The sequence below is a fragment of the Schistocerca cancellata genome, chromosome 10 (assembly GCF_023864275.1).
Source record: "Schistocerca cancellata isolate TAMUIC-IGC-003103 chromosome 10, iqSchCanc2.1, whole genome shotgun sequence".
NCBI lineage: Eukaryota > Metazoa > Arthropoda > Insecta > Orthoptera > Acrididae > Schistocerca > Schistocerca cancellata.
The window spans coordinates 132,369,079-132,441,167 of NC_064635.1; positions in this window are offsets into that span (position 1 = coordinate 132,369,079).

Below are 72,089 nucleotides of genomic sequence, written 5' to 3' on the forward strand. Positions count from 1 at the left end.
CCCATAGGCCCGCACCTTGATTAGAAGTCGCTTGTGAGGAACGGTGTCGAAAGCTTTCCGGAAATCTAGAAATACGGAATCAACTTGAGATCCCCTGTCGATAACGGTCATTACTTCGTGTGAATAAAGAGCTAGCTGCGTTGCACAAGAACGATGTTTTCTGAAACCATGCTAATTACGTATCAATAGATCGTTCCCTTCGAGGTGATTCATAATGTTTGAATACGGTATATGCTCCAAATCCCTACTGCAAACCGACGTCAATGATCTAGGTCTGTAGTTAGATGGATTACTCCTGCTACCCTTCTTAAACGACCAATCTGTAGGTACAGATCTATCGGTGAGCGAGCGGTTGTATATGAGTGCTAAGTAGGGAGCTATTGTATCAGCGTAATCTGAAAGGGACCTAATCGGTATACAATCTGGACCTGAAGACTTGCCCGTATCAAGCGATTTGAGTTGCTTCGCAACCCCTAAGGTATCTACTTCTAAGAAACTCATGCTAGCAGCTGTTCGTGTTTCAAATTCTGGAATATTCCGTTCGTCTTCCCTGGTGAAGGAATTTCGGAAAACTGCGTTCAATAACTCCGCTTTAGCGGCACAGTCGTCGGTAACAGTACCATCGGCACTGCGCAGCGAAGGTATTGACTGCGTCTTGCCGCTTGTGTACTTTACATACGACCAGAATTTCTTCGGATTTTCTACCAAATGTTTCTGACATTCATAAACAAATTTCTCACTTTTTGATCATGATTGAAAACGTTCTATTGAGTACAGATCATAATAATTGTGCAGATGTATGTAAACTATGCTTGGATCAGAAGTAATTGGTTTGGTTACATAAAAGTGCAGATGTTAGGCGATCAACTAATTTTTATTGGTTATAAAATTTAATTTATGTTTCGTAAGGGTACAAAATACACAATAGACTACCACTGGACGATGTTCTGTTCTAATCATGACAAAACAAACAAACAACATAAAACAAATAGAAGAGGTCGGCTCCTAGTTTCTCCCTTTCACATTCATTTATGTATTATTTCTTACCACTGCTATCAGTACTGCCGGTAATCTTATCATTTACTACGTCATTTACGTATTGTACAAAAACTACCGAACGTTAATACTGGTAGAGCGCAATTGTAATACAGACAGAACATTCCCACTTGCCGGTTGTGTTCTCATGGCTGAAACCCACACACTGTCAAAGACGTTTTATCTCCACCTTCAGGTGGGTCTAACACCCTTGGAACGCATTTCCGGCCATGTGTCTGTCCTACGACCTTTCTTGCTCCTTATACCCCAGCGATCGATTCCTGCAGTGTGTCTCCATTCAGCAAAGCTACCCTATATTCTAATAATGGTTCCTAATTTCCAGACTTTTGCCCTTCTTCCTGCACCTAAATTTTTCATCCCTCCAATATTTATACATGGCGGTGGGGGACAAGTTTGCAGTGACCCTTCTAAAATAAAACTAGATGGATAAACAGAAATTTTAGCAGTATGAGATGGAAGAGGGGTTAATCTGTGCGGCTGTGTTAATAACATGGTAGCCATTTTGGCCGCCATCATCTTGGATGCAGCCAGTAGTTATCAAATGCAAAGGCTTCGTGTCACGTCCCAACAAGCCCGAGAAAAACAATGGTGTCTTCCATCTGAACATAATTTTACTCACAGTCGAGTTATATTTTGTGCAGGACCCAAATGTGTATGATAACATACAGAGTACGCTGTAGAAAGAATCAGTATGGAAGAAAGTGGGGTACTGAAGCAGTGAGGAATAACGAGATGTGTTTGAAGTCTGGCAAGTATGTGGATACATCCATAAGAAACACCAGAATGGGCAGTGCAGTTGAAGGAGAGTCGACATCTCTAAAAATGTCAATCACATATGTTGGAGAGGAAAACATTGGTTCAAGGAACGTAGCTAGAAAGAAACCTCGGTTACAGATTACATACTTCGACTGATCGACGAAAGACAGAAGTGCAGAAATGCTCAGGGACATTTACGAATACAGTAATACAAGTGGCTCAGGAACGAAATAAATAGAAAGTGCAGGTAAACTAAGGCGAAATGGCTGCATGAAAAATGAGAAGAAATAGAAAAGGGCATGACCGGAGGACGGACTGGCTCGGCATACGGAAATGTCGAAACAACCTTCGGTGAAATTACAGGCAAGGGTGGCAACATTATGAATGCAACGGGAATTCCATTTTCAAATACAGAGGAGAGAACGAATAGTTGGAAAGATAACAATGAAGGGCTGTATATGGGCAGTACTGGTCTGGTGACATGACAGAAGGAACAGGAGACGTTGGGAAAGACATAGGGGATCCAGTATGACAATCAGAATTTGAAAGATCTCTGGAGGACTGAAAATCAAAAAGGCGGAAGGGATAGATAACAGTCCACCGGAATTTCTAAAGTCGTTGGGGAAAGTGATGACCAAACCACCATTCAACGTGTTGTGTAGAATGTATGAGACTGGTAATATGCCGCAGACATTGGCTATAACGTTGCAGTTTACAATGAAAGCAAGACTGAAGAAAAATCAAGACACGTTCACAGGATTTCTCGACCTGGAAAAAGCGTTCGGCACTGTCAAACGATGTAAGATGTTCGAAATTCTGAGAAAAACAGGCTTAAGCTATAGAGAGAGATGGGTAATACACAATAAGTACAAGAATCAAGACTAACAATGAAAGCCCAAGGTCGAGGTGCTCCAATTAAAAATAGTGTAAGATAGGGCCTAGCCTTTCGCCTCTAAAGTTCAGTCCGTACATCGAAAGCACAATGACGTAAATAAAAGATAGTGTGATTAAAACTTAGGGTGAAAAAATGCCAGTGATAAGATTCGCTAATGACATTGCCATCGTCAGTGAAAGTGAAGAAGAATTGCATGATGTGTTGCTGGAATTAAAAGTCAAATTAGTACCGTATGTGGATCGAAAGAATGCTGGAAAAAGATAATGATGTGCAGAATAGTGATAAATATAACTTCTGGATTGAGGATCCCAAACCAGACGAAGTTAAGGAATTCTGTTACCTAGGCAACAAAATAACCCACCGTGGGAGGAGAAAGGAGGGCAAAAAGCAGACTGCAGAGGCTAAGGGGGCGCTCCTGCCCGAGAAAAGTTTCGTGGTATCAAACATAGCCCTTAGTTCCAGGAAGAAATTTCTGAGAATGTACGTTTGGAGTGTAGCGTTTTATGATACTGTATTATGGACGGTGAGAAAATCACAATAGAAGAGAATCAAAGCGTGTGAGATGTGGTGTCACAGAAGAATGTTGAGCATAATAAGCTGTACTGATAAAATAAAGAATGTGGAGGTTATTCGCAGAATAGGCGAAGAAAGGAAAATATGGAAAATACTGACGAGAAGAAGCGACAGATTGCTATGCCACGTTTGCATCAGGGAATAACCTCTGTGATAGTAATGGGACCGGTACAGGAGAAAAGCTGTAGGGGAAGACAGAAATCTGAACGTTGTTGTGGTCTGGTTTAACGCAATTTCTCATGGTATTCTGGCGTGTGCAGACCTCTTCATTTCTGAATGACTACTGCAACCTACATATTTCTGAATATGCTGACTGTATTCATCTCTTGATCTCCCTCTACGATTTTTGACCCGCAGCCTTCCCTCCAGTACTAAATTAGTGACCCCTTAATGTTCGAGCAAGTGTACTATCAACAAATCCTTTCTTCTAGTCAGGCTATGCCACAAATTTCGCTTCTCTCCAATTCCATCCCGTACCTCCTCATTAGTTGTGTGATCTACCCATCTATCTCCATCATTCTTCTATAGCACCACATTTCGAAAGCTTCTATCCTCTTCTTGTCTAAACAGTTTATCAGCCACATTTTACTTCCATACATGACTACAATCCATACAAATACTTTCAGGAAAGGCTTCCTGACGCTTTAATCTATACTCGATGTTAAGAAATTGCTCTTCTTCAGAAACGCTTTTCTTGCCATTGCCAGTCTACATTTTATATTCTCTCTACTTCGATCATCATCATCAGTTATTTTGCTTCCCAAAAAGCAAATTCATCTACTACTTTCTCGTTTCCTAATAGAATTCCCTCAGCATCACCTAATTTAATTCGTCTACATTGCATTATCCTTGTTTTGCATTTGTTGATGTTCATCTTATATCCTTCTGTCAAGACTGTCCATTCCGTTTAACTACTCTTCTATTCTGCAGAATTACAGTGTCATCGGAAAACCTCAGAACTTTTGTTTCTTCTCCAAGTCTTTAATTCCTACTCCAAATTTTGCTTTCGTTTCCTTTATTGTTTGTTCAATGTACAGATTGAATAACATCGGCGGCTGGCTGGGACCCTGTCTTACTTCCTTCTCAACTACTGTTTCCCTTTCATGCCCCTCGACTTTTATAACTGCCGTCTGGTTTCTGTACAAGTTATAAATAGCCTTTCGCTCCCTGTATTTTACCCCTACTACCTTCAGAATTTGAAAGAGAATATTCCAGTCAACATTCTGAAAAGCTTTTTTTAAGTCTACAATTGCTGGAAGCGTAGATTTGCCTTTCCTTAATCTGTATTCTAAGATACGTCGTCGGGTCAGGATTGCGCCGTGTTTTCCCACATTTGTCTGGAATCCAAACTGATCTTCCTCGAGGTCGGCTCATACCAGATTTTCCATTCTTATATAAAGAATTCGTGTTATTATTTTGCAACCATGGCTTATTAAACTGATAGTTCGATATTATTCACTTCTGTCAGCACCTGCTTTCTTTGGAACTTCAAATGGTGTACATGGCTCTGAGCACTATGGGACGTAACTTCTAAGGCCATCAGTCCCCTAGAACCCAGAGCTACTTCAGGACATCACACACATCCATGCCCGAGGCAGGATTTGAACCTGCGACCATAGCGGTCGCGCGGGTCCAGACTGAAGCGCCTAGAACCGCTCGGCCACCCCGGCTGGCTTTCTTTGGAACTGTAGTTATTGTATTCTTCTTGAACTCTGCGAGTATTTCGCCTGTCTTATACATCTTGCATTCCAAATGGAAGAGTCTCATCGGGGCAGGTTCTCCCCAAGCTATCAGTAGTTCTGACGGAATATCAGTATCGTCTGCTCCCAGGACCTTCTTTCGACTTGGGTCTTTCTCCTAATATCGTATCTCCCATATCATCTTCATTTACGTTCTCTTCCATTGCTATAATATTGCCCTCAGGTACCTCTCCCTTGTATACCTCTCCCTTGTACAGACCCTCTACATACTCCATCCACCTTCCGCCTTTCAGCTTTCCTTTCTTTGCTTACGACTCGTTCTCCATCTGTGTTCTTGATGTTCATATACCTGCTACTCTTTTCTCCAAAGGCCTCTTTAATTTTCCTGTAGGTGGTGTGTGCTTCTAAATCCTTTCATTTGTCCTGAAGCCATTACTGCTTACCGTTTTGCACTCCCTGTTAGACGTTTTATTCCTGCATTTTTATATTTCCTCCATTCATCAGTTAAATCCAATATATCCCGTGTAATCCAAGGATTTTTACTTCTTCTTCTTACGGCGTGTTTGATCCTCTGCTTCCTTGACTATTTCACCTCTCAAAGCTACCCACTCGCATTCTACTGTATTTCTTTGCTCTGTTGTTGCCGATTGTTGCCCAATGCTCCCTCTGTAACGCTCAACAACCTTCGGTTCTTTTAACTTATCCAGGTCCCATTTTCTTAATTTCCAACCTTTTTGCATTTTCTTCAGTTTTAATGTACAGTTCATATCAAATACATTGTGGTCAGAGCCCACACTTGCTCCTGGAAATGTCTTACAATTTAAAATCTGGTCCCTACATTTCTGTTTTATAGCTATATGATCAATCTGAAATATTCAGGCGTCTCCAGGCCTCTTGCACGTGTACAACCTTCTCTCATGGTTCCTAAACCAGGCGTTAGCGATAATTAAAGTGTGCAATGTCCAACTTTTACCAGGAGGCTTCCTCCTTCATTCGTTTTCCCCACTCCAAATTCACTCACAATTTTTCTTTCTCTTCATTTTCCTATCACGGAATTCCAGTCACTTATGACTATTAAATTTTTGTCTCCTTTAATTTTCTGAAGAATTTCTTCTATCTCATAATACATTTCTTCAATCTCTTCATCATCTGCAGAACTAGTTGGCACATAAACTTTTACTACTGTGGTGTGTGTGGGCTTCGTGTCTATCTTGGCTACAATAATGCGTTCACAACGCTGTTCGGAGTAGCTTACCTGCACCCCTGTTCTCTGATTCATTATTATACCTACTCCTCCATTACCTCTATCTGATCTTGTGTTTATAATCCTGAATTCACCTAAAGAGATGTCCTGTTCCTCCTGCCACCGAACTTCATTAATTCCCGCTATTTCTATCTTCAACCTCCCCATTTCCCGTTTTAAATTTTCTAACCTACCTGCCCGATCAAGGGATCTGACATTCCATGCTCCGATCCATGGAACGCCAGTTTTGTTTGTCCTGATAACGGCGTCGTGCTGAGTAGTCCCCGCCTGGAGATCTGAATGGGGGACTATTTACCTCTGGAACATTTTACCCAAGAGGACGCTATCATAATTTAACCATACAGTAGAGCTATATGCCCTCGGGAAAAATTACGGCTGCAGTTTCCGCTTGCTTTCAGCCTTCGGCAGTACCAACACAGCAAGACTGTTTTGGCTGATGTTATATGGCCAGTTCAATCAATTATCCACACTGTCGCCCTTGCAACTACTGAGAAGGCTATTGCCCCTCTTCAGGAACCATACGTTTGTCTGGCCTATCAACAGATACCCCTCCATTGCAGCCGGCCGTGGTGGCCGAGCGGTTCTAGGCGCTTCAGTCCGGAACCGCGCGACTGCTACGGTCGCAGGTTCGAATCCTGCCTCTGGCATGGATATGTGCGATGTCCGTAGGTTAGTTAGGTTTAAGTAGTTCTAAGCTCTACGGGACTCATGACCTCAGATGTTAAGTCCCATAGTGCCCAAAGCCATTTTTGAACCTCCATTGCAGTTGCGTCTACGGAACTTCTGTCTGTATCGCTGAGGCACGCAAGCCTTCTCACCAACGGCAAGGTACACGGTTCATGCGGAAGGGTGGGGACGGGGTGGGGGTGGGGGGAGGATTTGAATACGTTCAACAAATAATTGAGGCTGCAATCGCTACTCTGAGATGAAGAGATTGGCCCACGATAGGAATTCCTGGCAGGCAGTATCAAATAAAACGGAGGACTGATGACTCAAGTGTTGCCCGACACGTTGCAAGGTTCTTGTAGTCCCCTTCACCCGGTTCTCATGCAACTTAACCAACACGGGTACTTGAATGCGAACACAACCATCCGCAGCCAGCTCACTGAGGAATACAAGGCTCACCACATACTGAAGTGCCTTTACATGTACCTACAGACCAAAACTCAATAGACTTAAATCCATCTCCTGGCAAATTAGAGGTCCAGATACGACTGGACAACTAGCCGTGACGTCAAATGACGGGCTGTTGTTAGTTAGCTGAATGAAGTAGAACCTAATAGTACGAGAACCCTATATTCGACACCAAATCATCACCACGCCAACTACCTTGGAAAAGTCCATCCAGAGAGGATTAACACCTGACCAGTATCTACACTACTGGCCGTTAAAATTGCTACACCAAGAAGTAACGCAGATGATAATTGGGTATTCATTGGACAAATATATTATACTAGAACTGACATGTCATTACATTTTCACGCAATTTGGGTGCATAGATCCTGAGAAATCAGCACCCAGAACAACCACCTCAGGCCGTAATAACGGCCTTCATACACTTGGGCATTGAGTCAAACAGAGCTTGGATGGTGTGTACAGGTACAGCTACCCATGCAGCTTCAAAACGATACCACAGTTCATCAACAGTAGTGACTGGCGTATTACGACGAGCCAGTTGCTAGGCCACCATTGACCAGACGTTTTCAGTTGGTGAGAGATCTGCAGAATGTGCTGGCCAGGGTGGCAGTCGACGATTTTCTGTGTCCAGAAATGCCCGTACAGGACCTGCAACATGCGGCCGTGTATTGTCCTGCTGAAATGTTGGGTTTCGCAGGGATCGAATGAAGGGTAGAGCCACGGGTCTTAACACATCTGAAATGAAACGTCCACCGTTCAAAGTGCCGTCAATGCGAACAAGAGGTGACCGAGACGTGTAACCAATGACACCCCATACCATCACGCCGGATGATACGCCAGTATTGTGATGACGGATACACGCTTCCAATGTGCGTTCACCGCGATGTCGCCAGACACGGATGCGACCATCGTGATGCTGTAAACAGAACCTGGATTTATCTGAAAAAATGACGTTTTGCCATTCACCACCCAGGTTCGTCGTTGCGTACAACATCGCAGGCGCTACTGTCTGTGATGCAGCGTCAAGGGTAACCGCAGCCATGGTCTCCGAGCCGATAGTCCATGCTGCTGCAAACGTCGTCGAACTGCTCGTGCAGATGGTTGTTGTCTTGCAAACGTCCCCATCTGTTGACTCAGGGATCGAGACGTGGCTGCACGATCCGTTACAGTCATGCGGATAAGATGCATGTCATCTCGACTGCTAGTGATACGAGGCCGTTGGGATCCAGCACGGCGTCTCGTATTACGCTCCTGAACCCACCAATTCTATATTCTGCTAAAAGTCATTGGATCTCGACCAACGCGAGCAGCAATGTCGCGATACGATAAACCGCAATCGCAATAGGCTACAATCCGACCTTTATTAAAGTCGGAGTCGTGATGGTACGCATTTCTCCTCCTTACACGAGGCATCACAACAACGTTTCACCAGGCAACGGCGGTCGACTGCTGTTTGTGTATGAGAAATCGGTTGGAAACTTTCCTCATGTCAGCAAGTTGTAGGTGTCGCCACCGGTGCCAAGCTTGTGTGAATGCTCTGAAAAGCTAATCATTTGCATTTCACAGCATCTTCTTCCTGTCGGTTAAATTTCGCGTCTGTAGCACCTCATCTTCGTGATGTAGCAATTTTAGAGGCCGGTAGTGTGTGATTCTGTTTAACTCTCCATTCACACGGAAATTTTCTTCACTCGCAGACAGAACATCACGAGAGAAAGGACTGTTTTTGTCAGCTTTAGTGTCCCCCATTCTGCAATAGACCAGACTATCTGGATCAAGGGCGTCTGTACAATAGTTTGTACGGGGGGCCTAGACTTAGAGGTATGGAAAGTTGTTAATATTTCGGAAGACGAAAGGTAACTTGCAAATAACCACAAAACTATCAGTTCCGACCAAGCAAAAACCTCGGTAGTAGCGACTTTGAAATTATTTTGTTGAAAGAAAAACGCCGGACTAGACTACATTTTTTGCTTAATCTGGGAGAGAGATTTGGGGGGGGGGGGGGAATGAGAGGACCGCCCACTTGCCCCATGGTATGTGCTCCCTTGATCTGGACAGTCCTCGGTGAGATGTTGTAACATTTGCATTTTGTAAACGTGTTGTCCTGAATGTAACGTAATTTTTGAATAGTAAGACGGTCATATGGTGTAGACAGAAATTTACACAAGAAAGGTAATGGTGCTTTTCGTTTGAGCATAGTTTTATTTATTAACGTATTATGTCGTAGGTTTTACACAGCTATGCAAAAGTTGGTAATAACATCTGAACCAAGGCTGTCCAACGCGGCACACCCAGGCGCCCTGATGTTCACGATATGTTCCCCTGGCACCATTCATTAGCAAATTTCCATTCCAAAGATTTCTAATATTAAATCACATTTCAGTACAAAACTGTTTCTTGTGCGCTGTAAGCTGTATTCATTATTTTCCTTTACAAATATTAGACCTCGATTGCTGGGAATCATAGACAGAGTCATTTGAATCCCAACAAAGCTTTTCCATAAACAATAACTTTTCTCTTTGTGAAAACAGTTGTTTGTACCGGTAGCCAATTCCTGTGCAATGTTTTTGACACCATCCAGTATAGCTTTAAAGCTTGTGAGCATAGGTTAAGTTACATGACTTATGTGTGGTTGATTATTCTTAATACAATATTCCTTAAGGAGAATGAACTCACACTTTCAACAGTAACTGGGAGGAAGTAGATTTTCTTTTTCGGATTCAGAAGAAAACTGTGAGTTTAATGTGCTACACTGTTTTGTGTAACCCCCAGAAAAGTAATGTAGAAAGTCGTTTTCCCATAAATCACGCAAACTTTAATAGTACCTGTTTAATTCTGAAAAACGAAAACATGAAGATAGGGCTTTAAAATTTAAATCAACACACGGCGAAGTGTGTTTAGAAATCCAGCTCAGCAGAACAGTAACTTGACGATGGCCTCTTACAAATTTTATTTTGTTTCAGCGAAAAGAAAGAAACCTTTCAATGACAGGAAGAAGTTAAAGTGCCGATGGTCAGTGCCGTGGAATCTCTGTTCGATGGGCACAAAGCTAAATCTGCTCTTAGGTGTTCTCCAAAAGGATTTCGCCGGGCGGTGTGGCCGAGCGGTTCGAGGCGCTTCAGTCCGGAACCGCGCTGCTGCTACGGTCACAGGTTCGAATCCTGCCTCGGGCATGGATGTGTATGATGTCCTTAGGTTAGTTAGGTTTAAGTAGTTCTAAGTTCTAGGGGACTGATGACCTCAGATGTTAAGTTCCGTAGTTCTTAGACCCATTTGAACCATTTGAACCAAAAGGGTTTCAGTTGTCTCACCAAACTGCTGCTACATGTGCTGAGCAGTTTTCAAAACATAAGGACCTGCAGTCGTGTCAATATGTTTCGTCTTAGTAGATGATATTTCCAAGATTCGAGATCTGTGTTTATTTCTTAGAATGATCTTTCATAATTTTACGGTTAACGAAGAGTCTGAAAAATACTGCCACTCAATAAACGAACTAGGAGGGACACATATTCACTGCATTCCAGAAATTTGCGAAAGATGGCAACTTTCGACTCTCTAAACTTTTTGTTGTAACAATAAATGGGGCACCTTCAATGACTGGAAGGAATACTGGGTTTCCTGCTCTTCGTGTATAAAATGATTCATTTCCGAAATTTCGATCTACCCGTTGTATTATCCACAAGGAAGCTTTATGTGCGAAGCTTCTAAAGTTTGACTGTCTCATGAACGTTGTAACTCGTGTAATAAATTACATCCGATCGTCTTCTAAACTTACAGATCGCTCAGAAATCTTTTTAATATGTCAGGTTCCGAGCATGGTGACATAATTCTTGAAGCAGACGTAAGGTGGCTTAGTAGGAGGAAAATTATGTAACGATCCTGCAGTCTTCTGCATGAGATAAGAGATTTTCTCAAATCGTCTTCAGGACAATATTGTCAAGACCTTCGGAAGATAACGTGGCTTATAGAATAGAGTTTCTCGGCAAATACAGCCTCATCATTAAAATTAAACGAGATAAACCACCAACTGCAAATGACAATCGCAACATTTTAGCCATAAGTACACTAAATGTTTTACAGAAGAAACTAAAATCATGGACTGAAAATACAAAAATACACTCCTGGAAATTGAAATAAGAAAACCGTGAATTCATTGTCCCAGGAAGGGGAAACCTTATTGACACATTCCTGCGGTCAGATACATCACATGATCACACTGACAGAACCACAGGCACATAGACACAGGCAACAGAGCATGCACAATGTCGGCACTAGTACAGTGTATATCCACCTTTCGCAGCAATGCAGGCTGCTATTCTCCCATGGAGACGATCGTAGAGATGCTGGATGTAGTCCTGTGGAACGGCTTGCCATGCCATTTCCACCTGGCGCCTCAGTTGGACCAGCGTTCGTGCTGGACGTGCAGACCGCGTCAGACGACGCTTCATCCAGTCCCAAACATGCTCAATGGGGGACAGATCCAGAGATCTTGCTGGCCGGGGTAGTTGACTTACACCTTCTAGAGCACGTTGGGTGGCACGGGATACATGCGGACGTGCATTGTCCTCTTGGAACAGCAAGTTCCCTTGCCGGTCTAGGAATGGTAGAACGATGGGTTCGATGACGGTTTGGATGTACCGCGCACTATTCAGTGTCCCCTCGACGATCACCAGTGGTGTACGGCCAGTGTAGGAGATCGCTCCCCACACCTTGATGCCGGGTGTTGGACCTGTGTGCCTCGGTCGTATGCAGTCCTGATTGTGGCGCTCACCTGCACGGCGCCAAACACGCATACGACTATCATTGGCACCAAGGCAGAAGCGACTCTCATCGCTGAAGACGACACGTCTCCATTCGTCCCTCCATTCACGCCTGTCGCGACACCACTGGAGGCGGGCTGCACGATGTTGGGGCGTGAGCGGAAGACGGCCTAACGGTGTGCGGGACCGTAGCCCAGCTTCATGGAGACGGTTGCGAATGGTCCTCGCCGATACTCCAGGAGCAACAGTGTCCCTAATTTGCTGGGAAGTTGCGGTGCGGTCCCCTACGGCACTGCGTAGGATCCTACGGTCTTGGCGTGCATCCGTGCGTCGCTGCGGTCCGGTCCCAGGTCGACGGGCACGTGCACCTTCCGCCAACCACTGGCGACAACATCGATGTACTGCGGAGACCTCACGCCCCACGTGTTGAGCAATTCGGCGGTACGTCCACCCGGCCTCCCGCATGCCCACTATACGCCCTCGCTCACAGTCCGTCAACTGCACATACGGTTCACGTCCACGCTGTCGCGGCATGCGACCAGTGTTAAAGACTGCGATGGAGCTCCGTATGCCACGGCAAACTGGCTGACACTGACGGCGGCGGTGCACAAATGCTGCGCAGCTAGCGCCATTCGACGGCCAACACCGCGGTTCCTGGTGTGTCCGCTGTGCCGTGCGTGTGATCATTGCTTGTACAGCCCTCTCGCAGTGTCCGGAGCAAATATGGTGGGTCTGACACACCGGTGTCAATGTGTTCTTTTTTCCATTTCCAGGAGTGTACTTTCCACATTTGAGTCAATTACGGAAACCGTAAATGTTGGCGAATGTGAGACATGGACTGTTGGAAAGCTGGCACTGAAGAGAATGGAAGTGGTGCTACAGAAGAATGTTCAGAATTAGATGCACCGATAAAATAAGAAATGAGGAAGAAAGAAGGTTCATATGGAAGTCACTGACAAAAAGAAAGGACAGGATGATAGGACACGTGTTCAGGCATCAGTGAAGAACATCCATGGTATTAGAGGAAGCTGTAGAGTGTAACATCTGTGGGGGAAGACACAGACTGGAATACGTGCAGCAAACAATTGAGGACGTAGGTTGCAAGTGCTGCTCTGAGACAAAGAGGTTGGACCAGGAGAGGAATTCGTTGCGAGCTGCATGAAGTGAAACAGAGATTTGATGACTCACAAAAAAAGCAAATGTTGTTTTGCGACTTCGCGTTTTCTGCATCGCTGATCCTTTTAGGATAATTTGTGAACTTGTATTCGTTGTATACGTTCGCCTTTTATAACTCATGAATCACCTTTGTTTTCGTTTCAGTGATATATAGCACTTGTTAGCTGTTTGGTAAATTGTATAGTCCTATTATTGTCTCCGACAGTTCCTGCCCGTGTACTAAGACTGAAGCAATCCTGATCCTTCAGTTCCATGACTGACCAATGATTTGCATCTGCCCACACGTGCACACTGCGGTAATTTTCTAAGCCTCGTGAATTCTGCCTCATCTATAAGTAAATCGCAGTCTGTGAACTGCCAGTGTTCAAAGGTCCGTATCTTACCAGGTCTTGGTTTCTGGATATATATTATCGTAAATTTATTTCTAGTTTTGACTAATTCTACCTCTTGAGGGAACATCGGACACTCTGTTTAAAACAGACCTCGTAAACTGAAGAGCCGAAGAAATTTGTATAGGCTTGCGTATTCAGATACGGTCGGCAACGCCTATTTAACACAACCCGTGTCTAGTGCAAGTATAACATCGGTTACTGCTGCTAGAATGCCAGGTTTTCAAGATTTAAGTAAGCTTGAACATGGTGTTACAGTCGGCGCACGAGCGATGGGACACAGCATCTCCGAGGTAGCGATGAAGTGGGGATTTTCCAGAACGATAATTTCACGAGTGTACCGTGAATATCAGGAACCTCGTAAAACATCAAATTCCCGGCTTCGCTGCGGACGGAAAAAGATCCTGCAAGAACGGGTCCAACGGCGAATGAACAGGATCGTTCAACGTGACAGAAGTGCAACTCTTTCGCAAACTGCTGCAGATTTCAATGCTGGACCATCATCAAGTGTCAGCGTGGGAACCATTCAACGAAACATCGTCGAATAGGCTTTCTGAGCCGAAGGCCCCTTCGTGTACCCCTAATGACTGCACGACACAAAGCTTTACGCCTCACCTGGGCCCGTCAACACCGATACTGGACTGTTGATGACTGGAAAGATTTTGCATGGTCGGACGAGTCTCGTTTCAAATTTTATAGAGCGGATGGACGTGTACGGTTGTAGAGACAACCTCATGAAGCCATGGACCCTGCATGTCAGCAGGAGACAGTTAAAGCTGGTGCAGGCTCTGTAATGGTGTGGGGGTGTGCAGGTGGAGTGATATGGGACCCCTGATACGTCTAGATACGACTCTGACAGGTGACACGTACGTAAGCACCCTGTCTGATCACCGGCCTCCATTCACGTCCATTGTGCATTCCGACGGACTTGGGCAATTCCAGCAGGACAATGCGACACCCGACACATCCGGAACTGCTACAGAGTGACTCCAGGAACACTCTCCTGAGTTTAAACACTTCCGATGGCAACCAGACTACCCAGACATGAAAATTATTGAGCATATCCGGCATGCGTTGCAATGTGCTGTTGAGAAGAGATCTCCGGCCCCTCGTACTCTTACGATTTTATGGTGAGTCCTGCAGGATTCATGGATTCAGTTCCCTCCAGCTCTAATTCAGGCTTTAGTTGAGTCCATTCCACGTGGTACTGCGGTTCTTCCGCGTGTTTGCGACGGCTCTACACGATTTAGTCAGGTGTACCAGTTTCTTTGGCTCTTCAGTGTATTGCTGCATTCACAACTCTCTAACGTCAAAAGAGAGCTAAGTGAATAAGAATTTTACACAGGACCAACGAAATAATGTTGCATCACATAAAACTGCATTGATAGCAGCACTGTGATCAAATCCTGAAAAGGTCCAGCTTCATATTTTTCAGTGCACACGTAAATAAAATGTTGACACAGCTTCGCTTATTTCATCTCCTGATTTATTTGCCCAAAGAGTATTCTTCCATTTTAACACGAACTTAACGCTGTTGACAATTTCAATAGCTTCACAAACAAATAATAAACAGAGTACAAGATGTACATGTCTTTCCCATACTCACTGTGAGTCTATTACATCGTATGTGTATATGGCATCCGGATGGACACTAGAACTCTTGAATATCTCATTGTTTTATTTAGATATAATTTTTTTGCAGACCAAGCATATTTACAAATTGGTTTATATAAGTACAGACTGCGAGGTGCCGGGGTGGAGAAGTATGTGTAACGCTTATATTCAACGGAATTTGCATTTGAGCTGCTCATCCACTCAACCCCCCCTCCCACCTTCTTTAACCACCATCTTAACTTATTCACAACGGAAAAATGAGCGCTAAGAGAATTTATAAAATGACCCTGTAGTTGTTGTTGTGGTCTTCAGTCCAGAGACTGTGCAAGCTCTTCATCTCCCAGTACCTACTGCAACCTACATCCTTCTGAATCTGCTTAGTGTATTCATCTCTTGGTCTCCGATTTTTACCCTACACGCTGCCCTCCAATACTAAATTGGTGATCCCTTGATGCCTCAGGACACGTCCTACCAGCCGATCCCTTCTTCTAGTCAAGTTGTGCCACAAATTTCTCTTCTCCCCAATTCTCTTCAGTACCTCCTCATCAGTTATGTGATCTACCCATCTAATCTTCGGCATTCTTCTCTAGCACCACATTTCAAAATTTTCTATTCTCTTCTTGTCTAAACTATTTATCGTCCATGTTTCACTTCCATACATGGCTACACTCCATACAAATACTTTCAGAAACAACTTCCTGACACTTAAATCAATACTCGATGTTAACAAATTTCTCTTCTTGAGAAACGCTTTCCTTGCAATTGCCAGTCTACATTTTATATCCTCTCTACTTCGACCATCATCAGTTATTTTGCTCCCCAGATAGCAAAACTCCTTTACTACTTTAAGTGTCTCATTTCCTAATCTAATTCCCTCAGCATCGCCCGACTTAATTCGACTACATTCTATTATCCTCGTTTTGCTTTTGTTGTTGTTCATCTTATATCCCACTTTCAAGACACTGTCCATTGCGTTCAACTGCTCTTCCATGTTCTTTGCTGTCTCCGGCGAACCTCAAAGTTTTTAATTCTTCTCCATGGATTTTAATTCCTAGTCCGAATTTTTCTTTTGTTTCCTTTACTGCTTGCTCAATATACAGATTGAATAACATCGGGGATAGGCTACAACCCTGTCTCGCTCCCTTTTCAACCCTTCCTTTTATGCCCCTCGACTCTTATAACTGCCATCTGGTTTCTGTACAACTTGTAAACAGCCTTTCGCTCCCCGTATTTTACCCCTGCCACCTTCATAGTTTGAAAGAGAGTATTCCAGTCAACATTGTCAAAAGCTTTCTCTAAGTCTACAAATGCTAGAAACGTAGGTTTGCTTTCCTTAATCTAAGACGTAGACCCTGTAGATGAGTAGTAAAAAGGAATGCGCACACATAAATATTAATAAAGTTACTAATCAATCTGTGTGATTAATAGTAATAAAAATGGACAAGAAATGAAATTTATCGTTTGACTGGTAAACGGTAAACAAAGTAAGTTTCACAAAGAGATGTACTATATCCAATAAGCATGTAAATATGAGATTGACTGAACATTGATTTAACAGAAGTGCACAAGATAATGGTGTTGAGAATAAGTAGTTGATAGCGTTTTTAAAAGGGCATCTACTCTGAAGTACAGAATTCGGTATTGTGTTACAAGTGGATCAATCAACAGAGATACTGACATACCCCGACTGTGCTACAGAAAGCTGCTGGGAAGTGAGAACACTGTGCAAAATCGTGGGTACCGTAGCGCCAAAACTAGAGCGTACGCTGCTGAGAGCCTCATAAAAGAATGACCGGTCCGTGTTACACCGATGCTCCAAATACGTAACCACCACCATCTCAGTCAGTATATAGACAGCAAACAACAGTCATATGGTGCAGCCGCTGACCGCTGTGTTGCTGGGTCTTTGATGATCGATAACCGCGGGTAAAACCCGATGAGGTGAACTTCCGAAAGAGTATAAACTTCTGTCCGGATTACCGAGACAGTCTTACGCTCAAGTCTGCAAAGAATATCTACAGAAAAAGACACTATTAATACACTTACTGTGGTGTCACCGCCAGACACCACATTTGCTAGGTGGTAGCCTTTAAATCGGCCGCGGTCCGTTAGTATACGTCGGACCCGCGTGTCGCCACTATCAGTGATTGCAGACCGAGCGCCGCCACACGGCAGGTCTAGAGACACTTCCTAGCACTCGCCCCAGTTGTACAGCAGACTTTGCTAGCGATGGCTCACTGACAAATTACGCTCTCATTTGCCGAGACGATAGTTAGCATAGCCTTCAGCTACGTCATTTGCTACGACCTAGCAAGGCGCCATTACCAGTTACTATTGATGCTGTAAAACATGTACCGTCAAGAGCGATGTTCACCAATTACGGATTAAAGTTAAGTATTCCAGAAGATACGTACGTTTTTTGCTAGTCTCAAATCCTTGTCCTGTTCCAGACCTCACGCCAGCCTGCGTGAGTTTAAACGCGTGTCTTTCGGCTTCCTCATAGTGGGTTGGCTGTCTTGCCAATCCACAACACTTACTCTCCCTGGTGAACCAGAGGAGACTCATTGCCGCTCGTGCACAGTGCGCCGACACTGAAAACTAGTGTTTCGCGACCCCACCAAGCTCGAATGTTGCCAGTCATAGGAGGCCACCGGAAAATGCGCCAATCATCTGTGTTCAGTGCATTCCGCAAAATCAAACCAAGCTGGATAACAGCATTACGGTTCCAATCGTGGTCGTTGCTGCCAAACTTCAGTAGCGCTCTCTGACATCACATTACGTCTTCGCAAGTTGCCCAATCAACGCCCAGCATTTTGCAGGACACGCGAAAAGCAAGCGTGAAAATCGCAGCTAGAAATGAATAACATATCGTCCGGACAGTAGATGCCTGTGCGTCGGGCATCCAATTGGTTCAGGCCATTGAAAACAATACTCAAAGCTGGCGTCGGCCGAGTGAAGCCCAGACGGCAAACATCAATAAAACGTCCAACGCTGGATCCAGAAAGCCGCGCTTGCCACCACTTCATGGCTAATACGATGGCCAAGAGCCGCAGGAGGCTGGCCGCCCTGAGCAAACAACACATGTTGTTGTCCACTCACCATTGTATTCGCAGAAACCACTGCCCGGCTTGACCTCATGTTTTTATGACACACTCAGTGCAGATGGCTCTCGTCCAGATCCAGCTCACCCTCAGAAGAAGGAGAGAAGAGCAAGCAACGTCCCAACACCAGTTAAAATATCACAAATAAAAATCAGAGTCGTCATTACCTCTTTCATTTACATCAATGACAGTTCTTCTATCGCCCTCACTGAGACAGATTAATAAGATGATATCAAATCAAGAAAATAAGACAAATGAGACACGACAGACACAAGACGCTTTTGGAACCTCTCAAGATTTGTACACAAAGAGGCAAGACACCGGTGCACCTTTCTAATATGGTATATGGCCCCTTGCGAACACGCAGAAGCCCACAACACGACGTGGCATGGACTCGACTAATGTCTGAAGTAAAGCTGAAGACCGGCAGCTGAGGCCGAGCGGTTCTAGGCGCTTCAGTCCGGAACCGCGCTGCTGCTGCGGTCGCAGGTTCGAATCCTGCGTCGGGCATGGATGTGTGTGATGTCCTTAGGTTAGTTGGGTTTAAGTAGTTCTGAGCTCTAGGGGACTGATGACCTCTGATGTTAATAAATCCGTAAGAGTACGAGGGAGATCTCTTCTGAACAGCACGTTGATAGGCATCCCTGATATGATCCTTAACGTTCGTATGAAACTTCCTGGCAGATTAAAACTGTGTGACCGACCGAGACTCGAAATCGGGACCTTTGCCTTTCGCGGGCAAGTGCTCTACCATCTCAGCTACCGAAGCACGACTCACGCCTGGTACTCACAGCTCTACTTTTGCCAGTACCTCATCTCCTACCTTCCAAACTTTACAGCAGCTCTCCTGCGAACCTTGGTGCCGGCCGCGGTGGTCTAGCGGTTCTAGGCGCTCCGTCCGGAACCACGCGACTGCTACGGTCGCAGGTTCGAATCCTGCCTCGGGCATGGATGTGTGTGATGTCCTTAGGTTAGTTAGGTTTAAGTAGTTCTAAGTTCTAGGGGACTGATGACCACAGATGTTAAGTCCCATAGTGCTCAGAGCCATTTGAACCATTTCTTTGCGAACCTTGCAGAACTAGCACTACTGAAAGAAAGGATATTGCGGAGACATGGCTTAGCCACAGCCTGGGAGATGTTTCCAGAATGAGATTTTCACTCTGCAGTGGAGTGTGCGCTGATATGAAACTTCCTGGCGGATTAAAACTGTGTGCCCGACCGAGACTCGAACTCGGGACCTTTGCCTTTCGCGGGCAAGTGCTCTACCATCTGAGCTACCGAAGCACGACTCACGCCCGGTACTCACAGCTCTACTTCTGCCAGTACCTCGTCTCCTACCTTCCAAACTTTACAGAAGCTCTCCTGCGAACCTTGCAGAACTAGCACTCCTGAAAGAAAGGATATTGCGGAGACATGGCTTAGCCACAGCCTGGGGGAAGTTTCCAGAATGTGATTTTCACTCTGCAGCGGAGTGTGCGCTGATATGAAACTTCCTGGCAGATTAAAACTGTGTGCCCGACCGAGACTCGAACTCGGGACCTTTGCCTTTCGCGGGCAAGTGCTCTACCATCTGAGCTACCGAAGCACGACTCACGCCCGGTACTCATGTTCGTGTCTGGGGCTTTGCTGGCCAGCTGAAGTGTTTAAACGCAGAAGAGCGTTCCGGGGCCACTCTGTAGGAATTGTGGACGTGTGGGGTGTCGCATTCTCCTGCTGGAATCGTCCAATTCCGTCGGAAACCACAATGAATGTGAATGGATGCAGGTAATCAAACAGGATGCTTACGCACATGTCACCAGTCAGAGTCATATCTAGATGATCAGAAGTCCCATATCACTCCAACTGCACGCCCCACACCATTACAGAACCTACACTAGCCTGAACAGTCCCCTGCTGAAATGCAGGGTCCATGGATTCATGAGGTTGTCTCCGTACCAGTACAGGTCCATCGGCTCGATATAATCTGAAACGAGACTCGTCCGACCAGGCAACATGTTTCTCGTCATCAACAACCCAATATCGGTATTGACGGGCCCAGCTGAGGCGTAAAGCTTTGTGTCGTACAGTCATCAAGGGCGCACCAGTGGGCCTTCGGCTCCGGAAGCTCATATCCATTATGTTTCGCTGAATGGTTCGCGCGCTGACACTTGTTGATGGCCCAGCATTGAAATATGCAGCAATTTGCGGATGGGTTGCACTTCTGTCACACTGAACGGTTCTCTCCGGTCGTCGTTGGTCCCGTTCTTGCAGGTCTTTTTTCCGGCTGCAGCGATGTCTGAGATTTGTTGTTTTACCGGATTCCTGATATTCACGGTACACTCGTGAAATGGTCGTACGGGAAAGTCCGCACTTCATCGCTACGTTGGAAGTGCTGTGTCCCATCGCTCGTGCGCCAACTATAGCATTACGTTCAAACTCGCTTAAATTTTGATAACCTGCCGTTGTAGCAGCAGTAGCCGATCTAACGACTGCGCTAGACACTTGTTGTCTTATATAGGCATTGTCGACCGCAGCGCCTTATTCTGCCTGTTTACATATCTCTGTATTTGAATACGGATGCCTGTATCAGTTTCTTTGGCGCTTTAGTGTATTATTGAAGTATTTTTAATACGAAAGTAACTGGTCATAAACCATTATTCAGGTAATTTTAATATGAAGTTTATTTCAAATAAATTTTGTTGGTCCGATTTTTCCAGTTGCATGACAACTTTACTGGATGAAAATAATGAAACTAATTAAATCATTATTATTTTGTTTTAAGAACAACAATTACCCCTACCACTTTTAAAACATACGAATTGAATGCTGGTATCAGTATTTTTCGTCAAATGACCAAATTACGAGATTTAGGAAAAGATGGGAAAATGTCAGTGGCAAAAGGATTTTGGGCTAACACAAATTTTTAATTACATGGTATTATCCAAAAGTAAGGAAAAAGGTAATAATTATTATTACCTTGTTGTTCTAATAGCTTCTAAATTTTGGTATTATCCAAATGTAAGGAAATAGCTAATAATTATTATTACCTTGTTGTTCTAATAGCTTCTAAATTTGTTGGAAATGTTTGGTATTATCCAAATGTAAGTAAAGAGGTAATAATTATTATTACCTTGTTGTTCTAATAGCTTCTAAATTTGTTGGAAACGTTATTTTCGAAGTTTGATTATGTATAAAAAGTGATTAACGATATACTACAAAAGGACTGTGTACAGGACAGTTATTAGACTACTGAAATAGAAAACATAATTTTGCCTCTAGATGATTAATCTGTCTCTTTATAGACAAAAGTAACAGGCTGAGAATTATAAATGTAGAGTGTAACAGCATTCAGCAACCATAAACGAAGTTTTTCCGTCTAAATAAAGATTGCACGACGCTCAATCCTATCACAATGTGAAGTGAAAACTGGTTAGCTGTTTCAATAACTGAAGATATGAACAAGACTGCAAATCCCCTCACAGATCCCATACTGTTTTTGAGGACAGCCCTGCTTGCCAGTGGAAAGCAACGGATATCTCGTTGCTGATGACAGGAGCCTCTTCCAGGAAGAGCCGCTAGCTCTGGCGCCGCTATTGATGCCGACGTTCCCGGAACCCAGCCTGCCGTGACGCGGCAGTTCCTGCTAATGCATCTGGCTCTCTCTCTCTCCCTCTCTCTCTCCACTTCTCTGTCTTCACCCCTAACCCACATCTCTCTCTCGCTATCTATCTCTCTCCACTTCTCTGTCTTCACCCCTAACCCACATCTCTCTCTCGCTATCTATCTCACTCTCTGTCTCTCTCCTTTTAGATACAGAATTAGAGTTTCTGTGTGGCGTTATAGTAAGACGTGAATGTGGGTTCCAAACACAAAAGTTGTAACATTTATGTCTAAAGTAATGTATGATGTTTATGTTTAACAAAGAATAAAATTACAATGAAATGAACACCCTTAGCTGCTTACAGGCGTTGACATACGTCAACGGGGACGGATGAAAATGTGTGCCCTGACCGGGACTCGAACCCTGGATCTCCTGCTTACATGGCAGATGCTCTATCCACCTTTCTTTTTTTTCATTTTGTTCGTTGTGTCTGTTCGTTGCGGACGTCACATGACATCCGGTTAAGTTCGTTTGTTGATCCTTTCACTCAGTTTCTTTATTACAGAGGCCAACCAGCTCTCTGACCGAACACGCTGAGCTACCGTGCTGGCTGTCCATCTGAGCCACCGAGGACACAGAGGACAGCGCGTCTGCAGGGATTTATCTCTGGCACGCCTCCCGCGAAACCCACATTCTCAACGTATTGTCCCGCACTACATTCGGAGTGCCACGCCCATTATACTCATTACTCGCGGCGCGTTGCCTATTCCCGTAAGAGTTCGGGCACTGTTTGTGCAGTCGCACAGAAGAAGAAGATGGTCAACTGGCCCGTGAGCCTTAACTATATACAGGGTGTTACAAAAAGGTACGGCCAAACTTTCAGGAAACATTCCTCACACAAATAAAGAAAAGATGTTATGTGAACATGTGTCTGGAAACGCTTAATTTCCATGTTAGAGGTCATTTTAGTTTCGTCAGTATGTACTGTACTTCCTCGATTCACCGCCAGTTGGCCCAATTGAAGGAAGGTAATGTTGACTTCGGTGCTTGTGTTGACATGCGACTCATTGCTCTACAGTACTAGCATCAAGCACATCAGTGCGTAGCATCAACAGGTTAGTGTTCATCACGAACGTGGTTTTGCAGTCAGTGCAATGTTTACAAATGCAGGGTTGGCAGATGCCCATTTGATGTATGGATTAGCACGGGGCAATAGCCGTGGCGCGGTACGTTTGTATCGAGACAGATTTCCAGAACGAAGGTGTCCCGACAGGAAGACGTTCGAAGCAATTGATCGGCGTCTTAGGGAGCACGGAACATTTCAGCCTATGACTCCTGCAATGGACGAGGCAATTCTTCGTGCAGTTGACGATAACCCTAATGTCAGCGTCAGAGAAGTTGCAGCTGTACAAGGTAACGTTGACCACGTCACTGTATGGAGAGTGCTACGGGAGAACCAGTTGTTTCCGTACCATGTACAGCGTGTGCAGGCACTATCAGCAGGCTGATTGGCCTCCACAGGTACACTTCTGCGAATGGTTCATCCAACAATGTGTCAATCCTCATTTCAGTGCAAATGTTCTCTTCTATTGCTGTGTGTTTCCATTACATGATTAATGTGATTTGAAGAGAAGTAATAAAATGAGCTAAAAGATGGAAAGTAAGCGTTTCCGGACAGCCCTGTAAATCTGAATAACTATAAAAGTGGTCCCTGTGCGAAAATCCATAAACTACGTAAAATAAATTTCTTGCCTCGTATTGGTGTCACCTTGGATAACGCATTGTCCTGCTCTCAGCACTACCAAATTAACTACAGTTGCTAAAGCTAAAATGCAAGATATTTGACTGAGACACTTTTAAAATTCGTTTACATAAAAACGACTTGGAATTCGGAGGTGGAACATGAACAAGAAGAATGACTGCAATATCGTACTTGAAAATTTCGTATATTGTGAAACTGATCTGCAATTGTTAAGCCTCTGTGGTGAACGTGTGGGTGCTATTCTGTCATTCTGCGCAACGGATTAATCTGAGATGTACCCTTTACCCAGTGCCTCCTGCAAGATGCAATTTCCACCCCAACACTACTACAGAAGTCAGACAACCGCTCCTAACATTCTAAAGAGAAATGCCTGAAAAACTTTCAGCAATAAATGTCTTCTGGAGTCGTCCCCTGTAAGGAAATGACACAAAAATTCACAAAATTTCTTACGTAACTAGTGGGATACTTGGGTACTGGAGTAGTGCTAGTTAGTGTAAGAAAAACATGAAACTAACGAAAATTATTATTTATTTTGCAAAAATTCTGAGAGATCACAATTGCACTTTTAGTTACGAATTGAACAAGTTATATCCTGGTTATTTTCGGAATGTGAAGTTACCTCTCAAGGACAGAATTCGCTAATGAAATTTCTATACAAAGTTTAAGATTGTTATTGACTTGGCAGAATGGCTGAGAGCTGCGCCTACTCAACTTGAATAATTATACGTTAGAATGTTGCTAGGTACGGTTGAGGCTGTCGCGTGTAAAATGCAGTGAAGTGTACTGTTGTGGAGGAAATATGGGTCTCGCAAGAGCTGTAGCGCACAATACCGTAAGCTGTGATGAGTGCTGTCTGTGCCGCCTGCTGTTGACAAATAAGATAACTCTCGTTCTATCTGGATTGACCTACGCCAATCAGACTCTCCCTACGCCTTGATGAAGTCAAGGACTCACATTCATCCCTAGTCTAACTATGGGCGTGGTAGACTGGTCAGATAACCAGTCCACTGCGGTGCCACTCAAAAATTCGCTCGCCTGCATTTAACTATAACTGTCCATTCAGACCACACAATAAGTGTGGCGGCCAACACAGTGAACAACGCTCAATCGCAAAGACTCAATATAGAGTCGCACTCCGGTTCGCTCTTGACAGATGCTCTCCCAGTGAAGTACTGAGGAGAGACTTGTTCCTCGCTCTTTGAGTACACGTACGAGGGCACACGCTCTCGTTATGTATTCTCGCTCCAAGAGCAACAACGGAATGGCCCCTCTCCAGGCCAGACGTGCCACTTCCATTACTCCTTCAGCTCAAGGTGTCAGGAATATCGTCTGCCAATCAGCATTGCCCTTCTAAATCGGGAGAATGACGTTTTGTTTAAGGCGACCAATCCGGAAATCTGTAGCATCAGCGTTTGGCGTTTGCTGTCTCCCTGTGAAAACCTCTGAAACTGCGTGCTATGTTTGTAAAGCATGCGTAGGCTGGGCACTCCCACACAATGCAGCGGAATTTGCTTTTAAGCCGAACACGGGGCCGTTCCCCCTTTCACTCGGGCAAACGCTGTCTGCTCTAAGTGGAGTCGCCGGCCAATGTAGATAGGTTGACTCATCCTCTGAAGGGACCGGCCTCCTGGCATGCGATTTGCCTCTCCCGAACTAAAAGCTTTTGTGACTGTCGTGCCTTGATTGTGTGTGTGTACGCCACCCTCGTGTATTTCAACCTTGGTGCGCACTTGCGATTTACTTGTTATTTGCATATTGTTTACATGAATTCATACAACATTGACCTTATCTTATCGATTTTGGGTTCGAATGAAGCGTCTTGATGTGTGGAATATGAGTGTGAGGGCGGAATATGTACACAATGAAGGTCAGGAGACCACGTTTTACATACCTCCCTCCTTCTGACAAAATTTTTGTTGGGGGTTTGTCAATGCAGAGGAAAACTTTGACAAAGTCAGGCAAAAATTGTTCATTGTTCTTTTAGATTTTCCAATAAACTTTTCTCAGCCGTTCTTAACAATTTTTTCTAATGATTTCTTTATAGCTATTGTTTCTATTTTTTAAATCTGCAATTTATGTTTTGTTGTTAGGCAAATATAGACTTTACAAAGGTTGTTATTCATTGTCATTGCCAGTACGTTTCTCTGTTTTTCTTTTTCATTTACAAAAATTGTTTCTACAATATTAATTTTTCTAAACTCGTTAGTGTACAGTGTATCATGTTTTAGTGTGGTTATATCTTTTCTTTAGTTAAGCTTAGCGTGAATGTTTGCAAAAGCTCTGTTGTGTGACTTTGATTTATTTATTTAGGCATTATTTTTCTTTTTTTGTGTCACTGTTTTAAGAGCGAAGAAGTGTTTTTTCTTTATTCTATCCTCTTTCAATCTACGATAAACCAAAACCTTTTTTATATAAAAAAGTAACTTCGCTTTACAGGGATTTTTGAGATTATCTACTTATAATAATTAATTTTCTATACATAATATTTTAAGGTCTCTATCACATTATGGGCTTTACAAATACGATAAAATAATTACTTTTACAAAAAAGGAAAAACATTTTTAACAAATATATCATTTTCTTAACTGTACATTTGTATTTTATCAGTCTTTTCGTTTTTTTGCTGGGTCAGTTTCTGTGCTAGACGATCCCCCACTGAAATATTGGAAGGCGTCGACTCATTTGTATGGGTGTCACAAATCATGAGAGAAGCACTCTAGCATGCGATGTCAGGTCTTACTTGTTGACATTGTCATCATGGAGTGGTACTTTTAACCGATGTTGATGACTGTGGTTTACTGCATAAATAGTGATGTCTTGGTACTCCTTTGCTGTCACACCTGGGACAGTATGGCAGTTCGATGATTGTAGATGACTACCAACGATCGTCACCCAATATTGTGCTGTGACATCTTGGTACTTCACACCTGGTTTGGTATGGCAATTTGATGATGTGGTACGGAGAATACTGTTCATTTTGCTGAATCTATTTCTAGGTAATGTTGGTTGGTACTACTTAATATTCCGTTTGCCATTCGCTTGTATTTGTTTGACGATTCAACGTTTATTTTTGGAGAGGTGGTTGTAGTAGTTGCCATACCTCAAAGTTCATGGAAAGACGTTTGTAGCAATTTGCTTTGTAGGATAGGAGAGAAAGGTATCTTACTGTCTTCTGCCCTTCTTCATCTTGCATCTTCTGTTCTTCTCTTCTTGCTTGCATTCTTCTGTTCTTCTTGGGCTAGGAATATGTGAATTTTAGTGAAGGAGCCATACAGTATTTGTAGGATCTGACTGCCTTTCTAAATGTTACTTGATGAGTTTGTAGATCTTAGTAATTTTTTGTGCCTTCATTGTCGTCTCGTCGTATTATAATTCTCCCCACACTCTTCCATTGTGTAGCAGTGTCGTGACATATGAAATGTCCGTGCTGCGTGTTGTCCTCCTGAAGTCCAACTTGGTTGCAACCTCCATTTCCATTGTGGTGTTGCTCTTCATGTTGTTGTTAGTGCCCTAAGTGCTTTCTCAACATGTCTGTACCCTCTCTGTCGCTATCTCGAAGCATCTGGTGTTAAGGGGGCTGGCGACTGGTGTTGGTGGCGATGTCCCTTTTTTCGTGTAGAGAAACTTTTTTACGCTGTTTTGTTTTATAGAAACGACAATAGATTTTGACTCTATAGAATTGAATGTTTATAAAAATAAAGAAAATTATTATTTATTTCTCATATGATAATTTAGTTAAAGCATATATCTATCATTTTTATAGCCTACCACTTTTTCATTCTTTTAATTGTTGTGTACCATTTCTTGTTTGTGCGCATTTTGTAGTGTACTTGATACTAAAAGAGATTGTTAGTGTGTATTCTGTCTCTTTTTCTTTTAACTAATGTGTTATTTTGTTGATTCTTAATTTATTTTTTGATTTAGTACACGATTTGCGATTGCCCCTCTGTCTCTTTCCCTTTCTTCTCTTTTACCATCTCTTTCATTCATATTCTTTTACGTGGATCACGTTGTAGATGCCAATACTTTTACCTGTTTTTGGGTTCGTTAACTCTACAGCACTTTCGTGAGCGATCCTGGAAATTATCATAGGCCCTTTAGAGATTCCAAAAAAATTTCTGCATTTATTTTGACTTAAGTGAAAGGTAATGATTTTTATGGATACCTTTTGGCCCAGTGTGAAGCGTTTCTTTGTGGCAGATTTGTCTTGAGTGATCTTACGTCTCATTGCTGCTGAGCGAATGTTTTGTAGAGCAGAAGCGACGATTTTTCCATGTTGCTTTCGGGGAATAACTGGAAATTTAATGATTTCTTGTATTTTCTCTGGTGGATCTATATTCTTTAATACTGTAATTGGTGGATAAGTTGTGGTACTATGTGGTGTCTCATTAATTACTTCTTGGAAGTACAATGGTTCTTTCTACAAAATAGTCTACAAAGTGTTCCCAAATCTTTCATGGTATGTGCGGCCAGATTTCCATTTGGTTTATATTTGGAAATAAAGTTGAGTTTGATTTTTGTCTAATGTGTTTTTCCAATGCACTGATCTGTATTGGGGCCCATTATCTGTGATGATTCTTTTAACTCTCCCAACTTGTTGTATAAAGTCCTTTTGAAGTGCTTTACTAATTGTAAATCCAGTGGCTTTCTTTACTGGTGTAAGTGTAGTGTATTTTGATGCTAGTTCAATTACAACAAATATGTAGGTGAAGCCTTTCCTTGTTCGTGGAATTGGACCATAAATATTGGTTGCAGCAATCTGTCTTGATTTATTAGGGATAATTGGAAACATCGGGGGTCTGGTCTCATATGTCACATGTTTTGACTGTATGCGTTTCTTACAACTAAGAATGCATTGAATACGTCACTCCATATTTAGGAAGTGTACTGTTTGTTTCATTTTTAGATATCATTTCTGGGGTCCAAAATGTCCACTGCTAAAGTGGGTATACCACATGTATTACTTAATAACTTCATCAGGGATGCATGCTAACCAATGTACAGTATCATCATTACGTTTAAAAAATAGGATATTATCTTTTACTATGTAATTTTTTCTAATTTCTGTGTTGGTTTTATTGGTAAGTTGGTGTTTAATCTTGAGGAGGGTCTGATCTTTGTTTTTTTCATCAGATAAATTTTTTGAAGCATTTGTGATAAAATTTTCGAATGGTACGTTTTTTAGATAATGCATACCCCGTTCTTCATCTTCAAAGTTGATTTTCTGGTCCTCTGCCATTCTCTATGGTGAACGAGACAATGCATCAGCCAGAATATTTTCAGGTCCTGGTATGTATGTGATTGAAAAGTCTTACTCCTGCAGTACTTGCATCCATCTTGTCAAACGTCTGTAGGTTAATTTGGAGGAGATTAAAGACTAATGCTTTATGGTCTGTGTATGCTTGTGTTTTTCTGCCAAACAGAAAATGTCGATTTTTTAAAATGCCCATACTATGGCTAGAGCTTCTAATTCTGTTACAGAATAATTCTTTTCTGCTTTCGATAGTACTGTACTTGCAAAGGCTATTGTTTTATGTATTTTCTTACCGTTTTCCTCAATTTGTTGAAATAGTACCGCCCCTAGGCCCGTCTTTGCACTATCAGTTACTAGACAGAGCTCCAGACTTAAATCTGGTTGTGATAAAATTGGAGCATTATTCAATGCCTCCTTCAACTTATCAAGTTCTTCATCTCCTTGTTTATCGCATATCCAGGATGTGTTTATCCTGTCAGTGAACACAGTCTAGATGCTGCAAGTGTGTCTATCCATATAAACCTTTTATAAAAATTTATCAACCCCAAGAATCCCCTTAGACTTTTCTTGTTGTAGGGAGTAGGAATATTACGAATAGCGTCTATCTTCTCGTCTGGCGTTACACCTTTTGCAGATACGTTATGTCCTAAAAATTTAATTTCTGATTTTCAAAAATGCGATTTATTAATGTTGACGGTGACCCCATGTTTTTTCATAATTTGTAGGAAATTATCCAGTATATAATTATGTTCTGCCCAAGTTGCCTCAGCCACAAGAACGTCGTCCACATAGCAAGTAATTTTCTGAAGTATGTCGAGATTCAGTATAGAATTCAGACCGCGAATAAAGGCAGCTGACGAAATTTTGAGGCCAAACGGTAAACGTTTGAATTGGTAGCAACGACCAAAGACAATAAAGGCTGTGTATTTTCGACATGAAGGCTTCAATTTTATTTGCCAAAAACTTGAACGCAAATAGATGGATGAAAAAATCTGTACTCCATGAAACTTCTGAATCAATTCTTCCAATTTCTCTGGTCTATCTGTTTCCTAAATTATAATTATATTTATTTGTCTTGAATCGAGTACCAAACGTATGCTCCCATCCTTCTTACTTACAACGTGTAAGGGTGAATTATATGGTGACTTGGCGGGTTCAATTATGACGTCATCCAACATTTTTCTGATTTCAAGAAATCTTGCTCTCGATACCTACATGGTATGGAATAAGGTGGAACACAAAAGGGTTTATGATCTTTGAGCTCAAATTTGTATTGAAAATTCTTAATGCTACCTGTCTTTCGTGCAAATACCTCCGCATGTGATCTCAACATGCCTTCTAAATTTTTTTTTGATCGTGGAGCGAAATATCATCTATTTCCTCTATCTTCTTACTAATCTCTTGATGAATTTCTTCTATTATTTCTGGTGGGAGTGGGTCAAGGTTTTCCTCAAACTTACATCTAGTCTGTCTCTCCTCCTCTATTTCATTCCCTTCTTGACTTAAATGCAATTTCTTTACTTTTCCTTGTTCTTTTTCATCGTTCAAAGTTTGAATAAAATATAGTATTACATCATCTATTGTTACGAATCCTTGTGGTATTCAAATGTGAACCTTACGCTCATTAATGAAATCTACACTGATTATCATATCAGCCGTAAGTTTTGGTACGATTATAAAATTGTTTTCAAACTCGTAACCTTGGCAATTGAATGAAAGACGTGTTTCTTATTTCACCTCAGTTGCATTTTTTCCTAAGGCTCCAAAAACTCTTATCCTTTTTGTCCTTAAAATCGGTAATTCTTTCTCTCTATTGCACCTTTCAAATAGGCTTTCTGATATAGCCGTCGCTTGACTCCCACTATCTATGATTGCTTGTGTCGTGAATTCACCAATGTTTATCTTTAACGTGGGTTGTATAATTGTGGATGTTACGATTTCCTTTTTTTGCATCAAATCCTTTGCAATAGATTCATAGCTTAACCGGTGGATAATTGTGCCTTCCCTTTGTGTGTGTTTGCTTTGGTGTTAACTCCGTGAGCAAAACCGTTTGCGACCTATCTACCTCTTTTCGTCTGTTTTCGAGCTCCTGTCTCTCCTTTTCCAAACATTCCCGAATATACTGTCTCTCTATCTCCTCATAGTCATCCATGTTGTATACATTATACGTCTTTTGTGTTCGTGGCGTCTGTGTTTTGTTTTTATCTAGGATACTCTGCTCTTTTTTATCGCGTTCATTTACTTGCTTCTCGTCAAATATATTGCTAAGTCCGATTCTATGCTGTTTTCCCAGGCTATGTAGCGTAATTCAAGTGTATCTGGTGCTGACTCTCTATCGGAAATTTTCGTAAGTCTCTGTTTGTCTGAATTTTGTCTATTTTCATTTTTTTCTAATTTTGATCTAGCTACTTCCAAAACATGAATGTCCTTTTTTGATTGTTTTAGTGAATGGACGTCAGTTTGCCTAACCTCTTCCGGATTTTCCCGTCAATCTTTACGTTTTTCAGGATTTGGTGGCCTAATTTCTACTTCTGGTTTCCCTTTGCTGTGTTGTTCTTGTCTCTGTGGACCATAATTTCTTCGGTAATTATTCGCGCCCTGGTCTCGCCAGTTGCTGTTTCTAACATCGTGACCTCTCTCAAAGTACCCTTAACCGTTGGCATTTTGATTCCTAAATCCATATCCGCCACTGTATGAGTGTCCATTACCGTTCCTATTTCGATACCAATTATTCTGGTTATCGTTTCTATGCCAATTGTCTCCATCGTGCCACTGTCCTTGTCTGTTAAATTGCCTGAAATTATTGGTGTTAGGATTACGATTATTATTATTGGAATATTCGTTCCTAGTCCTCTCCTTTTGCTGCTCCCTTTCCTTTCTTTTTTCTTTCACCTCGTCTTCTTTAAACATAAGTTCAAGTTCCCTTAAAACCTCTTTGAATTCTTCGCTATTTTCATTTTTTCCTACTGTCGCCTGTTGATACTTTACCTGTAATTTAATTCTACATAGACGTATCAGCTCTCCGTTACTGTATGGTTTGTCTAGGCATTGATTCTTTTGTCCATTGTATCAAAGAATTTTACCACGCTTTTTGCTCCTGAGTTTTCATATGGTGTCATCTGAAGTAACTCGTATTTAATTTTGTTTTGCGCCTCCTTGGACCAATATCTTTCGAGAAATGCTGTTCTAAACTGTAGGTACGACGTACAGGTAGCCGCGATCTTTTGCATCATCTCTGCTACTGTCCCTGACATGTGTGCACAAATGAAGTCAAGTTTGTGAGCTACGCTCCAGTGGTTTGGTAAGCCTACTTGAAACTGATCGATTAATGTGCGTGCATGCAAGCTACCGCCTTCTTCCTTGAAATTTTGAAATTTTCTAACTGTAAGGAAGTGGTCTGTATCATATCTACTCATAAATCCGGTTTGTGGCTGATTCATGGACTCATATACTCTGCCACTACTTGTGTCGTTGTGTTTATTCTGTGGTAATCTACTGCCTGTCTGCCTATTCTCAATTTCCTGACTCTTATCCGCTTCATATCGTATCATTAGTGAACGAAAGTGTTGTTCGTGTGTTTTCTACTCTCGTCGTTCGCGGTATAGTACCTGTGCTGCTATTATGTTGTGTCATTGGATGTACTGGTTCAGTTGCCTGTCTTTCGATTGGTATCGGCTGAATGTATGTGTTCCGTTTTTCTAGTTACTGTGCCTGGTCCTGTGGCATGTCATGTATTACTTTAATCGGGGCTTTCTGGTTCAAATGGCTCTGAGCACTATGGGACTTAACAGCTATGGTCATCAGTCCCCTAGAACTTAGAACTACTTAAACCTAACTAACCTAAGGACATCACACAACACCCAGTCATCACGAGGCAGAGAAAATCCCTGACCCCGCCGGGAATCGAACCCGGGAACCCGGGCGTGGGAAGCGAGAACGCTACCGCACGACCACGAGCTGCGGACTCGGGGCTTTCTGTTTCGATTTCTGCGAGAGTGTTACGTCTAGCCTTGGTGCTACTTGAACTTTCTTAGACGGCGCGTGTTCGTGTACTGAATTAATGCTTGACGTGTCAGTTGTTTCGCTACAGGTGTATTCGGTCTCGATCTTTTCTTCGATAGTTTGTATCAACTCTGTTCGAAGCTTTTCAAACTGATCTTTGTTTTTAAGTTCTATTTTACTGATCCGCTGATCATATTTTTTCAGTGCAACCTTTGCAACCTTGCTTTGAATTGCTTGTTCTCCCGAAATTTGTATTGCTGTTCGAGTGGCTTTTTCGTAAAACGTCAACGTTTACGATGTCCAATTGGACCTTGTTCACGTCAGTGCGTAATTGCTGCTGACCTTGTGTTAGTACCTGAATTCTTTTTCTGGATTCTTTCGCGTCTTTGTTTATCTGAGTGATCTATCAATTCTGGCGATCCATCTGGTTTTTAACCTGTTGGATCTGTGTCTTAATAGCCTGATTGTCCTGTTTCAATTCCTGATACTGTTTTGTCATCTGTGTGTTCTGTTTCGTTATCTGTGTATTAATATCCTGATTCTGTTTCGCCATACTAGTGTTCATTTTTTGTAACATCTCCTTGATCGCGTCCTGTCCTGTAACACTGCCTTCTCCTGAACTATGTATTCCCGATCTATTGTTTTCTACTTGGTCAGTTACGTCGTTTACTGGGCTATGATGTAGCGTTTCTAAGTGATAACTGCAATAACCCGTGCTGTCTGTGTTGAGGACTAGTTGCGTTTCTCATTGAACCATTACGTGGCGCAAACAGCTCCGCATTATGCCCTCTCTGTTGTGTATGTCTTGTGTTTGCAGGTACAGTTGCGTCTGTTACGGAACCTTTTCGTGGCGCTCGTAACTCCGCAAAATTCTGTATCTGTTGTTGGGGCATATTTAGAATGTGTACGATAGGTTCGACGTATTCTAAATGTTCCCCCTCTTCCTCACTGTCTACTTCTCTTTGAACGTCAGCTAACTTCCGGTTCATTGACTCTATTGACGCATATTCTGTCCTTGAATATGTGACAAACAAACGCGTTTCCTGTGCTCGTTTCGCTTCTAATCATTGCCATTTCCAAAGTGGGCTGTCTATTTCTGGCTCAGAATGTGCCCCACCTGGAATTTCATATTCTGAAAATTCGATGTTCTCGTCCCTTCGATTCCCATCTGTCTGATCTGTCTCAATTTTATCCCAGTCTAACTGAGCCTGCTGATTCTGCAGCTCCCGACTGTTCTATTCTCTGATTCACCGTCTGTCCTTTTTTCAGGTTCACCTTCTGTCCTATTCTCAATAAGCTCGTTTACTTGCTGTCTGTCTGGTTGATCCTCCCCCATCTTGTCTACTTGCTGTCTCTCACGTAACCTTTTGGATTGTGCTCTCGTTAACCTGGAAACTCTTTCAACACACCACAACCCTATCTACAAAACTGTACGACCACTTCCCAGTTGGTTGAACCAACAGCAACAACAACGTCGTGACTTCTCGGGTACTGGAGTATTGCTAGTTAGTGAAAGAAAAACATGATACTAACGAAAATTATTAATTTTTTTGCAAAAATTCTGAGAAATCACAATGGCAGTTTTAGTTATGAACTGAAAAAGTTATTTCCGCGTTCTTTTCGGAACGTGAAGTTACCTCTTGAAGATAGGATTCGCTAACGAAATTTCTATACAAAGATTAAGATTGTTATTGACTTGGCAGAAGGGCTGAGAGCCGCGCCTACTCAACTTGAATAATTATCCATTAGAATGTTGCTAGGTACGGTCGAGGCTGTCACATGTGAAATGCAGTGAAGCGTACTGTTGTGGAGGAAATATGGGGGACAATACCATAAGCTGCGATGACTGCTGTCTGCACTGCTCGCTGCTGACAAATAAGATAACTCTCGTTCTATCTGGATTGACCTTCGCCAGTAAAGGGCTCCTATTCGCCCCTGGTCTAACTATTGGCATGGTACACGAGTCAGATAACCAGTCCACCATGATGCCACTCAAAAATTCGCTTGCAGGCGTTTAACTAAAACTCTGTCCATTCAGACCGCATAATAAGTGTGGCAGCCAACACAGTGAACAACACTTAATCGCAAGGACTCAATATAGAGTCGCACTCCGATTCGCTCTCGACAGAGGTGCTCTCCCAGTGAAGTACTGAGGAGAGACTTGTTCCTCGCTCTTTGAGTACACGTACGAGTGCACACCCTCTCGTCGTCCGCCGCTTGTGGTCTCGCGGTAGCGTTCTCGCTTCCCGAGCACGGGGTCCCGGGTTCGATTCCCGGCGGGGTCAGGGATTTTCACCTGCCTCGAGATGACCGGGTGTTTGTGTTGTCCTCATCATTTCATCATCATCCAGGAAAGTGGCGAAATTGGACTGAGCAAAGGTTGGGAAATTGTACGGGCGCTGATAACCACGCAGTTGAGCGCCCCACAAACCAAAAACATCACAACACACACCCTCTCGTTATGTGTTCTCGCTCCAAGAGCAACAACGGAATCGCCCCTCTCCACGCCAGACATGAAGGGGTATATCTTTAGGTCTCTTCCATTACTGCTTCAGCTCAAGGCGTCAGGAATATCGTCTGCCAATCAGCATTGCTCTTCTAAATCGGGAGAATGACGTTTCGTTTAAGGCGATCAATCCGGAAATCTGAAGCATTGGCATTTGGTGTTTGCTGTCTCCCTACGAAAACCTCTGAAACTGCATGCTATGTTTGTAAAGAATGCGTAGGCTGGGCGCTCCCACACAATATAGCGGAATTAGCTTTTAAGCCGAACACAGGGCCGTTCCCCCTTTCACTCGGGCAAACGCTGTCTGCTCTAGGGCAGTCGCCGGCCAGTGTAGATAGGTTGACTCGTCCTCTGAAGGGACCAGCCTCCTGGCATGCGATTTGCCTCGCCCGAACTAAAAGCTTTTGTGACCGTCATGTCTTGATTGTGTGTGTGTACGCCAGACTCAAGTAGTTCAACCTCGGTGCGCATTTGCGATTTACTTGTTATTTGCATATTGTTTACATGTATTCATTCAATACTGACTTTATTCTATCGCATTTGGGTTCAAATGAAGCATCTTGACGTGCAGAATATGAGTGTGAGGGCGGAATATGTATACAATGAAGGTCAGGAGACGAGGACGTCTTACAAGCCATTTCATAAAAATTATATTTATGCAAATAAATGATCTTTACAAAAAAAATACAATAAAAAGCTTGGGGTTACATACTGAGATGGCTGTTACAATTAATCAAGAAAAACCCACAGTTGGGAAACAGGGCCAAAATTAGTTGGTTACTGTCGAGTTGCAACTTACAATTTCTTTATTGATTACTTCAACCATTAAAAGTCATTTCTTTATCGCTTTACCAGGAACAGCTCCATAAAAGCTAGTAGACATGAGTGCCTTTTCAAAACAATTTACTTTACAGTTAACGGCCAAGCCATTTTACTTAAAACCGACTTTGATAAAACATTTGATAACAAATCAAAATTTTCCAAGTAATGAAATTAAAAACTTTACCGTTAATACCTAAGCCATTTGACTTGAAACAGACTTTGATAAAGCATTTAATAACAAAATTAAAACTTTCGAAGTAATGAACAAAAATCACTAATTTGCATACAATTTCGCTACCGAACATGTAGGGAGCGAACTTCTTTAAGCTTTGGGACAACGAGATATTAAATTACAAGGGCTCGCTAGCAGGGAGGCAGAACTAGCATTTTCAAAGGATGCCAAGTAGATTAACACAATCAAAGTAAAGGTACAGTCATTCACCTTTTACAATAACTAACAATTTTAAAGCCTTATAATTTTAAAAACCCACCAATGAAAGGCAAACTTAACATTTTTAAACAGTGGCCAAAAACAATCAGAGTAAAATACAACCATTTAACATTTTACAATAACTAACAACTTTAATGCCATGTCCTGCCACCAAAATGTCCTGGGATAGAAGTAATTAACCGACCGGGTGTAAGGGTGGCCACAATTGTCTCCCGAAGGACGCTCAGGCTAGAAGCGGAGTAACAGACGCACAATGTCACACATTCAGCAATCTCATCGACCTCACGCGAGGCTGGGGGAGGAGAAGGAATCTAATCAGGAACCATAATGCCTGCCCAAAAATACACTTCCTCGCAGGCAGTACTAATAAGAAGTCAAAAGATCACTGTCTATAATTACACCGGCGACAGGGACAGGAAACCCGAACGCAGGCGGCCACAAGGCAGAAAAGACGCTGGTTACACAAACCAAAATGCTTCAATTAACATGTAAACCTTTAACCAACTTAACTTGCAGTTTATCAGAGAAACAGCAGGTGAACTCCGATGCAAAGGTTTCTCACACCCGACCGTGTCCACGTCGCCAGCGTACCCAACTGGGCACAGTCACGCAGCCACGCGCTCTGTCACCGGAGCCCTCGTCTTCTCTGCACCCACGGCGGCGAAATACCACTCCTCAGGTTAGGCGAGTTACTAGTCCTTCATTCCCGCCTAGACGGAGAATTTAAAGACATCCGTTGCTGCTCCCACCAAGTAGTGACTCGGAACCACAGTCGTGGCTCCCGGGGTGTTCACAGCAAGAGCTTACAGCCTTGTCCCGTCAACTCCACCCACACGTCTCGCAACGCCAGGCCAGACCACGCGGCTTCTCGGAACAACAGCCAACCCCCCACCGCCGCGCCACACCGCCGTCTCCTCGTACGACATTCTCTAGTTCCCGATTTTAAAAACCGACCGACCGACTCGTCACCGCTAGGCAACCAACCGGCCATCCCCCCCAAAGATCTTATTCCCTTACACAAGGCTAACAGGAAGCAACGACTCTAAGATCGATAAGACCAGACACACCGCCAGAGGGGAATCTCAACAGCATCGTACGCAGCATAAAGATAAATATGAAAGAATCAATTAACGATGAAATGGAAGGACTCAGAACAATCTTAACAGCGCGATATATGTTGAGAGCCGACACACGGCTCACATACAAAGCTGGCCTCATTCAAATTCGCTCTACAGCAGACGCAGAAGCGCGTAAATACATGAATAATGATTACCTTACTGTAGATCGATGTAACAATATGTAGAAAGTTTTTTCATCAGAATTTCATTATAATATTTGTAGCATTTTATTAATTAATTTTACTTCAGATCTTATTTCTTCGAAAAATCATTAATACGCAACACTGGATGCTTAATACTAAACGACTACCCACTCCGAATCATCGCAGCAGACACTGCCAGCCTCTGTCGCGCTACTCCTGAGCAACAACCGCCTACAACTGCGCGACCTAACGTAAGCTCTCTGTTAACACGTACCATGCATCAGCGATAGCTGCCTCGCATCGTTCTTTCCATGGAGGTAAGAATAGAGGGAGACGCCGTGACGTCACAGCTGTGAAGCTGTGTGAAGCCGAGGGTAGCCATCTCAATCCGACCAGAACATTGCTGCTGTGAGCTTGTGTGCATAGGCTTGTCGCTCGCTTTTGGAAAGATTTTGCGCTATTATGGTGACTTGTGTGGTGTTCGGATGTACGAATCGTTCTGATTGTGATGCGAAATCGAAGGGAATAACATTTCATGTGTAAGTTGTCTCGTTAAGTGTGATTTTACTTCATTGTGAATGAACGTGTGCTACATCGGTACTTGTACTATAGCGTGTTTTTCTCCTGTATGATTTTAGATTTCCTAAAAATGAAAGTCGGAAAGCTCTGTGGGAGAATGCCGTGAGGAGGAAGAATTGGCGTGTGTCTAAATGGAGCACTATATGTTCTCAGCATTTACGAGAAGAGGACATAGACCGAACTTCCCTTTCAACAGTAAGGCTCCGAGAAAATGCTGTATCATCAGTTTTCCCTACACACCCAAAACATTTGCAAAAGGTATGTTAATTCAAAGAATTAAATTCTTAGTTTTCAAGTTCACGTTTCAGTATAATACGTACGTATCGTCGATAATCGAAGTGTTGAGTAACTCACTTTGTCTTCATCATGTACCAAATTAAAAGCTAACACTGCATTAACTGGTGTAAAGTGTAGGCCTAAACAGGACACTGTGTAGATTTGCCATTCTATGTACCGTATTTCAGTAAATATTGGTGGCAATGAACAGTGTTTCCCAGTAGTGTAACGTAACTGAAATGTCCCAGTACGTATTACAAACTAGATGTATTTATGGGGCTTTGGAGGGAGGGTATAGCTAACTTAGTTTTCAGTTTCTATTATTTAGTTTGTGATACACGTTTATTACTAAATTAACAAAATTGTATCGTTTACATTGAAGGCTAGCTATTCGTAATATTACATTAAAAACTATTTTTAATCAGAAGAAACGCGGAATTTCGCCTTTACGAGATTTTATTTTAAACAAAAACTTCGAAACAACCAATCTGCTGACGTTACATGCGTATATGGTGCAATTAGCGACTGTAATACACGCAGCGCTATAGCACACTGACAATGTTTTGGTCAGAGTGTCATGGCAGCGAGCCACGCCCCCATGGCTTCAAAACGTCGTATGGCTGGGATACGTAGCGCCGTCTCCCCTTATTCTTACCTCCATGGTTCTTTCACATGTACATCTTTGTAATCGATATATCGCTTATGCTCTTGGGTAATACGATAAAATTTACAATTTTCATTACATGTACCTATTTCGAGGTTTGATATAACGTTGCACGTGCAGGTTTCATGCAATAATTATACAAAAAAACTACCCGAGCATTTCGTAATAGTGACCTTTACCTAAGAATGCACCTAAATAAAACGCTAAATTATCTTGGACTAATAATCGATCAATACTTCAGTCTGGAACCAGGACGGTACCGAGGCGATCCTGCACCCTTGGCAGAAATGTCGAAGTGCGATTCTTCCCCCCCACCCCCACCCCCACCCATTGTCCCTCCACTCCACAGACCTAAGTTTCAGATTTATTATATTTAACGATTTTGAAAGTAGGTTTACTAAAAATGAAGGTTTATAAAAAAATATTATTTTAATGAATGATATGGATGAACAATATTAAACACAACAAACAAAATATATCATTGAAGTATATAAATCAAAAGTTCTACAAACTTTCTAGATAAAAAAAGTCTTTACCTTATTGTAATGGTGCTGTATATTGACTTGAGTGTGATATATAATAAGTAAGAGATTTCATTTGTTTCTCGTAAATTGTTACAACTGAATGAATATTCAATCCATTCATATTATAAAAATGGATGTGTACATCTCTCTGTGTGCGTGTGTGTGTGCTTGTGTGTGTGTGTGTGTGTGTGTGTGTGTGCGCGCGTTTCCGAACTCCTTCTAAACTAATGGACCGACTTAAGGAGCATTGGAACGCTGTATCCCGACAATGTTAAATTTAGTGACTTGGCTTCCCCGTATTTCAGGAACCACTGTAGCCATTGACATGAAACTTTCACAGGACATTAAACTCTATGTTCTGAGACTACTGATTTACAGTATTTGCATTTCAGCCATTGCTTTCGGAAATACAATTTTTTAACTACACAGTTAAAATTTTGTGTACTTCTTTGTACTCTACTCTACTCTACTCGAAGTGGTTTCTGAGATTTAGGGAAAATGTAAATTTTCAATAACAGCTTCTAAAGTTTGAGATGACTGTAAATCACTTAATATATGCTTAATTTTTTTTGTTTTTGGTCACTCAGAAGCACCCTGCAACATACTGTATGTCACCCGCTTGATCTTTTTCCAAGTTTTTCTTTCTTTTCTTGTTTCTGGACTCCTTAGTGTCCAACTGTGCTGCATACTCGGCCTTATCAATGCGAACCTTGTCCATTCGTTCAAGTTCTCTGATGCAGTTTGCTCCAGAATTAATTCCCATATGGGGGAGAAGTTTCCCCTTATCATTGTCGCCATCATTAAAAGCAATAACAGCATAACTGACCCCCCCCTCCCACACGTTAGTGTATTCAGTCCAACAAAAACATTTTTTGGTAAGCAAGTCCATATAAGATTACTGAACGACTCATTGGGATTTTGAGTCTGACCATGCAGACACTTCTTCAGTAATTCAGGATTTACCAGGTCTCTGTAAATAGGTTTTATAATATCTATGAGAGCTGCTGGAATGGAATGTTTATGGCTGTATGAACTGTTTGAATACTGGGCATTGTGGTAATTGCACCATGAATCAGGTCCAGGAGGGCAAATGTGGTGTACTGGGTTTTCATCAGTCTGTGGAAGAAGGTAGCCCATACCGCCTGGTTCATTTTCAATAAATCCTCAGTGTTATTTCTAACGGCCATCCCATAATACTGCTATAGTTCATCAGTCATTTTGTCTGTCAGCTTGCCTCTTGTGGTTTTACCATGAGAAAGTTTCTTGTCTCTCAAACTTTGTTTCAACTTCCTCTACCTGGTGTCCATCCTTTTCTGAACAAGACCAACACTGTTAACCTTTATAATACAGCAATCCACAGCCTTCTGTATAAAAAAATTACCGATTTCATTAGTTCTTGAACTAATGCACGTAAAAATTTTAACATTTTCAACATGTGTAGATTTTATTTAAAAAATAAAATACTTCCCATGAGGGTTAATAAGTGATATATATACATATATATATATATACACATATATATATATATATATATATATATATATATATATATATATATATATATATATATATACAGGGTGTTACAAAAAGGTACGGCCAAACTTTCAGGAAACATTCCTCACACACAAAGAAAGAAAAATCTTATGTGGACATGTGTCCGGAAACGCTTACTTTCCTTGTTAGAGCTCATTTTATTTCTACTCTTCAAATCACATTAATCATGGAATGGAAACACACAGCAACAGAACGTACCAGCGTCACTCCAAACACTTTGTTACACGAAATGTTCAAAACGTCCTCCGTTAGCGAGGATACATGCATCCACCCTCCGTCGTATGGAATCCCTGATGCGCTGATGCAGCCCTGGAGAATGGCGTATTGTATCACAGCCGTCCACAGTACGAGGACGAAGAGTCTCTACATTTGGTACCGGGGTTGCGTAGACAAGAGCTTTCAAATGCCCCCACAAATGAAAGTCAAGAGGGTTGAGGTCAGGAGAGCGTGGAGGCCATAGAATTGGTCCGCCTCTACCAATCCATCGGTCACCGAATCTGTTGTTGAGAAGCATACGAACACTTCCACTGAAATGTGCAGGAGCTCCATCGTGCATGAACCACATGTTGTATCGTACTTGTAAAGGCACATGTTCTAGCAGCACAGGTAGAGTATCCCGTATGAAATCATGATAACGTGCTCCATTGAGCGTAGGTGGAAGAACATGGGGCCCAATCAAGACATCACCAACTATGCCTGCCCAAACGTTCACAGAAAATCTGTGTTGATGACGTGATTGCACAACTGCGTGCGGATTCTCGTCAGCCCACACATGTTGATTGTGAAAATTTACAATTTGACACATTGGAATGACGAAACTAAAATGAGCTCTAACATGGAAATTAAGAGTTTCCGGACACATGTCCACATAACATCTTTTCTTTATTTGTGTGTGAGGAATGCTAAGAAATGAAAGAGGAAGCCGCCTGGTAGAATTTTGCACAGAGCATAACTTAATCATAGCTAACACTTGGTTCAAGAATCATGAAAGAAGGTTGTGTATATGGAAGAAACCTGGAGATACTAAAGGGTTTCAGATGGATTATATAATTGTAAGGCAGAGATTTAGGAATCAGGTTTTAAATTGCAAGACATTTCCAGGGGCAGATGTGGACTCTGACCACAATCTATTGGTTATGAACAGTAGATTAAAACTAAAGACACTGCAAAAAGGAGGGAATTTAAGGAGATGGGACCTTGATAAACTAAAAGAACCAGAGGTTGTACAGAGTTTGGGTGAGAGCATAAGGGAACAACTGACAGGAATGGGGGAAAGAAATACAGTAGAAGAAGAATGGGTAGCTTTGAGGAATGAAATAGTGAGGGCAGCAGAGGATCAAGTGGGTAAAATGACGAGGGTTAGTAGAAATCCTTGGGTAACAGAAGATATAATTGATGAAAGGAGAAAATACACAAAAGCAGTAAGTGAAGCAGGCAAAAAGGAATACAAACGTCTCAAAAATGAGATCGACAGGAAGTGCAAAATGGCTAAGCAGAGGACAAATGTAAGGATGTAGAGGCTTAGCTCACGAGGGGTAAGATAGATACTTCCTACAGGAAAATTAAAGAGACCTTTGGAAAAAAGAGAACCACTTGCATGAATATCAAGAGCTCAGATGGAAACCCAGTTCTAAGCAAAGAAGGGAAAGCAGAAAGGTGGAAGGAGTATATAGAGGGTCTATACACGGGCGATGTTCTTGAGGACAATGTGATGGAAATGGAAGAGAATGTAGATAAAGATGAAATGGGAAATATGGTGCTGCGTGAAGTGTTTGACAGAACACTGAAAGACCTGAGGAGTAGACAACATTCCATTAGAACTACTGACAGCCTTGGGAGAGCCAGTCCTGACAAAACTCTACCATCTGGTGAGCAAGACGTATGAGACAGGCGAAAGTCCCTCAAACTTCAAGAAGAATATAATAATTCCAATCCCAAGAAAGCAGGTGTTGACAATGTGGGGTCAACAGAAACATCCGATCTCACGCGTCGGCTTTGACCCGTGACGTAAGGGTGTTGTGGTGTGTGACGTCATTTCAAACTTTATGGTCTATATGTTTTGTCGCTACTCGTTATGTCTAATGAATCAATATTGTTTTTTTCTTTTTTTATTTGTTTCTTTTATTATCTTTTGATTGACCTACACATTGATCTGTAGCGTAGCCCTGAATACGAGGTTAGGTTGGGAGTTTTTTTTTTGGCGGGGGGGGTCAGGGGGGGGCGCAGCTCCCCCCTGCCTGGCCTTGAGTACCACTTGTTTATTATTATCTTTGTTTGCTATCAATGTTAGCAGATTGTTCTTGTGAAACCTTTGTGTGTGTTCTTTTTCTATGTGTTTTCGTCTTTGTGATACGTATGCAACGTTTCTATATCCGCCATATTGGAATTGTCGTTTCCGCTATATTTGTGACGTCATGGGTCAAAGCCGACGGGTTAGATCGGACGCTTCCGTATTTCCACAATGTGAAAATTAACGAACTAACAGTTTAATAAGTCACAGCTGCAAAATACTAACGCGAATTCTTTACAGGCGAATCGAAAAACTGGTAGAAGCTAATCTCAGGGAAGATCCGTTTGGATTCCGTAGAAATGTTGGAACACGTGAGGAAATACTGACCCTACGACTTATCTTAGAAGAAAGATTAAGGAAAGGCAAACCTACGTTTCTAGCAGTTGTAGACTTAGAGAAAGCTTTTGACAATGTTGACTGGAATACTATCTTTCAGATTCTGAAGGTGGCAGGGGTAAAATACAGAGAACGAAAGGCTATTTACAATTTGTACAGAAAGCAGATGGCAGTTATAAGAGTTGAGGGACATGAAAGGGAAGCAGTAGTTGGGAAGGGAGTGAGATAGGGCTGTAGCCTCTCCCCGATGTTATTCAATCTGTGTATTGAGCAAGCAGTGAAGGAAACAAAAGAAAAATTCGAAGTAGGTATTGAAATCCATGGAGAAGAAATAAAAACTTTGAGGTTCACCGATGACATTGAAATTCTGTCAGAGACAGCAAAGGACTTGGAAGAGCAGTTGAACGGAATGGATAGTGTTTTGAATGGAGGATATAAGATTAACATCAACAAAAGCAAAACGAGGATAATGGAATGTAGACGAATTAAGTAGGGTGATGCTGAGGGAATTAGATTAGGAAATGAGACACTTAAAGTAGTAAAGGAGTTTTGCTATTTGGGGAGCAAAATAACTGACGATGGTCGAAGTAGAGAGGATATAAAATGTAGACTGGCAATGGCAAGGAAAGCGTTTCTGAAGAAGAGAAATTTGTTAACATCGAGTATAGATTTAAGTGTCAGGAAGTCGTTTCTGAAAGTATTTGTATGGAGTGTAGCCATGTATGGAAGTGAAACATGGACGATTAATAGTTTGGACAAGAAGAGAATAGAAACTTTCGAAATGTGGTGGTACAGAAGAATGCTGAAGATTTGATGGGTATACCAGATAACTAATGAGTAGGTATTGAATGGAACTGGGGAGGAGTTCGTTGCACAACTTGACTAGATGAAGGGATCGGTTGGTAGGACATGTTCTGAGACATCGAGGGATCACCAATTTAGTACTGGAGGGCAGCGTGAAGGGTAAAAATCGTAGAGGGAGACCAAGAGATGAATACACTAAGCAGATTCAGAAGGATGTAGGCTGCGGTAGGTACTGGGAGATGAAGAAGCTTGCACAGGATAGAGTAGCATGGAGAGCTGCATCAAACCAGTCTGAGGACAACAACAACATCAACAACTGGCAGGAAATCAAAAGTCTGATGAAATTACAAGGGCGTGCTGAAAAGTGATACTTCCGTATTTTGTATGTCAAAACTCCTTAACCTTTTTAGATAAAACAAAAGTTATTCACATTGAACACCTTTATTACTCTCGCCTACATATTTGTTTCTCAACATAGACACCCAACAACGAACACATTTCTCTCAACAAGGGATTAGTTTGTTGATACTGTCACTGTAATTTGTTTGACTAAGTTGAGAAACCCGAAACCTCACCTCTGCTCACACCGTTTCATCACTATCAAAGTGAAATCCTCAATCGCGTTCCTTAGGTTTGGTTTTGGAACCAGATTAAAATCGTATGGAACCAAGTTGGTATTCTGTGCAGGATGATCAATGACAGTGACCCCAAGGCGTCGGATTGTTGCAGATGTAACAGCGCTTGTGTTTGGACCAGGCCCCCACAACCGCACGAGTGGTAGACTGTGAACAGCGGACAAATTGAATAGCTGGCCGGCGGCCATTAGAGTGGTAAACTGACGCGCGGGTTTCGAATGTTTATACATCGCTTTTGGTTATAAAGTGCCTTCCCTAGAGTCAGGTCACAAACATAATGCCTCATTTAAATACGTTACTACAATATAGTTTTTAATTTATGAACAAACAGCAACTAGTCACTGTTTATGAATTTATGTTACTTAGTACTTGGAATCTGCCGTAGCTAAAAGCTATGCACTGGCCCCCTAGCATTTTTCGTAGTTCATTTACGATAGATGTACGCAAAATGCATCAAAATACTCGAAGATTTGCCCACTATGTTAATAGATATTTTCTGACTCTACCTTGCTTTAGATTTTATGACGAAAAGTGCGTTATATATGGCGTAGTGCTTTGGCAACTCACGACCAAATTATCAAGTTTCAACCTAACCTAGACCATGAAAACACTACCGATCAGCCAGTTACAACAAACAACACTTCAGTCAGGCATCCAGTATCGCATTAGTCACAATATTTACTTTCGAAGATGTACACTTCAGTTTATATGTGTGGTTTTTTCATATAATAAATAAAACTCAACAACTGTTCCATCGAGAGAAGTTGTGAAATCAGATTACAATTACACACATTCAGTAGCATTTTATAACGATAAAAAGCCTGCTAACTCAAATTTCGTGTTGCTTGCAACTCAACTTTTATAGTTAAAATAAAATGTGGTTCACAAAGAAAAATTTATCTTCTGCTGTATATGGTCTGGAAAACGAAAGATGGATGGAACAGCATCATCTGTCACCTTTCTGCGATTTACGTAATTTTCAAGGAAACAACTTTCTTCAAAATGATCGGATCATATAAAATGGTATTCTGTCGGTCGGAAATCTTGCCTCCTGACAGCGTGTAACCATTTTTGTAACAGCTGTGGTTTTGAGAAAGGAAACCTGCAAATATATGCACAGACATTATGCTAATACCGTGTTACAAAAACATTTACTAAGCAAGTGCACTGACATACAAAACAACTTAAAATATCCACATACCTGTGAAATGTAATATTCGTTCCTTTCTCGAATTTATTTGTACAATTTATCGTTGCACAACTCTTCACCATTGTACTTCTTTTGATTGGAACGTACAGACAGTAGAATTACGAGTAACAAATACTGTATGTACGCCCCAACAAATATACAACGTTGAATCAGGGTCTTCATAAACAACAGTACTACGCAACACATCAGACTACAACCACTATAATGGCGTCCAGCCGAAGGTTCAAATTATCCCGCGACTGCAGCGCCATCAGTGAGTCTAGTTATTTTTTACAAGGTCTTTGGTTTGGACTGGCATTATCATGCTGAAGGAGAGGGTGCTGCTGCGTGTGTGGACGAACTGTTCAAATTCTAAAGTCGGTTACAGCACGCTGTTCCTCACACACCGAACTGTTCACACGTTACACTTCGTATTGTTACAGACCACAACTAGGAACCCCCTAGCGACAGATTGTTGCAAATACGTGGACAACGAGAATAAAGATGTAGAACGATAATAATGTTTGTTTTCTTCAAAAAAGCTTTAAGAGTTTTCCCATAAAAATTCGAAGGAATAACTTTGAAGTCTGCCCTCGTGTTATGCTGTCAAATGCTTCGAGGCACTCTGGCTCAGTCTTCCCACTGATCCCAGCCAGCGGAAAAAGGTAATAATTGGGTGTCTTTGGTAAAATTGCATATTTGGGTCAGTACCCACTCAGCTACAATGAAGGGATCGAGCCTACAAAACTGCAGCTCTGTAGGTGGCTGCTGTGTGAGCCGAGAACAATGTCGTCACATGTCATTTCGGTGCCCAGATCGGCACAGTGCGGACATTAGTTATCAGTGACGTGTGCAAAACTTGCAGGAACATTGCATAGCCAAGAACAATACTGACTGCATGTCGCCCATCGCCGCGCGGGATTAGCCGAGTGGTCTAAGGCGCTGCAGTCATGGACTGTGCGGCTGGTCCCGGCGGAGGTTCGAGTCCTCTCTCGGGCATGGGTGTGTGTGTTTGTCCTTAGGATAATTTATGTTAAGTAGTGTGTAAGCTTAGGGACTGATGACCTTAGCAGTTAAGTCCCATAAGATTTGACACACATTTGATTTTATTATTTTTTTTTTTTTTTTTTTTTTTTTGTCGTCCATCATTTGCGACTACACCCTGTAAATCTCCACGTTAAGTATTGTCAGTCTTCTTTATAGAAATAAAACTATTAATGTTATTTATGGTATGTTATGTTAACCGGGGACCTAGAAACGACGGAGAGGCTCAGTCCCCACCGCAGCCGCAGCCGACTACCGCAGCTGTGTTCACCCCTCCTCCGCTCCACACCGAACCCAGGGTTATTGTGCGGTTTGGCCCCTGGTGGACCCCCCCAGGAAACGTCTCACACCAGACGAGTGTAGCCCCCATGTTTGCGTGGTAGAGTAATGGTGGTGTACGTGTACGTGGAGACCTAGTGTAGCTGACGCGGAGTAAGGGGAACCAGCCCGCATTCGCTGAGGCAGATGGAAAACCGCCTAAAAACCATCCACAGACTGGCCGGCTCACCAGACCTCGACACAAGTCCGCTGGGCGGATTTGTGCCGGAGACCGGTACTCCTCCTCGCCCGGAAAGCCATGCGTTAGACCGCACAGCCAACCGGGCAGGCATTAATGTTATTTCCAGAATGAGATTTTCACCCTGCAGCGGAGTGTGCGCTGATATGAAACTTCCTGGCAGATTAAAACTGTGTGACCGACCGAGACTCGAACTCGGGACCTTTGCTTTTCGCGGGCAAGTGCTCTACCATCTGAGCTACCGAAGCACGACTCACGCCTAGGACTCACAGCTTTACTTCTGCCAGTATCTCGTCTCCTACCTTCCAAACTTTACAGAAGCTATCCTGCGAACCTTGCAGAACTAGCACTACTGAAAGAAAGGAGATTGCAGAGACATGGCTTAGCCACAGCCTGGGGGATTTTTCCAGAATGAGATTTTCACTCTGCAGCGGAGTGTGCGCTGATATGAAACTTCCTGGCAGATTAAAATTGTGTGCCCGATCGAGACTCGAACTCGGGACCTTTGCCTTTCGCGGGCAAGTGCTCTACCATCTGAGCTACCGAAGCACGACTCACGCCCGGTACTCACGGTAGGAGACGAGATACTGGCAGAAGTAAAGCTGTGAGTACCGGGCGTGAGTCGTGCTTCGGTAGCTCAGATGGTAGAGCACTTGCCCGCGAAAGGCAAAGATCCCGAGTTCGAGTCTCGGTCGGGCACACAGTTTTAATCTGCCAGGAAGTTTCATTAATGTTATTTGCTTAAATTGTTGTATAGCATTCCGAGAATGCAGCATCCCTTAGGCACACTATACGAGACGACTGGACAAGACCCAAAACGTTATAGTGTCAATCGGAAGAAGAGAGATATAGAAACGACACTGTGACAACAGGTTTCGTTTACAGTCCCGCGCTCGCCGAATGGCGTTTTCTGGTAGGCAGCAGGTAGCAAAACGAGGGGTCGGAGAACTCACGGACCTCTCCCCGTAACACTTAAATCCTCTTTCTTACTTTTTTTTGCTCAGTTTTTCTTCCTCCCTCCTCCCTCCCACCGCCCCTTCGTCTGCGCCCTAGCCTGGGGCCTATCTCACCATGCCTTCGTTATGGCACTGCCTCGAACCCTCACCCACTAACCACCCAAAAAATACAATAGATATTAACCAGCCGAACACGAGGAACAAAGTCCAACGACCATCGTCATTCGTCTTATTCTTTTGTATCCTGTTCTGAGCATCTTCCTTTGTCTGTTTGTATGTTTGTCCATTTCTAATGTTGTCCATGATGCAGATTCTCTTCCTGCCTCTTCGCCTCATTCATTCCACTATCCCTTCTATAATTCTTTGTTGCAGTCAATTCCTCTTTTTCATCATTTGTAACTATTTTCTCTGTACCCTATTTCCTGCATTACTTCTTCACTTTTCTGTCAGTACACTTCAGTTTAAGCGTTCTTCTCCACAGTTCAATACTTTCGAAACATCTCTCTTATTTCTTTTTATCTGTCCATGATTCACTGCCGTAAAACACTACACTCCAGACATAACATTTAGCAGATCGCACGAGTACCATCCTATCTCACGCAGCATAATCCCGCTATCTAGTTAAGCTGCAGTGCCATACTATACCGTCTGGCTAACTCACTGTACTCTCCCATCCTGGTGCTGCGTTCAGAATTTTCCACATTTGCTCGGCTTCTACTCTTGGCACAGGAAATACTAGTCATCAGAGACCGAAAATCGGCTGTTTCGTAAGCTGGTTATTTTGAGCAGTTTCAACATTAAGGTTAAAGTGGCGTGATGAAAAACAGATATAACTGAAAACCGGTTGTTTCAGCGTTAACTGCCACCCCTATCCAGTACATAAAGGTACTGTCCGCCCCCGGTAGCTGAGTGGTCAGCGCGACAGAATGTCAATCCTAAGTGCCCGGTTCGATTACCGGCTGGGTCGCAGATTTTCTCCGGTCAGGGCAGGGACTGGGTGTTTTGTTGTCCTAATCATCATCATTTAATCTCCATCGACAAGCAAGTCGCCAAAGTGGCGTCAAATCGAAAACTTGCACCCGGCGGTCCACCTGATGGGGGACCCTAGTCACACATAAGGGTACTAAACCCAAGGGGCAGTCTTCCTCCCTCCCAAAGACATCTTGTATGATTCACCTGTACATGCGTTATTTCCAGTCTGTTTGGAACGTACAGCTGCAGTTAAGCATGGTTATGATTCCTCTTATCATGAGGTATAGGCCATATGTCTGGTGAGTATATACCAGGTGATCAAAAAGTCAGTATTAATTTGAAAACTTAATAAACCACGGAGTAATGTAGATAGAGAGGTAAAAATTGACACACATGCTTGGAATGACATGGGGTTTATTAGAACCAAAAATAAAACAAAGTATTGCTAGACACGCGTCGTTTGGTGATGATCGTGTGCTCAGCCGCCACTTTCGTCATGCTTGGCCTCGCAGGTCCCCAGACCTCAGTCCGTGCGATTATTGGCTTTGGGGTTACCTGAAGTCGCAAGTGTATCGTGATCGACCGACATCTCTAGGGATGCTGAAAGACAACATCCGACGCCAATGCCTCGCCATAACTCCGGACATGCTTTACAGTGATGTTCACAACATTATTCCTCGACTACAGCTATTGTTGAGGAATGATGGTGGACATATTGAGCATTTCCTGTAAAGAACATCGTCTTTGCTTTGTCTTACTTTGTTATGCTAATTATTGCTATTCTGACCAGATGAAGTGCCATCTGTTGGACATTTTTTGAACGTTCGTATTTTTTTTTTCTAATAAAACTCCACGTCATTCCAAGCATGTGTGTCAATTTGTACCTCTCTATCTACATTATTCCGTGATTTATTCAGTTTTCAAATTTATACTGACGTTTTGATCACCCAGTACATTGTGTCCCAGAAGGAATGGTCATTTAATGGGAAAAAATTCATATGGGCATACACGTCTCATAAACAACTTAATGTTTATGAATATAAAATTCTTGTTGATTTGGTCGTAAGCTCTTCTCCCCTTTGCATCTACACACAAAGAGCACTTGAGCTCAATCAGCCCTCAGTGGCTTATTTTCCAAAACTTTTCTTAATAAAATGGAAACATAAATTTCGAGGTTTTAACTTAACTGCCCGGATAACAGTGCTTCTTAAAGCGCCGCTCCTGGCACAGGGAGATGCTCCAGCCCTGGATAGAATCTGCCTAGTAGATTAACAACGAGGGTTGGCGTCCCGACCAGCATGAATGTATTTAGGCGGTTTCCCACACCCCACTAGATGAATACCGGGCTGATACCAACGTCCCACGTCCATTTCACGATTTCCAAACATTAAGAAAACTTTCACTTACTTCCACATGAATGACATTACACAGAGAGAGTGGGGATACTCATATTCTAAAACAAATTTTCGGTATTATTTAACTGTTTGTGGAGCACTGAAGACACAATATAATTTTTATGTGGTACAGACCATTAGTTGGTTGACTGATTTTGGGGAGGAGAGAAAACAGTGAGGTCAACGGTCTCATTGGATTAGGGAAGGATGGGGAAGGAGGTCGGCTTTGCCCTTACAAAAGAACCATTACGGCTTTTGCCGGAATCGATTTAGGGAAATCACTGTAAAAATCAGGACGGCTGGACATGAGTTTGAACAATCGTCCTCCTGAATGTGAGTCTAGCCTGCTAAACACTCCGCCACCTCGCTCGATGGTACAGACTGTCAGCAGATGGGTAGATGCAGACTGTATCACGGGTTTTCGTGCTCGGGTTCCTACGTAATGGTGACACACTGAAGTGCGAAAGTGACTGGTACACCTGCCTAATATCGTGTAGGGTCCCCGCGAGCACGCTGAAGTGTCGCAACACGACGTGTCGTGGACTCAATTAATGTCTGTTTAGTGCTGGAGGGAAATGACACCATGAATCCTGCAGGGCTGTCCATAAATTCCGGGGTGGAATCTCTTCTGGACAGCACGTTGCAAGACATCCCAGAAATGCTCAATAATGTTCATGTCGGGTGAGTGTGGTGGCCAGCGGAGGTGTATAAACTCAGAAGAGTGTTCCTGGAGCCGTCCTGTAGCAATTCTGGACGTATGAGGTGTCGCATTGTCCTGCTGGAATTGCCCAAGTCCGAATGCACAATGGACATGAATGGATGCAGGTGATTAGGCAGGATCCTTACACACGTGTCAGCTGTCACTGTCGTATCTAGACGTATCAGGAGTACCATATCATACCAGCTGCACACGCTTCACATCATAACATAGCCTCCACCAGCTTGAACAGTACCCTGCTGACTTGCAGGGTCCATGGATTCATGGTCACCATACCCGTACACGTCCATCCACTCGATACAATTTGAAACGAGACTCGTCAAAGCTGGCTACATGTTTTCAGTCATCAACAGTCGAATGTCGGTGTTCACGGGCCAAGGCGAAGCGTAAAGCTTTGTGTACATGGACCGATGACATTAGCAGTTTGGTCCCATTGGAACTTACCACAAACTTCCAAATTTTTTCGGAAGATGCCACGCCGCAATACTAAATGAAATGTCGTGCTGTGCCGGGTACGTCCTGGAAGGGACGAGCAAAGTGGAGACAGGCAGAGCCGTGGCCCGCATTAAGTTTGGCACGTGTGCAGCCTGCGCTGTCTTAAAGTAACCATGTCAAATTTGTGACTAACCATGGCCACCCTGCGCCGATGCGGGACAAAGGCACAAGGAAAGAAGAAGAAGAAGAAAGGAGCTGACTGGACATTTTTCTGTTATGTGCTTCTGTCACACAGATTATGAGTCGAAGAGAATTTTGAAATGTTTTGTTGTACTTATACACTCCTGGAAATTGAAATAAGAACACCGTGAATTCATTGTCCCAGGAAGGGGAAACTTTATTGACACATTCCTGGGGTCAGATACATCACATGATCACACTGACAGAACCACAGGCACATAGACACAGGCAACAGAGCATGCACAATGTCGGCACTAGTACAGTGTATATCCACCTTTCGCAGCAATGCAGGCTGCTATTCTCCCATGGAGACGATCGTAGAGATGCTGGATGTAGTCCTGTGGAACGGCTTGCCATGCCATTTCCACCTGGCGCCTCAGTTGGACCAGCGTTCGTGCTGGACGTGCAGACCGCGTGAGACGACGCTTCATTCAGTCCCAAACATGCTCAATGGGGGACAGATCCGGAGATCTTGCTGGCCAGGGTAGTTGACTTACACCTTCTAGAGCACGTTGGGTGGCACGGGATACATGCGGACGTGCATTGTCCTGTTGGAACAGCAAGTTCCCTTGCCGGTCTAGGAATGGTAGAACGATGGGTTCGATGACGGTTTGGATGTACCGTGCACTATTCAGTGTCCCCTCGACGATCACCAGTGGTGTACGGCCAGTGTAGGAGATCGCTCCCCACACCATGATGCCGGGTGTTGGCCCTGTGTGCCTCGGTCGTATGCAGTCCTGATTGTGGCGCTCACCTGCACGGCGCCAAACACGCATACGACCATCATTGGCACCAAGGCAGAAGCGACTCTCATCGCTGAAGACGACACGTCTCCATTCGTCCCTCCATTCACGCCTGTCGCGACACCACTGGAGGCGGGCTGCACGATGTTGGGGCGTGAGCGGAAGACGGCCTAACGGTGTGCGGGACCGCAGCCCAGCTTCATGGAGACGGTTGCGAATGGTCCTCGCCGATACCCCAAGAGCAACAGTGTCCCTAATTTGCTGGGAAGTGGCGGTGCGGTCCCCCACGGCACTGCGTAGGATCCTACGGTCTTGGCGTGCATCCGTGCGTCGCTGCGGTCCGGTCCCAGGTCGACGGGCACGTGCACCTTCCGCCGACCACTGGCGACAACGTCGATGTACTGTGGAGACCTCACGCCCCACGTGTTGAGCAATTCGGCGGTACGTCCACCCGGCCTCCCGCATGCCCACTATACGCCCTCGCTCAAAGTCCGTCAACTGCACATACGGTTCACGTCCACGCTGTCGCGGCATGCTACCAGTGTTAAAGACTGCGATGGAGCTCCGTATGCCACGGCAAAGTGGCTGACACTGACGGCGGCGGTGCACAAATGCTGCGCAGCTAGCGCCATTCGACGGCCAACACCGCGGTTCCTGGTGTGTCCGCTGTGCCGTGCGTGTGATCATTGCTTGTACAGCCCTCTCGCAGTGTCCGGAGCAAGTATGGTGGGTCTGACACACCGGTGTCAATGTGTTCTTTTTCCATTTCCAGGAGTGTATGTATTTCGGCTTAATCCTTATCTTTCAATGTTGCTTCAAAAGGGATTCCTGAAAACCAATTAGGCAGGTGTAGCTGTTCCGTTTATATTTTGCAAGCATCTTCCAACCCATAGGTCATCTTATAGATCTTATAAGTACAGTTTTTCCTGAGACATTTAAGTCTCGTCTTTATCTGCGGTAATGATGGAAGCAGAACAAAGGAATCAAAATTAGTGCCACGGCTAGGACTGCATTATGGTCAACAGTGCTGCACGAACTACCCAAGTCGAGTACCCTCCCCAACATAAACTTCAATTCAATAAGCTGAAGTTTCCAATCAAGTTAGAAAACATCTGTTATGGGTACCATTTGAAATGTTGATCTATTTACCATTTCCGGCTTTTTCTTGATAATCTTGTTCAGCGGGGCGAACGTGTTTAATATGAACTGAGGTAAGTGACCAGCCGACCGTGTGAAGCTCTTTCGCTTAGATTTTCCACTCCCAAAACATCTGTCACAGTGGTGTCCTAGTTTCCGTTGCCAACGTTTTCCAACGCCAGTTCCAGATGCGAAATATGAAAGGTACCTTTTCCGGTGACTTACCGCCAACAGTGTGATCGAACATTAATGAATTTGTTCGTTTGTTCATGTGTAGTTATTAAGTTATTACGATAAATCGTAATGATGTGTAATGCATCATTTTACACTCACATCACAAATTAATTTGTAAATATGGCTACATGTTTAACGTTTCTAAGTTTTTTTTGTATTTTTTAAATATACAGACGCGAGTTGGTATTTCCTGTCCACCACATTCTACGCTTCACTGTAAAATAAATTGTTTCGGAAGCGACGAGTTGTCAAGTAGAAGCTTTCCTACTTTGTTTCGAAATTATACTTTGGTGTCTATCATACATTTTATATCACCGGATAAGTGATCAGAAACATTTGTTGCAGTTTTGTGCATCCCTTTTTATGCTAAATATAACCTCAATGTGGAGTATCGCGTTTCTTGTATTGCATGTATGTACATCATTGTTCTTCTTGAGCTGTACTGGATTACTTACAACAAACTTTATGAAGGTATAAATATACTGTGGAGCAGTACTCAGAATCCTCAACTCCTTAAACAGATGTCTACACGGCGGTCCTGGGCGAGCACCACATATTATTCTTACATCTAGTACATTATTCCATATGACATTATTGAATGTAAATGTGCAAATTATGTCAACTCACTGATTTGTCTCTCCACAAGATTTGCAATGATTCTATGTGCGAATTTTGCTGAGCTAAGTTGTTTTAAGAGTTTCAAAATGTATTTTTTCCAGTTTAAATTCTTATCAGTATGGACACATAAGAATTCTGAAGTTTCCACCCTATTTGTTATTTCTTCGCCGTGTGTTACACATATCATTGGTGTGCAGAACTGAAAATGTTGTGCCTTTTTAAATCTGAGGGAGACACCATACGCAGAAAATCAGTCAATGAGACTTTTAAGAACACTGTTCCGCATTTCTTCTGTTTCTGTACGTATGCTCGTATTGATTACAACACTAATGTCATCTTCTTGTTGTATCTTAGATGGAAGGTCATTTACCTACATGAGGAACAATAGTGGACCTAAGATTGATCCTTGGCGAACGCCATGCATGATCTCTATCCAGTTAGAATTACGTCCCTGGACTATATTGATTGGCTTAATAAATACAACTTTCTGCATTCGTTTTATTGGAGATGAAATTACTCGTTGGATGGCTACATCATCAGTCCCATAAAACTTCAAGTTATCTCGGAGAATACTGTGATTCAGACACTGAAATGCCTTAGATGAGTCGCAGAAAAAACTAGATGGGGCTATTTTATTATGAAAACTTGTAAAATGTGGTAAATGAACATTCAAATGGCATTTTCAGTAGAGAAACTCTTCTGAAACCCAAACTGTTGTTTGCTGAGGGTATTATTTGTACCAAGGTGAGATACTATTTTAGAATTATGACCTCAAAAATGTAGAAGAATGATGTCAGCAGTGAAACAGTTCTGTAGTTATTTACACCTTAAAGAGGGGTTTCAAAACAGCATATTTTGTTCTCTTTGCAAAACTGCCTTCACTTAGTGATGTATTATACAATTCAGATAACACTGGACGTATTGTATGGGGACAGATCTTTAGTACTCTAAACTGAGTACTTTGACCAATTTTCAGATTCAAATGTGATTATCAGGACTGTTTTTTAACTTTTGTGCTATTCATGATAGTGAACATAGTGGCTTGTATGAAAGGCTTTCATGCTAATTACTACAACACATTTTATAACTCACAGCGGAAGTAATGGAGAAAATTGTATGCGGTTAAAGTTAGTAGGGATTTGCGAATACATTGACTAGCCTACACTTCCATCGCAACTGTCAACTACCATTCCATTTCTGGTCAATAATTCAAAAATACACTGAACTAAAGATTCCTTCAGTACTTTATTAAGCCTCATAAAAGAAAAAAATCTAATATGGTGCATAAATCAAACAACATAATCCATCATCCAAATTATAAATATACACTCCTGGAAATTGAAATAAGAACACCGTGAATTCATTGTCCCAGGAAGGGGAAACTTTATTGACACATTCCTGGGGTCAGATACATCACATGATCACACTGACAGAACCACAGGCACATAGACACAGGCAACAGAGCATGCACAATGTCGGCACTAGTACAGTGTATATCCACCTTTCGCAGCAATGCAGGCTGCTATTCTCCCATGGAGACGATCGTAGAGATGCTGGATGTAGTCCTGTGGAACGGATTGCCATGCCATTTCCACCTGGCGCCTCAGTTGGACCAGCGTTCGTGCTGGACGTGCAGACCGCGTGAGACGACGCTTCATCCAGTCCCAAACATGCTCAATGGGGGACAGATCCGGAGATCTTGCTGGCCAGGGTAGTTGACTTACACCTTCTAGAGCACGTTGGGTGGCACGGGATACATGCGGACGTGTATTGTCCTGTTGGAACAGCAAGTTCCCTTGCCGGTCTAGGAATGGTAGAACGATGGGTTCGATGACGGTTTGGATGTACCGTGCACTATTCAGTGTCCCCTCGACGATCACCAGTGGTGTACGGCCAGTGTAGGAGATCGCTCCCCACACCATGATGCCGGGTGTTGGCCCTGTGTGCCTCGGTCGTATGCAGTCCTGATTGTGGCGCTCACCTGCACGGCGCCAAACACGCATACGACCATCATTGGCACTAAGGCAGAAGCGACTCTCATCGCTGAAGACGACACGTCTCCATTCGTCCCTCCATTCACGCCTGTCGCGACACCACTGGAGGTGGGCTGCACGATGTTGGGGCGTGAGCGGAAGACGGCCTAACGGTGTGCGGGACCGTAGCCCAGCTTCATGGAGACGGTTGCGAATGGTCCTCGCCGATACCCCAGGAGCAACAGTGTCCCTAATTTGCTGGGAAGTGGCGGTGCGGTCCCCTACGGCACTGCGTAGGATCCTACGGTCTTGGCGTGCGTCCGTGCGTCGCTGCGGTCCGGTCCCAGGTCGACGGGCACGTGCACCTTCCGCCGACCACTGGCGACAACATCGATGTATTGTGGAGACCTCACGCCCCACGTGTTGAGCAATTCGGCGGTACGTCCACCCGGCCTCCCGCATGCCCACTATACGCCCTCGCTCAAAGTCCGTCAACTGCACATATGGTTCACGTCCACGCTGTCGCGGCATGCTACCAGTGTTAAAGACTGCGATGGAGCTCCGTATGCCACGGCAAACTGGCTGACACTGACGGCGGCGGTGCACAAATGCTGCGCAGCTAGCGCCATTCGACGGCCAACACCGCGGTTCCTGGTGTGTCCGCTGTGCCGTGCGTGTGATCATTGCTTGTACAGCCCTCTCGCAGTGTCCGGAGCAAGTATGGTGGGTCTGACACACCGGTGTCAATGTGTTCTTTTTTCCATTTCCAGGAGTGTAATTTAAGGTACGAGAACGGAGCGCCATGCTCATCCAAATTTATTTGAGCATAATAACTTCTATTTCAGCCATATTAACCCTTGTTTCAAAACATCCAGTGCACTTAGAAATAGGGTTTCCTCTTCTGAACTTATCGAATCTATGTGCTAACATGTTGTCAAATAACCATGTTTTTGGTGATATTCGACATTATATATTATACCCAGATCACTGTCTCAACCACAATTGCTTGCAATTTGATCAATATATGCCTGACGTCTGTTTACCTTATTTGTAGGAACAGTAACCATTACAAATGAGCCCTTGTCTACATACCGATGATTAATGTTGGTATTCCTTAGTCCCATAATGTAATTGGCATCAACACTGTTTAATAAAATATGTGTTCTGGGGTAACAATGACCAGTGATCAGAGTAACCCCAAACCAGAGAAGTCATTAACATGACCTCAGAAATCGTAATATACTCTCACATATATACATGTCAACAGAAAGCTAACAGTGAAACTGTTTCGAAAGTTAACCTAGTAACAAACATGATATAGTTGAAAACACAGGTTGCTTTCCAAGTAAATGATATCGGCGGCTTTCGCACAACCCGATTTTAAAACACTTTTTCGTATACAACTGTAAGTGGCAATATGTTCGACAAGTGTTGCGCAGGAAAATCGGTACTACATAGCGCCATCTAGCGTATATTGATGGAACTTTACCACCAAACAGTGCTGCTAAACACCCAACTGAGAGTCAGCAGAAAGCTGTAAAGCTACAGATGTATGAGTGGTCAAAGTAACCACGGCGGTCAAAACATACCAGGTTTACGGTACTCTATGGGATACACTATCAGAACCAGATGAGCTTTTATTTTTGAGAGACTTTATTTTTACACTTACATCTACGTTTACGTTAAGTCACACTTAAGTGACTGGCAGAGGGTTCATCGGACCACCTTTACAATAATTCTCTGTTACTCCACTCTCTAACAGCGCGCGGAGAAAACAGATGCCAATATCTTTCCGCGCGAGCTCTGATTTGCTTTATTTTATTATTATGATCGTTTCGCCCTATGTAGATCGGCTTCAACAAAAAGCATGGCATTCGGAAGAGAAAGCTGGTGACTGAAATTTTGTGAGAAGATTTCGCCGCAATTAGAAACGCCTTCGTTTTAATGGCGTCCACGACAAATTCTATTTCGTGTCCGTGACACGCTCTCCCTATTTCTCGATAATACAAAACATGTTGCTCTTAACGAAATTATCTCGATGTACTCCGTTAATCATGTCTGGTAAATATCCCAGACCGCGCAGCAGCACTCCAAAAGAGGACTGACAAGCGTAGCGTATGCAGTCTCTTTAGCAGATCTGTTGCATCTCTTTAAGTATTGTGCCAATACATCGCAGTCTTTTGTTCGCCTTTCGCACAACATTTTCTGTGTGTTCTCTCTCTCTCTCTCTCTCTCTCTCTCTCTCTCTCTCTCTCTCGCACGCGCGCGCGCGCATGTGTGTGTGTGTGTGTGTGTGTGTGTGTGTGTGTGTGTGTGTGAGCGTGTGTGTGTGTGTGTCTGTGTGTGTTGGGTCCTATGGGCGCTCAACGTCGAGGTCATCAGCGCTCTGACACACATTAAAAGGAACAAATGTGGACAAATTTAGTAAAATGGAAGCATACACGCAAAGAAAGCGGGAAAAGTTGAAAAATGCTGTATAAGAAAATAAAACGTAAGGAAAACGAGAAAGGAGCGTCAAGAATCCCACAAGAAATTGTCACTGGCTGGCCACTTACGTAAAATATGGGCTAGCCAGTTACCCTCGAACAAATTAAACCCTCTCCCTAAAATCTTGGTAAAAACATTGGACAAGTCACGGAACTTTAACACTTTAACCACATTCGTTTGAGTATTTCCTAAAAGAGATGGCAGATCCGCCGGTAAGTCAGCCGCGGCCCGCTGGTCAGAAAATAAAACGCAATACATTTTCTATGTGGTTAAGGGGGGAGGTAATGGATTTTTATCCAAAGAACCGATGTTTCAAAAATATTATTTTCTTGATCAACACAGTTTAATCTATGTTGTGTGTGAATTTTATCGTGATAGTGAAACGTCCCCTTTGAAAATTTATACAGGACTGTGCGTAAACTGACACACAATATTTTTTAGCGCAACGCAATCTGACTTTCAGAAATCCCTACAAAGGAATGGCCCTGACTAACATTAACCTGTACCTTTCACAAATCACTTACCTCACCAAAAATCTTCGTTACTCGAACTACTGCAATACAGCGAGCGCCACTACTGCCAGCTAAATAAAAGATTCAAACTACTGAAGGCACTAACTACTGATAGGCATAGTTAGCAAATGAAAGATTTTAATAGAGAACAAACAATGTATTTACCTTAATAATCATAATATATATGCCATCCAGTCTTACAAATTTCAAATCTCCGCCATTTCTCTCCCCACATCCACCACTGCTGGCGGCTCACCTCCTACTGCGCAACGCTACGCGCTGTTCACATCCAGCTGCCGCTGCCCAACACTACAATGGCAGACAACAATGCTAACTAGCCACAGACTGCACACAGCACAGCCAGTGATTTTCATACAGAGCGCTACGTAACGTTGCCAATAAGAAAATATAAACAGCGTACTTACAATAGTAGCTTTAGAAATGGCTTTAAATTGTTAAACTGATTAACTCTGCATTGGCAGCCACTCCCACCTTTTCCGACATTTGGGAAACTGCTTGCTTCAGCGGAATTTTGGCAGTGTGAAGGCTATTTCCTTTCGATATCTTTGGCTGACCGTCTATATCTCTGGCTGACATCTTTGCCTGAAAGCTTTCTTGTATGTGGTTTATTTACATTTTGACAGTACTAACACATAATACTAAGTGGAAGGTTGAATTCGCAAACCTTTACGTGGAAGTCAATATTCATGCATAATCGGTGGTGGAAAAACTGTGTTTAGGAAACGGAGGTTTCACGTAAATCAGCCTACCAACAAAAAAAGTGGAAGCAGCTTGAAATGAAGAACATAAGCTCACAGCTTCAGCATCGACAGTTGGGACAGGAGAATTGCACAGGTGCGTGAATGATGTTGATATGGATTCCATTGGATTCAGACTTGATTTAGAACTTCTCTGCCAGGCTATAAAGTTTTCATATTCATCTGTTAGCTGTAAAAATACGGAATGAATGATTGTTGATTAATAAAGAAGAGTGGGAATAGCTTGTGATTTTAAATTAATTTGTAATTCGTGTGGCTATGAATTTTCATTTTCCTCCTCCAAAAAAAAAAACTGACACTGATACCTATTAAAGCAATTTTAGGTTAACAAATGCTTTGTGATGCCTTGGGCAGGGCAGAGAACGAGGTAATTTATTGTATAGTTGTCTGAACATGCCTCCACCTTGCGCAAGGTTTGAAAAAATAAATAAAGAAATGTCTGATGCTGTATGCGATACTGCCACAGTTTCTATGAGGAAAGCAGTGGAGGAACTGGTGGAAATAATTCAAAAAGAAATAGATCCTACGGTAGATATTCGTGACAGTGAATCTCCTACAAATGTTACTGATGTGTGTTTGTAGATAGGACCTCTGTCTGTACATAGGGGTCACATCTCTGTATGGAGTTGCATCTGTTATTGATATCGACTCAGGTAAAGTTTTAGGTGTAGAAATTATGTCTAAATACTGCCACTAGTGTGCAACAAGGAAAATGTCCAACAATGAAGACAATGAGAAACTGTGGCAAGAAAAGCATGCAGTAGCATGCCTTAAAAATTATAGTGGCTCAAGTGGGGGCAATCCAATAAAACGTGGCGCACAGTGACCTGGACGCCACAAGCACCACACATTGGAGGGTCCTCCCGTCGGAGCAGGAAGCCATGCGTCATAGGACTGTGGCCTATCCAAAGCCGAGTGAGGAGAACCTCGTACCGTTTACGGGGCTGGAAAGAAGTACACCACACACGCGTTGTCGGCGTAACTAAACGAAGGTTATTGTCAGTCATTTCCAGCCACACATCCTCCCAGCGACGCATGACTGGTGAGCTCAATAGCGACGTGCGACGTGAGTGCGTGCAGGGGGATGGCACATTGAAATACTTGCGGAACGAGACACGCTTCCTTGGTTGCGATATCTGCCCTTTCGTTCCCAACAATGCCGACGGGCCCAGGAACCACCAGAAAACCACCTCCTTTCCCAGTCGTTGTAGTTGGAGGAGAGCATACTGGATGTTCTGTACTATTTTATCTGCAGGATACAAATGTTGCAATGAATGAAGCGCACTTGGTGAATCGGAACATACAAGAAATTTAGGACGGGAAGAGCATCTCATGTGCTCCGCAAGATCGCAAATTTAAGTTGTTCGTAGTTGTAATTACTAGGTATTTAGTTGAATTTATAGCCTTTAGATTTGATTTTTTTATCAAAGTTTAATGGATTCCTTTTAGCACTCATGTGGATGAGCCCAACCTTTTCATTATTTAGGGACAATTGACAATTTTCGCAGTATACAGATATCTTCTCTAAATCATTTTTGATCTTCTGATCAATTTATTACACGATAAACGACAACATTATCTGCAAGCAATCTAAGACTGCTCAGATTGTCTCCTAAATCGTTTATATAAATAAGGAACGACAGAAATCACTTCTGTTTTACTCGATAACTTTCCGTCAGTTACTATGAACTGTGACCTCTCTGACAGAAATCACGAATCCAGTCGCATGACTGAGGCGATATTCCATACGCAAGCAATTTGATTGCAAGCAGCTTGTGAGGTACAGTATCAAAAGCCTTCTGGAAATCTAGAGATACGGAATCAATTTGAAATCCCTTGACAACAGCACTCGACACTTTGTGTGAGTAAAGAGCTGGATGTGTTTCACAAGAACGATCTTTTCTAAATTCCTATCTCTTCGAGGTAATTGATAATGTTCAAATACAATATACATTCCAAAATCCTGCTGCATATCGACTTTAATGATATGAGCTTTTAATTTACTGGATTACTCCTACCGCCTTTCTTGAACATTGGTGTGACCTGTGCAACTTTCCAGTCTTTGGGTACGGATCTTTCGTCGAACGACCGGTTGTATATGATTGTTAAGTATGAGGCTATTGAACCAGCTTGTGAAGTGTAGTGATTCTGTATCACGATACTCTGAAAGTGCAGCATGGACCCGAAGATTTGCTTTTATTACGTGATTTTAGTTCATTACTCCGAGGTTATTAATTTCTAAATTACTTATGTTGTCAGCTCTTCTTGATTCGAATTCTGCAATATTTACTCCGTATTCTTTCGCGAAGGAATTTCGGAAGGCTGTGTTAGTTCAAATGGCTCTGAGCACTATGAGACTTAACATCAGAGGTCATCAGTCCCCTAGAATTTAGAACTACTGAAACCTAACTAAACTAATGGCATCACACACATCCATGCCCGAGGCAGGATTCGAACCTGCGTCCGTAGTGGTAGCGCGGTTCCAGACTGAAGCGCCTAGAACCGCTCGGCCACAGCGGCCGACCTCTGTGTTAGTAATTCTGCTTTAGCAACACTGTCATTTCCCTTACTATCGCGCATAGAAAGTATTGATTGTGTATTGGCGCTAACGTACTTTACGTACGACCAAAGTCTCTTTGGATTTTCTGTCAGGTTTCGAGACAAAGTTTCGTTGTGGAAGTTGTTATAAGCATCTCACATTGAAGTCGGCGCTAAGTTTCGAGCTTCTGTAAAAAATCGCCGACCTTGGAGATTTTGCGTTCGCTTAGACTTGATGTGCTCCTTTCGTTGTTTCTGCAACAATTTTCTGATACCAAGGGGGATCAGCTCCGGCTTTTGTTAATTTAATTAGACTTTCCTCCAGCGCAGCTGAACCTCAGCTGCCGACATTGATAACTGCAGTGTTCCTTTTTTCCTCGACCGGGTCAAATCATTTCAGACGCAACTGGCAGACGGCTCGTTGACGCAAGTGGCGTGCAGCCGTCACACGGCTGATTCGCGCTGACGTTCGAACATCGGTCATAAACCAGTAATCGTCATCTGGGCCAGTCGGAGCCGGATAGTGGCGTATCTCCCGTGATAAGGACGGCAATCGGCAGGTCTGCATGGCGCGCGCTGACGCATTCGCATCGGCGGTATCGCGGAACTCACACCAGAATCCTTCCTCGCCCGCTGATACCCCTTATCGATATCTCGCAGCGTTCGCAACCGTTCGATAGTGGCACATTTTCTCTGGTCAAGGCATCGTCCTTACGAAATGTTGTTTCGGTGCGTAATCGGGTAAAGACCTACAGGAAGCGACAGGCCACGTGCAGATCCGATTTAGCACGTCTATATTTCTAATGTATATACGCAATTAATTTTATTTTTTGGCTACGAAGTCTTTCGCGACGTATTTCTTGAATAAAAATCTCTCGGTGTACATGCCGCGTCAATTCAGAATAAAACTCCAAGCTTTCGACCACTAACTCCATGGTCATCGTCAGGGCTAAAACTGACTGTCGTGAACTATTTTTTTTTTCTTAATTGTATTTCAATTCCCCATCGGGGCGGGCTGGCAGCAGCATATGCGCTGCTCTTCAGCCGAAAGACACAGAACAAACAATAGAAGAAATTTAAAAAGAACAAAGGAGAGAATATGGTGAACATAGATATAAAAAAGGGGGAACATCATGGAAGGCAATAGACAAAAAACGGGGTGACCGTAAAATGGAGATAAAAAAACTGTTAAGACTGTTTAAAAGTAGCACACACAAAAAGCCACACACTGCGACAATTAAAAGGACACAAGGCACAGTATGACTGGAGCATAAAAGGTATCGATGGATGGTGTAGCACATAACAAACACTGACGGCGAACCTCAAGGCAGTACACAATTAAAATCACACCTCTTGACACACAGGAGAAACACCACTAAACACAACACTGATGTGGCACACTGACGATGATCAAGACAGAGGATCTGACAGGCGCAAGGAGGGAGACTGGAAGAAGGGAGGGAGGGGAAGAGATGGGGGAGATGAGTGGGGGGCGCACTGAAGAGGGCCAGGGAGGGAGGGACGTGGGAAGGAAAGAGGCAAGTATGGGGTGCAGGGTCTCAGGGGAGGGGGGAAAGGAGGAAAATCCGCTCTGGGAGAAGGTGGGAAGAAGAAAGGTGGCCATGGGGAGGAGGGGGGGGGGGGGAAGGCCAGGTTATAGTTGGAAGGAAGGGTAGATGTCATGGCGAAGTTCGTCATCCGGGGCGGGGAGGCGTTGGAAATTGCCATGATGAAGGAGATGGAGGGTGTGGAGGTGGAGAGAGGGAGGGATACAGCGATAGAGGCGCGGCAACGGGCCGGGGGTGGAGTGGAAGGAGGAAACCAGAGGGTGGGGGGGATCAAGCCTGCGGACAATGTAAAGGATGCAGAGATGTTGGAGGAACAGGAGGAGGTGGGGGAAGGGAATCAGTTCATAGAGGAGCCGTGTGGGGGAAGGAAGGCAGATACGTAGGGAAGGTGGAGCGCATGGCGTGCAAGGATTTGGAGGGCCTTGTAAAAGCAGGTGGGGGCGGAGATCCAGGCAACGCTGGCATAACAGAGGATAGGACAGATGAGGTATTTGTAGGTGTGGAGGATGGTAGAAGGATGCAAACCCCATGTCCGGCCAGACAGGAGTTTCAGAAGGTGGAGGCGGGAATGGGCTTTCTGGTGGATGGTCTGGAGATGAGGGGTCCAGTTGAGGTGTCGGTCGAGGGTGAGGCCAAGGGTCGTGAACTAGCGAGGCTCCCACTTTTATATAAAAAGGACGGCTCCTGATTGGCTGGAATACGTCATAGCAACAGCGATATGGCGCGTGGTGAAGTGGGGCCCTCTACTTCCATAGATGTAGTTTCTAACCCGTGTTGCTTGCAGCGCCATCCCTTGAATCAGGAGGTAAAGTGCGGGAAGTTTTTTCATGTGATTTTTCTTTATCCAGTGCACTCTTCCAAGTGTTGCTTAAGTGCATACCCGTTGTCTCTGTTAAAGTTATTATCGCTAAGTCTAATTTCGACTGCTTCCCGCATCACAGAGTCCCAGTAATTCGATGCGTGGGCTATTACTCTGGTTTCTTCAAATAAAATCTTATGCTTGTTAAGCAGGCTATGTTCAGCCGCCGCTGATTTTTGCAAATACCTGTATTTCAGGTGGCGCTGGTGCTCGATGCAGCGGTCGGCAACGGTTCTTACGGACTGGCCCACGTAATTCTTGCCACATTCGCAAGGAATACTATAAATTCCCGGCACTCTTAAGCCGAGACTATCTTTGATTGGTCAACATTTTCTTAATTTTCCTAGGTGGTCGGAAAACTGGTTTTATTCCTTGCCTCTTTAGGACTCTGCCTATCTTGCTTGTTGTAGCACCGCAGAAAGGAAGCCGTGCTGTGTGTTGGTCCTCTTCTTGTATATGGCCGACATCGTGTCTTACTTTCTTTGACAATACTGATTTAATTTCACCGGCAGAATAACCATTCCTCTTAAAGCCAATCGTCAAATGGTTAATCTCGGGACCGAGGTGGTCCTTGTCGGAAATAGTCCTGGCTCTGTGTACTAAAGTATTCAGCATAGCTCTCCTCTGAGACGGATGATGGAAGCTGTGGCTATGCAGATATAAGTCTGTATGGGTTGGCTTCCTGTACATAGAATGGCCCAGTCGTCCATCCGGCTTTCGCTCCACCAACACATCTATAAAAGGTAACTTCCCTTCCTTCTCTACCTCCAATGTAAATTTTATGTTTGGATGTACACCATTCAAATGTTCGACGAACTGCTGCAGCGTGTCACTGCCGTGTGACCAGATTAAAAGTGGGAGCCTCGCCAGTTCACGACAGTCAGTTTTAGCCCTGACGACGACCTTGGAGTTGTCGAAAGCTTGGAGTTTTATCCTGAATTGACGCGGAATGTACACCGAGAGATTTTTATTCAATTTTAATTTTTGATGAACGGGAAACTCAAAAAAAATTCTTTTCCATACCTTTTCATTAGTGTTCTATATGCCCCTCTTCAGATGCACGGCAATGTGGTATTCAAATTGTCCCCACACTGTATCGAGCATGTCTTGAGTTACAGCTTCCACAGCTGCTCTTATGGGATGTCTGATTTCATTCATTGTCGTTGGTAACGGAGGCACATAAACAGAGTCTTTTATAAACCTCTCATACAGTCAGGTCCGGTGACCTTGGATTACAGTGACGTAAGGCTGAATAATTTGGTCCAGAGCGGTACATCCATCGTTCAGTTATCCTTTGATTTAAAAATTCCCGCACTTGCAGGCGCCAGTGTGGTGGTGGGCCAGCCTGTTGGTAAATGAAGTCATTCGGATCAGTCTCCAACTGTGGGAAAAGAAAGTTCTCAAGCATATCGAGAGATGTGCTTCTTGTAACAGTGTTCTCAGCAAAGAAAAGTGGACCATACACCTCTGCACCTGAAACTGGACAAAGCACATTAAATTTTCGACAGTCCCTCTCATGTTGCACAACTTCATGTTGCACAACTTCATGTTGTTCCGTACCTCATATTCTCACATTATGACGGTTCACCTTTCCATTTAACTGGAATATTGCCTCGTCACTCAACATTAAACGTGGAAGAAATTGTCATCCTCCATTTTGCCAAGAACTAAATTACAGAACTCCACACGTTGTTGTTTGTCAGCTTCACGAAGAGCTAGCAGTAACTGAATTTTGTATGGTTTCATGTGTAAACGTCGACGCAACACGCGCCAGGCGGACATCGAGGGCCTGTTGAGCTATCGAGCTGCACGGCCAACGGATTTCTGCTGACTCCTTGTCAAACGATGGTGGATGCTTTCGACGCTTGTGTCAGACAGTCTGGGACGGCCCATCGATTTTCCTTTACACAAACAACCTGTTTCTCAGAATTGTTCATCCCATCGTCTAATGCTCTGTGCTGTGGAAGGATCCACACCATACCTAGTACGAAAGTCACGTTAAGCAGTTGTTACTGGCCCGCACTGCGCAAAAAATAGAATACAAAACCCTTTCTGTCGTCGCGACGCCTTTTTTCCTTGAACTGAAGTGGGCGCAAACTGCTGCTACCTAGCGGGAACCATGTAAAACGCGGGAGTTTGCTCTTAAGGGGACACAGTCGCGAACAGGCTCAAAAAAATCGATTTTTTTTGTCTTAATCTATGCTCCAATTATTTGGCTACAAAATGCCGTTTGTTTCATACAAATCTGATTATTAGATTCGGAGTTATTAATTTGTTCGTGAAGCGTGGTAACTAGCGCCACGTCCATTTTTGTTGTGTCTTGGGCAGTAGTCAGCATTGACTATAGTACAACAATCATTTATGTTCCACGGATATAAATACTCTTTATTTGGGTTGCAAGAGAGAATTGTTATTCTGATGTTTGCCAACCTGTCTGCATTTCGACTATCGTTTGTCAGTTTCTTCATCCTAGTTGTTTACGTTTTGGTGATACAAATGTAATGATTTTGTGAAACGTTGTAACACAATGGGTAGAATAAGGAAGTTTGGATATAAGTCTAATTGTCGTGGAAATAAATGTGTAAAGATAAACCGCGAAACTGCCAGTTTTGAAACTATTGAAAGTGAAGTCAGTGCGAGTGTTAGTGCTTCAAGCAAGAAGCTTCTAGGTGCTGCCGGTTTTCCAAGTGCCTCTCAAATGCGTGACAAGGCAATATGTGGTGTGAACAGTGTTTCTGTTGTTACTGACACAAACATTCTGATCTTCATGAGGTTATTACGTGAACTTATCGAAAAACACACAAATTGCAAAAACTGTGGTGGAAACGTTATTTTGCACGAAGATGTGGTGAAAACCAAGGGAATTGTTTCTAATTTAGTTTTGACATGTTTGGAATGTAGCTGTACTGCCAATACAATGTCATCCCACGTAACAGAAGCAGATTGTATGAAAACAATATAAGATTAGTGTATGCACTTAGATCTAATGGAAAAGGGCGAAGTGCAGGTGCTGTTCTTTGTGCAGTGATGAACATTCCTCCACCTCCAAGAAAGTTTGATGTTTACAACAAGACTATTGGTGCAGTTGTAGCTGAGGTAAGTGAATCCACAATGTTGAAAGCAGCCAAAGAAGCAGTTCAGTTGAATGATACGAAATCTGACCCAAGGCAAATTTCTGCTGGTTTTGATGGCAGTTGGCAGAAACGTGGGCATACATCCCTAAATGGCATTTTGTCAGCAACTCCTTTTGATACTGGGAAGTTTCTGGATATTGAAATTATTACTAAGTTCTGTGACATCTGTAGCAAAAATCCCACTATACAACATGTGTGCAAAAAGGACTATGATGGTTCTAGTGGAGGCATGGAAGTGGCTGGTGTTGCTAACATTTTCAAAAGGTCTGTGCAGTCAAGAGGCATCCTCTATACAGACTATCTTGGGGACGGGGACAGTATGGCTTATCAGAAAGTGGTAGGAGAGAAACCTTACGGGCATAGAGTCAAAATTAATAAACTGGAATGTATAGGACATGTAAAGAAAAGAATGGGATCACGACTTCTAAAGATATATAAGGAAAAAAAGTTAGGTGGTAAAGGGGGTCTGACAAAGGCTGAAATAGACAGGATCCAGACTTATTATTATATGGCCATTAGAAATAACTGCAACAATGTAGAAGCAATGAGGAGAGCCATCTGGGCTACATTCTTTAATAAAATTTCAACAGATGAGGAACCACAACATAACCTTTGCCCACGGGGACCTGACAGCTGGTGCAAATTCAACAACCTAGCTACATCTTCCAGCTATAAGCACAAACATTCAATTCCAGAAAAAATGCTGCTAGCTGTGAAACCCATTTTCAGAGACCTTAGCCAACAAGAGCTCTTGAAAAAGTGTCTCCATGGAAAAACTCAAAACCCAAATGAAAGTTTGAATTCTGTCATTTGGACAAGGCTAACAAAAACTTTTTTCGTTAGAAAAGAAACACTAAAATTTGGTGTTCATGATGCAGTGATGTGCTTCAATGCTGGTGTGTCAGAGAAGACATGTATTAAGACTCTTGGGAACAAAGGATGGTATCAATACTGAAAGGGGACTGAAAAAGATTGACATGGACCGTATCCGTTATGCTGATATTTCTGCAGGAAATGCTACCAAGGAGGCCAGGATAGCCAGAAGATCAAAGAAAAGAAGAAAAGAAGATAAAGATCAAGAAGCTGAGCCACAGTATAGCCCTGGAATGTTTTAAAAGTGTGTCTTTATGACATTGTACATTACTTTCTTGCATGTAAAACTTTAATACCATTTTTCTCAAAACTGCATTTTTTGACCTTCTGGTACACTTTTCTCAAAACCTATAACTGCTACAGACATCAGACTTACAGTATCTCTTGTTAATACAACGATGAATAATTCGATAAAAAATAGACTAGTAGTGATAAAAAGAACAGATTTACAAGCTCCAAGGTGTATAGAAAAGTTTTAAATTTTTGTTTTATAGAACAAAAAAATGATTACTCATGAAATATGTAAAATACATTAACCATTTTTTATACGATTTGCGAATGATGTTTCAGCTGTACACTGCTAAAGTTTCAGGTCTTTATGTCCATTAGTTACTTCAGAATGTGTACCTGACGTTTGCTCGTTTTAGCATTGATTCCTTATGGGAGTTCCCTCGCGACTGTGTTCCCTTAAACAGTACGTCGTTCACGCACATATCTGAAATAACATAATGGTTATGATTTTTTTCAAATCGGATGATTCTTTTTGATACACCCTGTATTTTGAATAGGAGACCGTGTGTCCGGCATGGTACCGTTTTCGTTCTACGACTGTTTCTGGTCAGATGTTTAACTCATCCACTTCTACTTGAGGAACTGATTGAAGTGTGACGCAGTACAATTCGAAAGGAAACATAGCGAAATATGGATTTCCCACTTAATCACATTTGTTTGTATTAACAAAAAAAGAATTCAACATACTGTACGTACGGAACAATACTGATGCAGAGACCACCAACGTTGTTACAGACATTGTACCTGTGAAGCACGTTCTGGTACTCTCTGTGAGGTATTGGAGCTGGCCGCGGTGGTCTAGCGGTTCTGGCGCTGCAGTCCGGAACCGCGGGACTGCTATGGTCGCAGGTTCGAATCCTGCCTTGGGCATGGGCGTGTGTGATGTCCTTAGGTTAGTTAGGTTTAAGCAGTTCTAAGTTCTAGGGGACTTATGACCTAAGATGTTGAGTCCCATAGTGCTCAGAGCCATTTGAACCATTTTTTGAGGTACTGGATGGGCTAAACAAAAAGTTTCGAACGCTTGGCGTATTATTTTGATTTAACTAAGGCATTTCATTGTGTTGATCACAAAATATTGCTCCAGAAGTTGGACCATTACGGAATACGGGGAGTAGCTCACAATTGGCTGACCTCTTACTTTAGCAACAGGCAGCAAAAAG